Source organism: Perca fluviatilis, chromosome 17 (assembly GCF_010015445.1).
Source record: "Perca fluviatilis chromosome 17, GENO_Pfluv_1.0, whole genome shotgun sequence".
NCBI lineage: Eukaryota > Metazoa > Chordata > Actinopteri > Perciformes > Percidae > Perca > Perca fluviatilis.
Genome location: NC_053128.1, coordinates 16,816,787 through 16,888,875, shown reverse-complemented (window position 1 = coordinate 16,888,875; position 72,089 = coordinate 16,816,787). Strand labels below are relative to the sequence as shown.

General features: G+C 40.2%; 1 protein-coding gene across 3 annotated transcripts; it reads left to right on the top strand.

The window, feature by feature from the left end:
• Window positions 1-20,285: 20,285 nt before the first annotated feature.
• Window positions 20,286-70,934, top strand: sh2d3ca (SH2 domain containing 3Ca). Of its 3 annotated transcripts, XM_039780479.1 has the most exons (16): window positions 20,474-20,492; window positions 20,844-21,110; window positions 21,202-21,700; window positions 25,528-25,567; window positions 59,354-59,482; window positions 62,031-62,180; window positions 63,206-63,483; window positions 63,624-63,701; window positions 64,537-64,664; window positions 64,778-65,150; window positions 66,327-66,456; window positions 66,641-66,756; window positions 67,026-67,197; window positions 67,524-67,635; window positions 67,727-67,933; window positions 70,040-70,934. In XM_039780479.1, exons 1-16 carry the CDS (start codon window positions 20,474-20,476, stop codon window positions 70,213-70,215), a joined length of 2,874 nt encoding a protein of 957 aa, XP_039636413.1. In that variant the 3' UTR covers window positions 70,216-70,934. The 3 variants fall into 3 exon arrangements, with proteins under 3 accessions (XP_039636414.1, XP_039636413.1, XP_039636415.1); XM_039780480.1 differs by lacking the exon at window positions 63,624-63,701 and having other exon boundaries at window positions 20,286-20,492; window positions 70,040-70,215; XM_039780481.1 differs by lacking the exons at window positions 20,474-20,492; window positions 20,844-21,110; window positions 21,202-21,700 and adding an exon at window positions 22,579-22,647 and having other exon boundaries at window positions 70,040-70,215.
• The last annotated feature ends 1,155 nt before the right edge of the window (window positions 70,935-72,089 follow it).

Below are 72,089 nucleotides of genomic sequence, written 5' to 3'. Positions count from 1 at the left end.
GAAGTGTAACTGAATTTGAAGAGAAAAATTACAGCTATAGGAAAAAAAAACACAGGTGGAGGGAAGGGAGACCGGGAGGGGAATATAAGAAAAAATAGCATGCATGTGTAAATAAGATTGTGTGTTGTGGGAGCATCATGGCCTCAGGAAAGGAAAGCGAGCAGTGGAGAGAAAAGAGGATGGTGGTTAAGGGAGATGAATGTGGAAGGAGAAACAAGGAAAAGTGAAGGATCAACGTGCGCTTCTACTGTATATGAAACCAAACACCTGAGGGCCTCGCTGCCTCCTTGTATCCTGTGAGCTGGTAGCAGAGGAGGATGGCAGGATTCATCTTATTGGAGTCCAGATGTATCAGTTATAAAGCTGTTTGTTTGTGTGTGTGTGTCAGATAATGAAACATACAGGGAGCATTTTGCCACATATGAAAATGATGGAATAAAAATACTTAGAAAAGTAAAAGATTACAAAGCAGTTGATGTGTTTAAAAATCCATATAAATAGAAGTTGCTAATGTTAGGGTTTCTTCATTCAGTATAGCTAGCCATATGTTGGCTGCTTGCTAACACATAGCAATAATGTGTTGATTATTCCATTGCCAGACCGTCCTCACCCGGAAAACGTCTGTATGGGTTGCTCAAGCGTGCAGCTTATATCGACACATATTTACATTTGTTGTTAAGCGGCAACCTCAAGTTGCCATAGTAATTATCGCGGGAGCAAAACGAAGAAGTAGGGTGATGAAATATAAGAGCTCCAAACTCCACATGAGGAGAAAAGAAGGTTGGGGTGGTGGATGGGTAAAACAAGCACAGGACTTTCACCCAGGAGACCGACGATCTTGTCCTATAGTCAACGGTCACGTTTTAAAATTAACCAACTTTGTCAAGGACCTAAGTCTGTCCCCTAGTTACGAAACTGACGTAGTTACATCCGTGACTCATGTTAAGCCAATCTCTGATCTTTTCCTAACCCTAACTAATCATTTTTGTTGCCTAAACTTAACTAGGGCCGTTTCACAACGTTAACTAACTGTTTAAAAATGCCATCATGCGGGTGACTTGTAGCTCACCCAGTAAGAGCGTGCACCCCATGTAGGCTGAGTCCTTTGCAGCGGCCCAGGTTTGAGTCTGACCTGCAACCCTTTTCTGCGTGTCATCCCCGATCTCTCTCCCACCTTTCCTGTCTATAGAGGTCACTATCAAAAGAAGGGAAAAGCCCTAAAAATAAAAGAAATCTTTAAAAATGCAATCACAGTCACGTGTTTAAAACGGCCATTGTGCGGCCTTTTCACAACGTTAAATAGGTGGTCTGGTCATATATGCTGTTTTAGGACTCATTGGCAATTGACCTAGTGTGTCGTTTGGTTATGAGGATGTGTTGTCAATTGTACGTCATTGTGATTGATTTAATGTGTGCAAATTGGTCGAAATTCAGGGTGCAGTGAGTTTGCAAACAAATACAGATTTCAGACAGATATCATATGAACATCGAGATCAAGTAATGCATCACGTCACTTGTCAGGAGTGCACACGCAGTCTAGCAGGCAGGCAGCTGGGGCATCATTAGAGCAAACAGTCACGCAACCAGTGTTGCAGATGCTCTCTGTTCTTGTCAGGGTGGATCTGACATGAGAGCTGAAGTGGGAAAATAGGCTACCTTTTTCTAGCAAATTATAAAAAAATGGCAGCACCAAGGTTAGAGGTTATGGATTTATAAATCTCACTGTCTCTCTTTTTCTGTTTCTGTTCATCAATGTCTGCTTTTTTTTCCAAGCTTTGTTTCACCAGGATATGTCTGTGTCCTAATAGGACACTTCCACGCTTCATGTTTGCCCTAAAGTCACACCAAAGAGGCCCAGGTGTGGCTCTGTTCAGCCAGAGTTCCCTTCTGTTATCTCTGTTGTGACCAAAAGAACCCTAAAGCTAAATGTAATCCTAACCCTGTGGCCGGGTTGGCTCAGTGGTAGAGCAGGGGCACATGTACTGAGAGGTTTGTGACGACCTGTGACGGTTTCCTGCGTGTCTTCCCCCTCTCTCTCCCCTTTCTCACCTAGCTGTTCTGTCAAAGATTGAAAGCGGAAAAGCCCCCAAAAAATTATCTTTTAATGTAACCCTAACCCTTATGCCACTTAGGGAGTCTTTGCACTACACTGCTGGTGCTGGACACATCATCAAACTAGCATTCATTATGGAACATTATATTAATGATTTGTTGGCTTTTCATGTAAGTTTTTAAACAGAATTCAATACATTTAAACGTAATTAAATTAAAATACGGGTACATTTTTCCATATTTATTTGAGAAGGTGTTAGCTCAAAAATACTGAGCACTAAACATGCAATACACATCTGTGGTCCATGGTGTGTGTGATAGGGTGAGTGTGTTAGAGTGTGACTTTGCATGATCGAACGTGTCATGTATGCATTTTGCTGATCCTCCATATTACAGGGGGATCAAACACTGTCACGTATAGCCACCATCAGCAAATCCTGTTCACACACACACACACACACACACACACACACACACACACACACACACACACACACACACACACACACACACACACACACACACACACACACATGGTCATGGGATAATCCCCCGGTTTTTTTTTCTGCCACTCACAAATCAGGTTCAATGTCAACAGTTTTACTGCAGCTAGAGCCTGGTTAGTTGGTGATACATCTGATGATTACAGTCATATTTAAATATCATTCATGGAATAACATAAAAAGTCATATTATTTATCTATAAGTTCTTAAGTTCTAGTTCTAAAGTATCTAAGTATCTAAATATACAGTCCATATGAACACACACACACACACACACACACACACACACACACACACACACACACACACACACACATCTTTGATCTTGCGCCTTATTTTACCACATCTTTCTGTATTTTCATCCCGTACACTTACAGAGACCACCTTTCAAAAGAACTGTTTCTGATTTGTGCCAGCTTCATAGACAGCTTTATTCATAGCATTCACCCCCCTGACAGTATAGTTCTTTTAAACATTTGTTGGAGCATTACATTGTGAAGAGATAAAAAGAAAGGGCATGCCACTGAGGAAAGGCTGTTGTTGTTGCTGGCTGTGTTTTCACAGCGGGGATGAGCTTCTATGGAAAGATTCATCAGCTCAAGGACTTAAACCTAAATATATATATATATATAATATATATGTAAGTAGTAAAATTGCCATTTACTGTAAGTGGAGGGCTTTTGTAAGGACCTATTGATGTGAGTACATTCATGTACACTAAAAGAGCCTGAAATTCCCAAACTATTTCAGTTGAGATTGTCTGACTCAGACACTGTCCAGGCCCTGTGCCTCTGAGCCTCAGTGAGGAACAGAGCAGCCAAACAGCCCTGTCAGCTTCTTTCTCTCCCATGTCCTGCTGCCATTTCTATAACTCTAAAGGTCATTGAAGATTTCATAACAACTGCAATACTTCTGTCCTTTCAAAGTGCTTTAGAGTGGACTCATAATCCACCAAAATGCCAAGTATAGTAAAAAGATTAAATGATTCTCATTACTGGAGCCTCTGCACCTTGCATTGGCGAAAGACTCTGAATCTGGCTGATAAACCAGAATCTGAGTGGTGGAACCAGAGCCTAAGAAAGAAAATTCACTTGGACACTGTGGGGACATGAAGTGTATGTATGTACTTCTTTCAAGAGGTAGTTAGTACTTGTCTTTACTGTAAATAATGAATAAGATGGATACAGAGGAAAAATATACCTGGATAAACCTGTCTTGCTGGTAACTTTTCCTGAGATCTGTAGTTTATTGTATGCTCACAAATTGATCGTGGTTTGAACAAAAATCTCCATCTCTATTTATTGGTGCTTCAGAGAAAAAGGATTAATTTAGTTGGCTTTGTATGAACGCCACTTGAGCTGCCAGCACATTCACTTGCAATAGCTATAAATGCTGTGATGCTGTGCATTGGAGATTTGTTGAGCAAATATCTATGTCTAAGCATCTGTCCCTGTTCAAATAAACTAGAAGGCTGCTCTATTCAACCCACATATCAAATACATATGCAAATATGGACAGTAGAATACTTAGAAAGTATCTGTGTGTGTTTGTTTCCCTGTGTTGTGGGATTCAGTGCTGTGTGTGTGTTGTGTGTGCGTGTGTGTGTTTGTGAATGTGTGTGTACACATTATACACAAAATATACCACAGAACACAACATCATCAAGCTGTACTTTTCTATAGCAGGACAATACACAAGCTTCAACTGGAGTAAATCCCATTTCACTCCAAATCAGTAGATTTTGGAATTGCAAATGTGACAGTACATACAGGCATAAGGAGGGAGAATGATTGATAGATCAGTGCTTTTTAAACACTAGTTCACCGTTCAATGCAAATGCTTCTTCAAATGCAAAAAAACCCACACACACATACATACATGTACAAACAGAGTAATGCATTATGTAATGTTATTACAGCAATTCAGCTGATCCAATGGATTTAGATTCCAAAGAACACAAACACAGGAAATTGTATTCAGATTTTCATATTTCAGCTTTGTTTTGAATGATTTAGTAACGTTGCAACAAATAGGGACTCTGTCTATCTGTCAATATGCTCACTGCCCATCTAAACTCCTGCCTCTTATTAGATTTTGGCCATAAATAATTGATGACCTTTGCACCTCCCCCAACTCCCTCAATCTCTCTCTTTTTGTCTCACAATCTCAGTCAGCTGTGGAGAAGGACACCCAAGGTTAAACAATGTGATTTTGAATGTGCAGTTGAGTGTGTGTGTGTGTGTGTGTGTGTGTGTGTGCGTGTGCATGTGTGTGTGTGTGTCTGTGTGTGTGTGTGTGTGTATGTGTAACAGAGAGCAGAGATCAAAGGACAAGGAGCATCCTGATTTGATTCCAGGAGGCAGGGACTGATGGCTATACGAAGAGAAAAGCAGAATTCAAAGTATAAATGCAATAAAGTGAAGCGCATCAACAACATAACAATACAATGGAGTAGCTCTAGATTAGAGTAGATAAAACATTTATGATATGCTCGCAGAAACTGGGTCACAGTGCAGGATATAAGATAGACATTATTACCTAAATAGAATATGTTAGAGACAAAAAAATTGATTTTTTAAAAAGCTTTAAACAGGTGGGAAAGGATTGGTTGGCTCAAATGCATTTGCTTTATGTTAGCTTGCAGGTTTGCAGGTTAGTAGATGTTCAAGGATTTAATTTCTTCATAGTTAGTGAGAGTCTTCACTCGTTTGATAATTATCTGCTCACATCATCCAATATGCAGATAGGAGAACAGTAATACAGATTTATGCAAAATCATTGTGAGCTATTGACATAGTTCATTCATTTAAAAACAGAGTGAACACTTAAAGTGCTCATATTATGCTCATTTTCAGAGAGGCTATATCAGAATAGGTTTACACAGCTTAATTTTCAAAAAACACCATGTTTTTGTTAGATAGAGCTGTTTGGAGCAGTTTGTGAACAGAGTTTTCTGTAGGAGATGATAAGTCCCTTTGGAGTGGACTTTTGGCTTTTTCACTTTGTAAACCTATAACATGCACACAAAAGATATATAACACAATAAAGGAAAGGGAAAAAGCATAATATGAGTGATCAGCTGCTGACAAGTTGAACTGTTGGCGGGATTACAGTGTATGCTATGTGACATAACAGTTGTTAGTTAGTTAATTAATAGATATACAGGTTGACATTCTGATAGGTTAAGTAAGCTGACTGATTACAGTAAGAGCTGCTTATTACTGTAATCTATTGCAATAACTGATTTTAGAAGGAGCAGCAGTGGACTCAGGCTGTCTGAGGGGCAATGGCAAAATGAATAGGCACCAGCTGCATACGGTGGGGAACCAGAGAGCAGCAGATAGATAGATAGATAGATAGATAGATAGATAGATAGATAGATAGATAGATAGATAGATAGATAGATAGATAGATAGATAAATAGATAGATAGATAGATATATGCCATTCTCTGTAAAGTGATGTATGTAGACACTAACCCAGTGGAGTGAGATAAATTGAGGAATATCATCAAGCTGTGTTTTAATTTGGCAGGCATTACACTCACAGTGATCCCTGACACCATCTGCTGTCTTCCTCTCCTTGTATTTCTATTTCCCTCTCTAGTCCTTTCTCTCTTTGTGTTCTTCAGTCTCTATTTCACACACACAGACACTCGTCTTATCTGTGTCACCCTTACCACACCTCTTTTTATTTCCTCACAGTAATTCCTTCATTCAGTTCAGTCTGACAGTCACATGTTGACTGGGTCAAATTACGTGCCTGCTGAGTGGATGCTGAGAGAATAAGAAAAGATTATGATTAAGCTGACACCAGAGACAAATAACTGCTCATCCTCTGTGTGTGTGTGTGTGTGTGTGTGTGTGTGTGTGTGTGTGTGTGTGTGTGTGTGTGTGTGTGTGTGTGTGTGTGTGTGTGTGTGTGTGTGAAAGATAGAGAGAGTGGAAGAAAAGAAAGTTTTAATTGTATACCCACAATGAGCTTTTTCATGTATATTGCTAAAAATGTAGTATCCAAAGTTATTTGATTTGTAATGCCCATCCGGGATCTGTGGAGTTCCTTTGAGTGCAATAGTTGTAAATATTTCCTTTCCTTTCCATTCAATGTCACATGGCGGTAAGTGAACAATCAGAAGCAGTGGATGAGGAGTAATGAAATATTTAAAAAGGGATTACTTCCTTGGAATGTTATGAAATATGTATCTATCAGCTTCTTTTAGCCTTGCCAAGTGCTCTTCGTGAGCTTAAATAGCAAAGAGTGGCTTGCACACTGCTGGGGTGAAAGCATCAAGTCTTTGTAGTCAGGTCTAGTTACAATTCGATTGTGCATAGTGTTTCTAATTTCAGTCCCTAAAAATGTAAATTCATTAAATCAGAAATAAAGTATTAATACTAGAGGTGATTTTTTTTCTGTGCTTAAACCATCTGTGATGTGATTTCAAACATGACAACAAAGAATGTTCTGACTTAGAAGTGGCACTGCACTCGGTCATACTGTATCTGTAGATTATCCCTGCCCCTATGAATAAGTTTTACTGAAACTATAGTTATGGTTTAATGATGATAAGTGTAGAGACCCACCACAAAACACAAATTATCATCAAGTCTATACTGTCTGACAAACACGCCAGACAACATTTAAAAAGGTATAGTAAGTGTTGTTAATCCAACAAACTTTTCGTTAAATTCAGTGAATTCACCTAGCTCTCTATTTTCCGAGTGCACTGAAAAACCAGTGTTAATACACAGCCCTGGCTCTGTAAATGGAAAACAAACAGAAAGGAGTGCACGAGCCACAAAACACTATTCCAGCCAATCAGCAACAGGCGGCGACAGTTGACGGTAGGAGCGGGAGCAGGGCAGGCAGCATTTGAATGTGCTGGCCAGTAGTTATCTGTGTGTAAATTTGGGGGTGGAGTTTCTGAAGGGGTTGTATTTGATTGGCAGTTGAGTTCAAATATCAACAATCTTTGTGCAGAATCACTTACTGCACCTTTAATGCTTTCAAATGACATTAATGTTTTGTTTACATCAGTAATGTCAGGAGTAAACATTTTCAGTTATGATCCAATGAAAACACAACATTTTTAGTGTGGGCTATATTCACACTGCAGTTTAGTGTCAAAGATCCCATGATTTGATGGGTACTTGAACTTCCTGGAAAGCAGTACATCTTCAGTGGTGATGTCATCCTGCACTTGTGTGTTTAACTAATGAATTAATCTCATATTTTTGTCCTTTTTTTCCCATACTAATAGCTCACTCATTGGCTTGACTCGCCACTCCTCTTTCAACAGGAAATGCCTCACATTCTAGAAGTAATAATACCATTTAATGTAATAATAGACCTGTAATTTTAGCTTTTTTATTTCACTCAATTTTTAGTGTTTCCTGCATACTTTTCTGGACTGCTGTCCATGGTGCTGATTGCCCCTGTCCTTAGACTCTATGCTGAGTAAGAATACAGCACATATACGTTTGTGTCCTTTGCCTCAGCTGATGAAGTGGGGAATTTAAGCTACACTGAAGCACAGAACATGTCAGTATGACTTGATGCCCAGAATTTGATCCAGATTATTCTTTTGTCCTTGAATGTTTTTGTACTGATTCGATAATCTTTTCTCACTCAGTATGTTAGAGCGTCATCGGACAAGGGCAAGGACAGGACCTGCCTCTGGTTCTGCTCAGCCAGGGAACCATATGTTTCTAAAACATTTCCTCTGGGAGACCAATCTCAGTAATCGCTAAGATCCCTTTGAAGCTCAATAGTGTCTGAGAATTATCATCTTACTCATCCAGCCCTCCTGAGGTTTACTCCTCACAGAACACCAATCTGCACTTATAAACTATCCAATTGCTAAAACCTAAGACTCTTACCACTCTTGTTGTTTGTTATATGCAATGATTTACAATAATCCAATTTATTTGCAAAATGTTCAAGTAGTGACAACTTACGGTACTACTATGGCGTGAACAACATTGCTATTTTGAATGCTCTGCAGTGCTATTAATTTATCTCATGAATCTCATTCCAGTCGGTATAACTTCATTATCTTCATTTCATACCAACACACTACTGCACAATTCAATGCAGTTCCTTCTTCGCCTGCAGTCATACATGCATACTGCTGCAAATGCATAGAATTACAATATGATTTACTGCAAGTGGCTTACATTCAAATCAAGCACACCAATTTGCATCATATTGCAATCTCAGTTATTTGCAGTCCTCTAGTGGTTGAAAACTGACAGTACATGCGTAGAATACACAGTAGACTGTACCAAAGCAATTGTTTAAGTCGTGGAGAAGAAAGCAGTGACGTTGCCATTGTGTAAACCTCACAGAAAATAGTTTTATAATTATGAGCTTGTGTTAAATAAGTTTGATAACCACTTGGCCTCTCATGACACCCCAAATTTCAAAGCAGAGTATTGGCAGTAGCCTAAACATTTGCAAAATGCAAGTGGACTTAATCCTTGCAATGCCAAGAACCTCAGACAGGGAAGTTAAAATAAGAACTCATTCCATCCTTCAACAACTCCCACTGAAGTGCCATTAAGTATTTAATCCCCAACTGCTCCGGTGATCTTCCTCAGGGGACAAAAGTAGAAGCAAAATGACCTCGGGCAGGGTTAGTGCATGTATGTAACCCTGTTTGGCCTGCAGCTACGCCCACTGTTGTTGCAGTAGATACAGCAAAAACAATTTGATTGAGTTTGCCTTTTCCAAGATAATATGAGAATTGAGTGTTTAATATTAAAATGAGTCAACCATGACAACCAGGCAGATAGGTTATGAATACAATTCCATTCAAACCATTCAGATTAAAAAATGTTGATTGCTTTGTTAACATTAAGAGATTGACCTATGCTTTAATTAAGCATTTCTTCATCACTGGTTATCGAATTAACTTGTGATAATGTTACTGTGTGGACTGTAATGCTTTAGTAGACTATACATTTCGATAGGACATGTAGACGCATTCTATATATAACAGAGTAAACAAATCCATAGGATTCATGATATGCTGTTATCCAAACCAATACCAATACACCTTTATCACTGACAATGCACCAGTATACAGGCAAAAATAGTAATAGAAAAAAGTAATGTTTATGGAGTTATATGCTTAGAGCTATCAGAGTTGGAAAGTGCTATGGTCTCGGCCAAATCTCCTAAGGGGCTGATATCAAAGATTCATTCTTCTTTCTCTGCTGTACTCTGACTCTTCAGCCTATGACTCACTGAAGCCGCTGTGGGAACATGATCTGGAGGTCACATTTAGCTCTGCAGATTGGACCAAGATTTGTAATGGAATCTTCCAAAAATGTACTTCGATTTCTATACATGAACAGAATTTTAAGTTTTTCCATATAACTTATTTTACACCTGTTCGCCTCCAGAAAATGTTTCCCCACAGTTCAAATCTTTGTTATGAATGTAAAACACACAAGGGTACATTTATTCACCTGTTCTGGGCGTGTGATCGCATTCGTACATTTTGGGGATCTCCATCATTTTATCTGTTAAACCAAATTTTGGAAAGTCTTTTTGACACGGACACCAAATATCTGTTGATAATTCTTTTATTTCTAGCTAAAAAAATTATTTTACTGAGGTGGTCTGCCCCGCAAGTCCCAACGGTCAGTATGTTGCTGTCACAGATATCATCTCTTCTCCCGTTAGAGAAACTGACAATCATAATTCCGACAGATTCTGGAGACTTTGGAAACCACTGCATTCCTTCCTGCAGAGACTCTGACTTTACTGTGTTTGGTCTAATCTGTATGTACTTAGTTATTTATTTCTTGCACAGTACTAGTTAGTTTGTTATTTTATATATATATATACCTGTATATATGTACATATATATATATATATATATATATATATATATATATATATATATATATTTGTTTGTTTTTAAATATTTTGTTTCTCTTTCCATACTTCTTTGAACTTAGTTTGAAGACAATGCAGCATCTGTTGTTCGTTTTGGGTGGGATCTTTCCGTTGTATGTTTTTGTATCCGGTATATATATATATATATATATATATATATATATATATATGTGTGTGTGTGTGTTTTTGTTTGTGTACAGTATATATACTTTTTTCTGTTGTCTGTTAAACTCAAAAATCAAAAAATGTTTATGGAGTTATTGACATATAATAAAGGATCAGAGCCAAACCGCCTTAAAAACAATTGCAGATTTAATTGATTCACCAACAGAGAAGAGAGTTATCATGAGAGGTGCAGATGAGTCACCTTCAGCTGGCTGGACTGCTAGACTTAATAAACACACACACACACACACACACACACACACACACACACACACACACACACACACACACACACACACACACACACACACACACACACACACACACACACACACACACACACACACCGTATTCCTTATTAGTAAGCTGCCCTCTTGTTCCCTCCCAAACCACAAAGGGGATGACACAGAAATGAATAGCAGCGGACCAGCAGCAGATTGCTGGGTAATTGAGTGTTTTCGTGTGTATCGGTGCAGTTGTGCTCTTTACTGACTTGTCATTTACTGATAACAAAGATTCTCTATAACGGTTCTAACCCGTCTCTGCTGATAATGTACATTACAGTAAATGACACTGGTTATATTTTCCATTAAACAATTTCACTTACTTTCAGTGAATCTTATTTTGCGGCCAGACTGATAATGCAATGTACAATGCATATTTACATGTAATCAGCTATGAGTTGTTAACATTACATTGGCAGGAACACAGAAGACTGATACAGCACCTCAGACTCACTGATAGTGTTCACGGCCTTTTCTTATTGAAATTAATACAATATAGAACATAGTGGCCATCCACAACCTTGAGAGTGTAGAGGTACACTAGATGCAGAGACTGGAAGGTTCATGCCAAAACAAATAAGAGTCCAACAGAGTTGGCCATTCAGCAGCATAGTGATCTACAGCAGGGAATTATGAGTAAAAAGATGGATATGTTTTCAGAATAATTCTCACACCCATAGGAAATTCAAAATAAATGTGTATATATCATTTTTGGTTTGACACATACAAAACAGAAATAGACAGTGTGTCTGCAAATGGTTTATTATCTTATCGTAAAAGCCAGTCTGTTTTTAATTTCTTACATTCTTCATCAAGTAATTTTAAATCTCTCAGATTCAATGTCACATGGCTCAACAAATGCCAATTAAATAACTTGTGTCTTTATCAAGTGCCTCCCAAAATTGTCTTTATTGATGGCTGTGAAGTAAAAACTTCCAGCGCCCATGATATAAGGAATACTAATTCAGAGTCCTGGCTGTCCTTTTCTTGCTCTTCAAGGAGACACAAGCTGCCAGAAATCAAAGCTGGCACAGCTCCTGTTAACTGGAGTCTCTTCAGGTCTTCTTGTATTTTTCCAAATTCAGCGAACATCTGAGCATGACAGAGAGAGCTCCATTACCCCTGTCTCTAAAGAAGCATGCCAATCACTTGATGATCCTCACCCACTATCTGTTAAGCTAACTCTGAATGATGCCCAAACCACAAACCCACAGCCACACATTCATTTTACCCCATGTACACTTCACAGCTGATTACTACTAGTACATCCGATCTACAGCATTTCTTATAAATTGACTTATGTAATATGTAGTCATTACAACCATTGACATAATTTCTCATGAACAGTCCTAAATAATGGCTTAATGACACGTTTAATCCCATAATTCATACAGTACATTTGATTTGTATTAGGTTTATAAGTTGTGGTCTTTCTTCTGAGGATTGGAATAAAAGATGATGTTATTTATAGTTATAAATAATTTTAAATGTTTGGCTGTGTGTTATGCATTACAATTCTTTGCTGTGATTGGTCTGTTGGTCCGATGGAGGCAGGTTATTTCTCTGTAATGTCTTTGGCGCCCCCCACAGTCTAAGACAGATGATGACACATTTTAAATGGTTTACTGTATTTACTGTGAATCCACTGTCCAATTACAAGTATACTAGATTCTTATATTTACAGAGCTTATATAGATTCTTTGACACTTGTTAGTTATAACAAGTTTTGTACCTGCCAACCGTAACCCGCTAACAGTCAGTTTTGTGATAGCAAATTATATCAAACAATAAGATCATTTCATGCTGCTTAGAGCTCTTATTTTACAGCCATTCACAATAAGTGCAAATGATTTCAAATGTTGATCAAAGTCAGAGTGCATCACATCATAAATGCTAACACACTTATGTTGTAAGACTTCACTGGTGATGTATTTGTGATACTAGCTGATGCAGTAGCTCTGTTGAAGAGAATCTGAGGGGGTCTTCAAGCTCCGAAATAAAGCATTTGATGTTTTTCTGATGCAAATCTGTAAAGACAGTTCCCTCTACTCTAAAGAACCTGGAAGCAGAACAATTTCTGAGTGGATACTAAAATACAGGTCAAACGTTTATACAGTAGGAATCTTTCTCACTCTTCCAGCAGCAGATGGTGTCTGGAGATGTGCAATGTACTTGTAATATATCTCTAAGAAGACAACAGCTAACTAGTGATGAAATTAGCCTCAATTTGGAGAAGTTGGAAAGTTTGGAAAGTCAATAATATCTTAAATCCGAGTGGTACTCACAAATTACATCACATTAGACCTTTGTGCATCCAAATAAAATGTGATACAACTGTTCTGCCATAAAGTCTACTTTTGGGATACCTCTAAAGTTCTGTTTTTGTTGATGCGGTCATTGAGGTCTTAATTTAATGATAATATTCGGAGATGTTTCTAATATTCTGCCCCCCCACCCCATATATGTAAATAGAGAGGACAACAAATATGAATAGAAACAATAGAATAGAAACATCTTTCAATATAATGTTGTCCATTACAACAGCACCTTTAACTATGACCTCAGTAATAAACATATAATTGAATTTATACATTTCCAACAATCACCACAAACACGTAAAGATGGATGTTATGGCAGAGCTGTTGTAGTGAATTGCAACAGATGGGACAGATGTACCAAATAAAGTGTTTGTGTTTGTAATAATGATTAAAAAAAAACATTGTCACTTCTTTATTTGTACCAATTTAAATATATTTCACAAGAGAAATGGTGAAAACAAACATCAACAAAGCACGGGAGCCAAGTAGGCTATACATTTCTTTGTCTACTGTCTTTACATTCATCTAGATCCAGGTAAAATGGCCCAAGCATTTTATACCAAATGACATGTAATGTTTTTTCATGGAACAGCAGAAAGACGTATACTGAGAGTGTAACAACAAGTCAAGGTCCTCACAAGTACAGCAAAGGCTGTATCCGTGTGTGCCGGGTTGAATGTGTGCTGCTTTAATTTCACCTTGATGACAAACAAGGCTTCAATAATTCAGCCTCCCTTGTATATGACAAATATAGGCCACATCAATACAAAGTGCTAAAACCTGATGACAACACAATCTGAAACACTGTCGTCTTGACCTTTTACTCTCACATGGTCATTTCATTTTTACGATTATCATTTTTTTCTGCAGCATTTCTCTTTTGTTGGACAGTACACAGTATAACAAGTGACAGGTAGACTGCTTGAAAAGGACAGTAGAGCTGAGGTTGCACAAGATATAAACAAAGAGCGTAAAATAAACTAAGATAAAATGTTGTGGAGATTTGACCTGAGCAGGAGGGGAAAAAACATGAACGTTACCTCTTTCTGCATCCTATCCGTGGCCCATCAGTCTCTGGGGACAACACAAGGAGATGAAAAATATGTTCCGTTAGATAGCAGCTGTGACTTTGCATTCTTTGACTTCTTCTTCTGTTGTGTTTTTGTTTCAGTTCTTCATTCATCAGCTACAAATCATATGATTACTGTAGTTTATTAGACATAATCCATTTTTATTTTTATTGATTAGACAACCCAAGAGTTTTTAACGTTAAAGCTCAGTTAATTTACAATAAAGTGCTTCTTACACATTTATGCATCAGTAACAATTTTACTTGTAACGTTCTGCACTTTTAAGTAAGATTTTGACTGCAGGACTTTTGCAGTAGTGAAGTATTTTTTTCACATTCTTGTATTCCACCACTGCAACTAACCACATCTTTCAGTGTCCTCAGCAAATCAAAAAGAAAGCAGTTGTCATTGATCATCCATACGGAAGCTGACAACAGGACTAAAGTTCACAATCACATTCCAATAAAGACTCTAGATATTAATTCTGTTGTTCTTGTAGCAACAGAGAGATGATTTCGTCAGTGTATTGCAGCTTGACACAAGTCCTGAATTGCACAGTAAGGTACAGCAGATACAGAATATATTTTAGATGTCATCCAGAAATAACTTTATAATTTACATTCAAAGATAACAGCTCAGAGTAATTCATTCAAGTGCTGTTTAAGTGCTACACTTGAGTGGGGTTTTGCAAATGTATTTTGAATTGCAGCACATTTGATTTGAGAAAAGCAATAAAAAAGAAAATCTCCAGTGTGAAGTGCATTATCCCGGTGAATACAACATTAGCACCGCTTCACCAAAAGTTAATGCTGACATTATTAGAAAAGAAGTTGAAACAAGAAGGAAAAATCATAAAGCCACATGTTTTTATGTTTCTAGGCTACACTGTACGGATTTTAAAATGTCTTTTATAATAATACAAAAGCATTGATTTATTAAGTATTTCTGACAATGTTATCATAAAAGAACCATAAATGGGGGATAATAGTTACCTTTCATCCATCAGATATGTATCACCTATCAGTTCCTTTGTGTTATTACAAAAATATTATGTTTCTGAAGACAAGTGTACATACACTTCCTTAATAGGAGAAACAATTACGTAATATGTGATGCTATAATTACTGTTGTTAATATGTGTGATTAAATGATGAAGGATCAGAATTGTCTTGATATTTTTACTTGTGGTATATCATTTTGGAAATGAAATAAAATAAAGTGAAACTAGGTTGACAGCATTTCTATTTTTGTGTAAATAAGGTTTCAGTTTTGTGCGTGTGTGTCTCAGTGTGGCCTCGGGTCAAAGTGACTGATGTTTGTCATCGTATGAGGAGGCAGAGAGCTGAATTATTGAAGGCTTGTTTTTCATCAAGGTGAAATTAAAGCAGCACACACACACACACACACACACACACACACACACACACACACACACACACACACACACACACACACACACACACACACACACACACACACACACACACAGTCATTCACTCCAGCAAATTACTTCTGTGGAAAACCTGGTTGGGACACAAAGTCCTAAATGAAAGTCCAATATATTACCTCAGGGTGTGCGTGTGCTCACATGTGTGTGTTTGTGTTAACCACACTATATTATATTTCTCCCTTTATTCCATCTACCTCCATGCTGGTGGATTACAGAGCGGTGACCAGCAGTTGCTCAGTTGCGTTTATAGGCTGCATCAAAAGGACAAGGCGTTATCATGGATCTTATTTCCTAATGAGCATGTGGCATTTCTCTGAGGGTCAGAAAAATATGGCATCATAAAAATACGCTTTTTAAACACAAAAGTGATTACATGAGATATGTATGCATTATGCAATTTATCAGCAATTATCTGGATCAAACATGCTTGTATTTACAGTAATCTACAGTATGAAGTACATATGGGGTAGAGGGAAGGAAGTGTGGCTGTATAGTTCTGTTTTTTCAGTGACCTTTGGTGCCACTCACAGCATAATTAGTAAGAAAAGATTTCTGTATAAACTAACCAGTGACTCTTTCATGGTATGTTCACTGAGCCAATTCACATTAAGGGAAGCCTATGAAGGGAACAACTTGTGTGACCACAAGCTTTTTGGTTGAGGATGCATGTGTGCATTGGAGGAGCCTTCTGTCCCTGGGTTAATCAGTTAAAAGTGAGTTTTGTTGACACAATAAAAAATGTGATGATGAAACAACTGAGCAGTAAAGTCTGAAATATTGTCTTCTGGGCGCCTTAAGATAGAAAATGTAAGAAAATGAACAACAAACCCTGGTTGCTCTTTGAGGTTGCAGAAAAATAAACATGTTATAATCACAATATTACCTCCAGTTTTGGCAGCTGATATTGCCTTTACAGTAATAAAGGGGCAGTTTGCATGTTTCAGACGTTTTGGAGTGTCATTTTGCTTTATAATGTGTTTTACTCTGTTATATGGCTTCACACTTCACACTTTCATACCTGCATATACACTGGTGTGTTACAGTGTTGACAGGAAGAAGCAAGGCGTCTTTGCAGAACTCTCACACCAGAAAGTGAACAGGAAGTGAAAGCCCATGAAGGCATACGGCTCATACTAAACACTATATAGACTAGTATACACTATTCTACAGTGACTGTTACTTAGCATCTTAATTGATCTCCTTGATCTGACATTTGAACAACAAATTACATTATAGTTTACTGTATCATGCTTTTTTTTTTTAAAGAGATACATGTGCACATATATAAAATGTCAAACTAAAATGTTTTAAAATAAATGATATACTGTCTTTTGCATTTGTGAAGTTTGTTCCTTCATTATGCTTAAAGTAAATAAATAGGAGAAACACACAAACAACAGAAGATTCCAACATAATGATGAGTTACTTTCCTTTTAGAAGGCATTGTTTTTTTTAAATAAATGATTTCTTTGAACAAAGGGGAAGAAAGATAAACAAATATTTATCAATATATAAATAAACCAAAAAACTAACCTGACTTTAGAGGATTTATCTATGCAAAGTGATATTTTTGTGCAAGATTCATGCAAAGTAAGAGAAGTGTGAAAATAACATCAAGTTATGGACAGATTGTGGTCACGGTTAAAGGAAACCAACAGTGACTGCTGGTAAGAGACAGGATGCTAACCCTGGTTTTCCGTTTAAAAAACATTATGCTTTTACTTGTGAACCAGATATTTATTCAAACAACAAGGTTACTTATCACTGAAACATAAACAAACTGTACATGTTGTTATTTTACTGGTGAGGACCCTAGACTGTATATGCTGTAAATAGGTTATCTTTCTCGTCAAATGTTACACTCCTTAAGGTGCCGTTTTTTTTCTTTTTGCGTCCCCTTAAGTAGCACTAAGAAATCAACTTATTCCACACAGTATTACATATATTCTGTATCCTTTTTTTTCTCCAACTCCTTAAATATAGTGTTTACCCAAGACTCACATTTTTTTATAACTGCACTTTTCGAATCAAATTGGATTTTTCTAGATGTACTTTGCACAGTCATATACACTTAGACCCAAAATTTAGCCTGACCTATTTGGTATCTTTGTAACCTTTGGCATCGCGGCTAAATTCAAAACAAAGTTCTGTGGGATTTTAGCAATGTTTGGCTGCACAGCATTGGCTTGTAATCACTTATCCATCAGTGGGTTTTTTTTGCGGGATTTTAAAAGATGGATCCTTCTTAGGCAAGGCAAGGCAAGGTAGCTTTATTTGTATAGCACATTTCGGCAACAAGGCAATTCAAAGTGCTTTACATGAAACATGAAACATTAAAAACAGTTATAAAACAATTAAAAACAATTTCAAAGCATTAAAACAATTAACAACAATTTAAGATCATTAAAAGACAAGAATAAAATGTACAGTGCAGTATAAGAATTTTAAAGAAAGAGCAGTTAAAAATAGGTTATTTAAAGAAAGGCAACATTAAAAAGATATGTCTTCAGCCTGGATTTAAAAGAACTGAGAGTTGCAGCGGACCTGCAGTTTTCTGGGAGTTTGTTCCAGATATGTGGAGCATAAAAACTGAACGCTGCTTCCCCCTGTTTAGTTCTGACTCTGGGAACAACAAGTAGACCTGTCCCAGACGACCTGAGAGGTCTGGGTGGGTCATAGTGCAGTAGCAGATCAGAAATGTATTTTGGCCCTAAACCATTTAGTGATTTGTAAACCAGCAAAAGTATTTTGAAATCAATTCTTTGAGGCACAGGAAGCCAGTGTAGAGACTTCAGTACTGGAGTGATGTGATCCACTTTCTTGGTTTTAGTGAGGACTCGAGCAGCAGCGTTCTGAATCAGCTGCAGTTGTCTGATTGATTTTTTAGGGAGATTTGTAAAGACACCGTTACAGTAGTCAAGTCTACTGAAGATAAAAGCATGGACAAGTTTTTCCAAATCCTGCTGAGACATAAGTCCTTTAACCCTTGATATATTTTTAAGGTGATAATAGGCTGATTTTGTAATTGTCTTAATGTGACTTTTAAAATTCAGGTCTGAGTCCATGACTACACCAAGATTTCTGGCTTTGTCTGTTGTTTTTAACATTGTCGTTTGAAGCTGAGTGCTGACCTTTAATCGTTCTTCTTTTGCTCCAAAAACAACCACCTCAGTTTTTTCTTCATTTAATTTAAGAAAGTTATGGCACATCCAGTCGTTAATTTGTTCAATTCACATATTCAGTTGTTGTATTGGGCTATAATTCCCTGGCGATAAGGTTATGTAAATTTGTGTGTCATCCGCATAACTATGGTAACTTATTTTGTTGTTTTCCATAATCTGAGCCAGTGGAAGCATGTAGATGTTGAACAGAAGAGGCCCCAGAACTGAGCCTTGGGGAACTCCGCATGTCATATTTGTATGCTCAGATGTATAATTACCTATAGACACAAAGTAGTCCCTATTCTTTAAATAGGATTCAAACCACTTTAGTACTGAGCCAGAAAGACCAACCCAGTTTTCCAATCGGTCAAGTAATATGTTGTGGTCGACTGTATCAAATGCAGCACTGAGATTAAGTAATACTAAGACTGAAATTTTGTGAAAAAAGTGGATGTCATTAAAGACTTTGACAAGAGCCGTCTCAGTGCTGTGGTGTGGTCGAAAACCTGACTGGAAGGCATCAAAACTATTGTTGAGTGATAAGAAAAGGTTGAGTTGTTGAAAAAACGCTTTTTCTATGATTTACTACTTAGATGCCACAGGTTTATGTTGAGCTTTCTGGAGGCATTTTGAGTCTAATTTAATCAAACATAATTGAAGTTTAGACTTAGACACCAGCTCTTATAATACACCCTGACATTAGGAATCCAAGATGATCCACCAAACAGCTGCAATTGCAATACCTACATCCTGTGGAAAAAGCAAGTGACATGCACACGTCAGTTCTGCCTGAAGGTGTGTCTTTCACCTACACTCACAGAATTCAAATTGAAACTCTGGGTGCACAGAAGAATGTCCTGCATTGATCTGAGATGTGCTGACAAACAACAACATGTCCTTATTACTACATAAATACTCTTCACATTTGATTGAATCATTAATTTCTTGTTAAAGGTAAGGTGTCTTGATAATGCATAAGTGTGAAGCAGCATTATGAGCGATTGAGAATCTTTACCCTAATCAAACATTAACTATGTAAATAAACTGTGTCGGGAAGATGAAATGACTCGTAGCTTGAAGTAGATAATCAGTGATATCAAAGGTGATAGTTATTAAACTCTGGATGAGGCCAGCTTTTTATTTTCAATGGGACAAAAGTCAGCACTTCAGTTTGAAACACTTTACACCCCTCTATCTATCAACACTTTTTCATTCTGGCCAGAGGACACCCTCACATTTATATTCTTATCTTATTCTTTCAAGCCTTGTCATCTCATCTTTTCATTTCCTCTTACCATTGGTCCTCTCAGCTTTACACAGGAAGTGTCACGCTCTGCCCTGCCCTAGTCGTTGCCGCACATCTCTCAGTTTTGTCTCTGTCACACATACAAACTGTGTGCAGTATCTCACCCACAGAGAGGAACTGTGGTTCATACCGAGGTTTGCTCACCTCAACAAGTTATCCTCCCCTATCTATTTCTCCTTTTTCTATCGTAGACTACTGCATCTCCTTTCAGATGATTGATCTGTCACCTACCTGCAGCTGATCTCCCACACTGCAGCCACAACATGAGCATAAGGAAACTGAGTGAGTATTATGTGTGTGTGTGTGACAGAATTTGTGAGTCAGAAAACCAAAACAATAAGCTAAAAGACACAAAAAAGCTCCATGAGGGAAACTGCAGAGATGATAATTCCCTGTTGGTTCAACATCTTTCACATTGTCATTTGATCCATTATCAATTAAAAAAAAACATAGTGTGTAGCTTAAATTAACACAGCTTCTTTAGCTTCTCTTTCCTTCCTGACTGAAAACAAAATCTAATTGAGAGGTTGCATGGGAATGAATTGGGTTGGCTAGTGGGTAAACACATTGACCAACATCATATACTTGTTACCACATAATGAGCATTTCTTTTCTAACTGTTGCTCTGTCAAGGTTTCAAGTGGTTTGGTAGCCTCACCAACCTCTCCTTTCGCCGCTCCACTGAAAAATCTGACTCCAAGACCTCTCCGTCCAAGTCTGGAGCAGGATGTGTACCTGGAGATGGCAGGGCGATCCTGGCTCCAGTTGTTGAGACAACGATGGACGACATGGATGCCATGCGTCCTCGCACTGCCAGCTACATTCGCTCCAGTGAGAGCTACACACACATGGGTACGCTGCCACGGCTACTGATGAAGAGGAGAGACAAGAGCAATAAAGGTAAAGCAGCAGAACTTATGATAATAAAAAGGGACAACAGTTTTCACCATGACAAACGTTATGTTTATTTCTGATCTCCCTTCTTCTCTAGGAGGCCCCAGCTGCAATAAGAAGAGTAAAGACAAGAGCAGCATCAGCAGAAGTCAAAGCCAGAGACCTTTACGGGACCGAGACTGTAGCCCCTCGAGGCTCACAGCCGCCAGATCTAAAGCGGCTGGGGATGAAGCTGGAGCTAAAGCTGACACTGGGCTAGGCAAAGACTCTCTCACTGATCCCAAGACCCAGCCTGAACCTATAGTTGAAACTAATGTCACAAACTCCCAAAACATCATCTCTGCAATGTCGCCATCTGATGGCTCAAGTGCTGCACTCCAACCAGAGACTTGTGACAAGCAGAGCATCACCCAGGCAGGTTCAGATTTGAACCCTGAGGAGACTTCATCACCTCCACCCAGCCGGGGGAATGATCAGATTAATGAGGATGAATGGTTGGAGTCCAGGCCTGTATCTGAACCTAAGGAGGAGGCAGAGAGCAGACAGCTGACAGGAGGAGCGGCCAAAGGAAACCAGAACTCTGACAGCATTTACTGGTGATTGGTTTCATTCCTTTTTATCTTAGATGTGAACCGTTTTCTTGCTTTTTGTTTCTTTTCTGACAGTAAAGTTATTGAAGGAGGAAAGGTTACTGATTGGTCAACTGGTTTGTGGTGGTTCATTGAAAAATGAGAGAGTATGCACCACTAAAGCACAGTATTAACTGGCATGATAAAGGCCTTAGGGTGGCTCCTGCTTGATCTTGGGGCCCTGTCTTGAACAGGGGGTTCCTTGTGTCAAAATCAGTGCTGGAAAGTAACTAACTACATTTACTTAAGTTCTTTACTTAAATATAGTTTTATTGTACTTTTATTTTACTTGAATATTTCATTTTATCTGACTTGTGTCCAGTTTATTACATACAACACATTGTTAAAATTAAACTGGTGGTTCTAAGCCATTTGGTTTGTGACTACTTACAAAAAAGTTGTGTATAGTCAGGGCCCGTTGCCATGTTTCTGTAAATTGTCAGCAGTTCCACCAAAGAATGATTTCCTCTCTTTATTCTTTACATGGTTTCATAACTGTAATTTTATTTAATCAATATTTAATTAACAATCATATATGATTATTCATTTTACAGAGGTATTTTTGTTCAGCTTTTTCTGATAATAATGTACTTTTAGAATTATGAATGAAGGTCTTTTACTAATGGGGTATTTGTACATTGTTATTTTGGCACCTTTACTTAAGTGAATTCCAGCACTGAAAAACTGCTCAGGTTGCTGAGAGATTGAAGGAACTGTGGGGTCAATAGGGAAACAGCAGCACATTTATTTTAATTTTAATCCAGGAGCCTTAAAAATGGCGTGTGTTCTGTGCATACGCCAGGGGGCGCAAACTGGTTTAAACTGCGCGTGGACCCACGGGGGAAGTTGGGCAGTTCACACACTTTGTGCTGACTTTGCTGTGGACAGGACTTACCTCAGGCGATGGGTGTGAGGTGAGATAACAGGAATTATGACTTCACTTTTTAAAAGGCAACGGGTTATATCGACTCCTTTTATTGATCAGATGCTGCTGGAAAGCTGCAGGTCTGATGTTTTCTTATTTTGCATTGATTAGTTCTGACACACTGGAGACGACATGGATACGCTTTTGTGCGCTCATTGTGTGCGTTTCATAATGTTGTAGTGGATTTATCAACAAAGTCAGAACTTTATTGAACAGTTTGAGGGAAAATGTCCTGTAACTCCTCCTCTCAGCAGGGCAGATTGCGTCTCCTCGCTGCTTTCCCATGACATGCCAAGGTCTCCCTGCTCTGCTGCTGCCTCCAATATCCCGTGCATGATAGTGCGTGTATCATGTTACAGTGGGATTTTGCACTGCGTGTGTGTCTGTGACTGTGAGTGTGCGTGTGCGTGCATGCGTGGCTGCAGTTGTGCTGGCATGCATGTGCGAGCGTGCAGCATCAGCCCATTAGTTCAGCCCAGAGACCGTGGGAAATATGGCTGTATGGTGGTGTAGTGCAAGTTCAGTGTGGGCACATCAAAGAGCTGTCCGTCTGTTCATCCCTAAATCACAAGTCTCTCAGCTTGGCTGTCAATTTCCCTCTATATTCGTATTCTGTCCAAAGTGCAGCTCTTTATTTTGCCTGACTTTGGCTGCTTTTCTGGAAAACCACTTTTACTGTCATAGTGTCTCTGCTCAGCTGGCAAAATTATGAATTTTGTTCTTCTGCCTTGCCTGTGCATGATAACTCCTTTGTTTGCCACTAATTTGAAAAGGGGATGAACAGGGGCAGCCTAACCCCAATGCAAACTTATGTTTAACTAAAGTTGAATTAATTAGTCGTTTAATGAATTTATTGATCAACATAAAATTAATCAGCAGCAGATTAATTGTTCAGTCAGTTTTCAAGCAAAAAATGGCAAATAATATGCTGGTTTCTGCATCTCGAGGATTTGACGCTTTCCGCTGTCATATGTGACATTACTTAACTATATAGTATGGTCAAAATACTCTATAGCAGCCCTAGTTGAAATCAATTTGAATTAAATAGCCCAAAATCAAAAGTTTCTCTCAGACGGCTTTACAATCTGTACAACATATCACCACTTCTGTTCTTACATCCTTGAGTCAGATGTTGTTGCTGCTTATAAAGACAAGAGTAGACAGAAGTGTTAGTAGTAAATACAAGTCAAGAATGATATCATGGGAGTAGGAGTATAATATTAGGACATATTATGTGTAATACGTTTTTAGTAAGTCAAAGTATGAAAGTGTTTCATGCAGCCCCTTTACTTTACTGTGCTGTTTATAGTCAGTTGCAACAAATTGACTCATGCGTCCAGCCACTTGCTTGCAAAGCTTTTTTTGTTTGTTGGAAACATGATTTCGAAATAAAATGAAGATCGCCTTACTGCAGTAATCAAACAACTAAAACGGGCTTTGCACAAGATTATTTGGAGGAATAGTTTTTGCATCTGAAATGTTTATAATTAATTCAAATTTGACTTGCTAGAATAGTTTATCCCATAATGAATGTCAGTAAGTGTTGCGTGATATTAGTCTATATCAACGACATTTCATTTCCGGGATTGTTCAGGTGCCACCGGAAATTCCGCCAGATGTCCCTTGTTTTCAGCCGGATGTCCGTCACCTTCTGGCTTTTTTTGTGATGCCATTTTAAACTCCGGTCAATTTATGAGGACTATGGTTAACTGCTCCTCAGATCTCTGCAGGGTAAAAACAGACAGCTAGCTAGACTATCTGTCCAATCTGAGTTTTCTGTTGCACAACTAAAACAACCTTTGAACGGACACATTCCACCAAAACAAGTTCCTTCCTGAGGTGCTTTTGCAGAGGCACTAGCCCCGCCCAAGACGATTATGATTAGTTTAAAGAAATGGCAATAAGCCAGAGCACGTTTTTTTGCTGCTGTGTGGACTAGCCAGACCCTCCTCCGCAGCACTGTGGAGGTAGGTCTGGCAATGCAAGACTAGTTGACATTGACTTCAGTTCTAGCCTACTGTAGTGCTCGATGATATTCTCTCTATACTGTAGGTATGATGTGCTGTTTTTTTTCGAAGCCTTATGTATGAATGGTATGTTTTAATATTTATAGCTCAGTCACATTTGTCTCTGGATAAATGTGGATGTGTTCAATGCAAATGATGGGGGCAAATATTTTACATTTGTACAACCATTTTTATTTCGTCTAAGCACAGGAGCAGCCTAGGAAGGGAATTTAGAGCTCCTCTGCCGTGGGACCTATTAACATTCCCCAGCCCGCTGCCACGACGGGACCCTTTGATCTGGCCTCTCTGTGGTCATGTGTAACACGGCTTTGCTCTGGGCCCTAGGAGACCCATCGTGCAACTGTGCTGATTGATCTAAAAACTTACCCGGGAGTGTAATTGCCCCTTTAGCTCGCACTCACTCCGAATCACAAAGTACCCACAGTATGGCTCCCAAGACTGCAGCTCAGCGGGGGGTTTCGACACATGATCCGGATGCATCGTGAGTGTAAAAGTGAGAGTTATGGCGCCCTAAGGATTTGAGAGGCCAGCTCCATATTCAGCAACCTTAGAAGCTCAGTGGGGTTTGTTATCTATCCATTTTCTATGAAGCTGGCCTGCAACAACATTTTACTCACTGGAGAGGCCGCTGCGGAAGTGGGCCATGGGAATACAGGCATGTTTTTTGTCTGTGGTAACATGCACTGCACCTGTTACAAGACCAGATCAAACACGGAGGCGTGTGTACATTTGTGTTGATACACACATGTGCACAATTCCACAGAAGTTTACAGACATTTTCTGTTATAACATTCCTGAATTTTCTCTCTTTCATCTCTTTTTTCCTCCTTCTGTTTCTTCAGCTACATGGAGCCATCAGAGAGCCAGGCGGAATATGTGCAGGTAAGTCTGCTCTGTCAAGCTGTGTGTGCTTGTGTGTGTGTGCATGTAGTTGAATATTATCCCACAGAAATATTTTAAGGTTTCTGTCAGTTACACCCATGCACACACACGTAATGCCTGAGATACCAGTAGATATGAGTTGTAGGTTTAGCCTGAACATGCAGTGCAGTTTGAGTTTTCTCTTCTCTCCCATTACATTAAATTAGATTTTTTAATGTGAGCTCTCAGATGTAATTGTGGCTGATTATTATCCCTTAGTCTTCAACAGTTTTGCTCATTTCAGCAGGCTCACTCTGCATTTAGCCTAATTCAGTCTGCCATTTAGCTAATTGAATTTGGAGGGAAGCTGTGCTAATGTCAGCACTGTGCTAATGTCAGCACTGTGCAGCCAGCGAACAGTCTGTGCTGCAGCCAGTAGGTGGGGCCATACGCTGGAGTTGTGATCTCCTTATAGATCAGAGAGCATGTGAAGCTGGATGTTAGGAATTCATGCATCCTGTATAACACAAACACACATTAATACAGATATTTATATTTAAACTGAGAGTGACAAGTGGCAAGTTATAGTTAAGGAAGTGAAGCTTAAGAAAAGAAGGAAGGAAGGAAGGAAGAAAAAGAGAGAAGAGACGGATAGTAAACTGTTGAGCTATTGAGATCAGATTTCCTATTGATTATCCATCCCAGACGGCTGTTAAAAGCCTTCTCCTATGACCCTGACCTGTATTCCTTTTGTAAAACAAATATATCCAACTTCCTCTGACCACAACACATTGACTATGTTTAAATCCCAACACACTGCCAGCCTTGTTAAGAGTTTAATGTTGGAGGTAGAACAGCATGTAAACAGTACACTTCTGTAACATCACTCAGTTTGACTCAAACATACATTCAGGGCCCAATCGGTTATTTCTTTACCTTAAAGAGTTTGGATTAGAGATGGAAAATCTGCTTTTTTTTCAAAATTAAGAAAAAGAAGGTTTGCTTTGTCGCTGTGTTTATGAACATAACTGATGTAAACAAAAATTTAATAGAAAAAGAAAACATTTATAAAATACATTGAGGTGTTTAGTATTAGCGTAGCCAAAGAAGTAAGCCACGCAGAGCTGACAAATCTCGTTTCATCATCAGTTTATTTAGAAGGCCTAAACATCTCTGTCCAAAATAGTGCCTCTGTTTTTTTCTGCTGGAGGTTAATGTTTTATTTTATAAAAGTGTATACATTTTTTATGATGTTAGCGACTTGGTCTTTATTTCAGGCAAGGTGACCCAGCTTGACAATGTAGGCCCCTGTACTTAATACCATTAGCACTACTCTTACGCTGACAAAAAAAAAATGATGCCTTCTTTTGGTTCTCAAGTTTTTCAATTTTAATAAGCTTGACATGTGACTGCTTTGATCATGAATTTTCATGTTTCATGCATGCAGTATCGGATGAACACGCAAGAAGTGAAGTAGAATAATTGTTTTCTGCTTTAAACCCCAATTTTTCATCTTTTGTCACCCAAATTGGTTTCATTGTCTCGCTCTCAAACACCACAACGGCCCATCCCGCCACCCCCCGCCGCCCCACCCACTCTCTGAAAGCTGCCAGCAAACATCTTCTATTTCCCTGAAACATTTATGACAGCTGATGTTTAAATCAGGAGTTGGCCTCAGTGTTCCCTGTTATAATGGGTAAGACCAGGCAAGAGTCCTCTCCTGTTTGTCACATGTGCACACTCACACATGTGTACACTTATTTACTCATACGCACACACAGTAATCACACATACATAAAACAAAAAACAGACAAAGTGAGAAAGACAGACAAACCAATCTCATCTGAGGATGCTCAAAGAAAATAAGCAATCAGTAAGAAAAGCCCCAAATAATTCAGGATAAGTTATTCATCTTTTAGGCTTTATCATAAAATATCCATCATCATTCATTTTTCATGTGGACTCACAGCTGGTCAAGCAATATCTGCGGGGTGACTTTCAGTGAAAGACGTAAAAAGCAGTTTTAAAATGGCTGAGGTTGGTAATAAAACAGGCCTGATGATACTGTGTTATTAAGGAACAAATCACAATGTTCAGTCTCTGTCTAAATTTGAGCTTGTTTTTTGAGCTCTATCACTGTGTGCGTTTGTTTTTGCCTGCAGCCCAGCCCTGCTTTGTCTTACGATTTAGTGGTTTGGTGCTACATTGACGGGAGGGGCAGGAGGTGGAACGTGTCGGATCATTTGAGGTTTATTAACATACGTCTGGCACTAGAGTCATGCTGCTGCTCTAAAAACATTTCAGTGTGTGTGTCGTTTGAATTTTTTAAATCTGTATGTGTCTGTGTGCCATCTGATTAAATTAAGGGAGTGCCTTGTGTGTGTGTGTGTGTGTGTGTGTGTGTGTGTGTGTGTGTGTGTGTGTGTGCGTGCGTCAGTATTACAGTAGATGAATTAATATGGCGCCTCTGTAAATGAGAGGGGGTGTAAACTGTCAGGGCTGGCCCCCGGTAACACACCCCTAAAAGATGTCTTTAGTTACTGTTCCTTCACCGTGCAGACAGACTGACTCAGAGTACAGCCATGTCTGCACACACTTACAGTCCATGCACTGTGTTTACATCTTGGATTGTTTGCATAAATCAGTTTATTTAGGTCACCAAAGAGAAAAGGGCCCAGATATGCACTATATCTTTTTATGGCACATACATTTGACTTGGACTAAATAACAAATACCTTAAAATGCAATACAGTACAATACCCTGCAGTAAATACTAGTTTGGTGAAACCCACAATGTTTTCCACTGATTTACATATTTTACAGTGTTTGCAGCTGACCAGCAATTCAAGCCAATAATGACAATTCTAGCAGGTGATGTTTATCATGTTTATCATCTGATCCGATCGTGTTAGCATGCTAACATTTGCTAAATAGCACGTCAACCTCATGGCGGCCTTGAGGAAAAGTCGGGGATCATCAAGGTCGGTATTGGCAATCGATCTACTGTAGTAAATGTTGAGATATTTCACTGGATAAGTGAACAATTACACATTTACTACATATGTCCAATAGTTGTTGAGATATTTAAATCAGGACCAAAGTGACCGACAGATGGACATCGCCATTCCTCAAGCCATGCCACTAGTGTGGCTAAAAATGCTGACTATCTGCAAGCACACTTTGCTAATTGGTTTTCAACTTTAAATGGCTCCTTGACTAACTGCCTTTGTAATTATGATTTACTGTACAGGTACTGGTACTTCAGTCATAAAACACTGAAAGAATATGTGACGTGGTAAAGAGAAAAGTCTCAAAAATCCTATGACCACATGCAAAATATATGAAAACTGCATTAGTAAAGTAATGACCCGGAGGTCACAAGCACACCTTATTGGATAGGATATTTACTTCACAAACTGCAGCCTCAAAAATAGCCATTGAGTTGAAACACCTCTGAGAGTTCTCAGAACAAAAGCTCTGATATTTGCTACAGGCTTGTGTTACTCTCAAGTATTTCTGTTATTTTGTCCATCCCCTTCAAGGTCAGCATGCCAATGCCACTAAGCAGTACACGAGGCAGAGAATAATGGCACATCGATCTCTCTAAAACAGTATTACACACTGCTTTATTCACTCTAAAGATGTGTCTAGTTGCTACAGCAACACATTTGTGTAAGTCATTTTAATGTGATTACAGCAGGGCAGAGGATTTTTAATTGCGCTATTTCACACCTAAATTCATATTTTTCTAGACGTCTGTGAGAACACAGCGTTTTCCAGCAGGCCTCTTTCTCTTGCTGCATCATTATCGCAGACTGATGTTTCAAACGGCCTTTGAAACACACATCTGGTGGTTCGATACGGATTAACCAGTTGGTGAATGGGGGTCCGCCCTGTGAAAACACACTGATGACAATCAGACACACACAGATCATTAGCTGAACCCCACTAACTCCCAACAGAGCCCGGCCTTTGTTTTAAGAAACGCACGTGTGCACACATAAAGATATGTGTGCACGTATAATCTTGATCTGCCCTCGGTGTGTCTCTTTTCATCTCTCACACACCTGCACATACACACATTTTACTCTCACAAACACACACTCTCTCACTGTCTATGTTCTCTCTCTTTCTATCTCTGTGTGTCACACACACACACACACACACACACACACACACACACACACACACACACACACACACACACACACACACACACACACACACACACACACACACACACACACTCCTTTCATTAGTGGGATGCTTGCAGGCACAGGCAGGGATTCTCCATTGTGCTCCCTATCAGCCTGCGGGATGGAGCTTACTAATTAATATTTAACTGAAGACCGCCTCCAAGCAGGGGAGGAGATATAGAGAGATAGAGGTGTGGAAGGACGGGATAGCCATGGAGGAGAAGGGAAGGACAGAGGAGAGAAGGGAGGGGAAAGACGGGAGTGGAGAAGGCTGAAAGGAGGAGGTTAGGCTAGTGATGAGAGGTCGGGATAAGGAGGAGGGAGAGATGAGGGGAGGAGCACGATGATAAAAAAGGTTGGATTCGGTAGAGCCTAGAGAGAGGGAGTTGAGGGAATGCTGAAAAAAGAAAGCAAAGGTTCAATGAATGGATAACAGTAAAAGAGAAAAAGAAAATGAAGGAGATGGTGGAACCACAGGAGTACCTGTGCAGACGTTGTCTGACAAACGCACTTGCATACAGAGACTGAAAGGAAGATAGATAAAAGGATTTAAAGGGAAGCTATACTGGTGAGAATGAAGCAAGGAAAGAAAAAGAACAAGGCAGACGAGTCAGGGTAATGAAGTGTACAAGACACTAAAGTAAGAATGAGACTCTCTTTAGTCTTCCCAAAGGCACAAAACAGGGCAAAGTTATCATAATTTTTCTTTCAACCTGTGTCTGTTGAGCATTCAGTCTATTACATTTAAAACATCTAAAATGATATGGAGCAGTGAAGGCTGCAGATTGATGATATGTTGATTAAATTGTCTCATTTATCTTCAAAATGAAATATGTAACAACAACAGACTTTAACACATTAGGGGTCTTTACTTTCTTATGTTAACTATATGTTTGTCTTGATGATGTAGTATGGTACACAGTATAGACTGTGGACTGATTGGTCTCACCACTGTATGTCATTGTATCGTATTCTCAGTAAAATGATGTGGGATTCAGACAATTGAATCATTGTGAATCGACCATATTTAGGTCTATAAGAGATTCATAGTATTGATTTTTGTCACATTTGTCAGCTTCTTTCACAACATAGTTCTTCTTAGTTGCTGGAGAAAAGTAAGTAAGAAGAACAAGTTACTGATGCACCAGAACATCTACCCTTGAGTGTAATATATTTTTCTCTATCAAATATTTCCAGAGAACACGATATGACTCAGTTCTGGTGAATCCGTTGCTTTGCGTTAATGTCTCAGCTTCCCACAGCAGCCATTTGATATCGGTTTGACTTAACTTAATTCATCTGAGGATGCAGACTGACATGTGGAAACACAAGCTAGAGCATTTAGAATGTATTTTGCCTCAAACCTATGACAGGAGGTGCTCATTTTTAGCAGGATTCTTTTCACTTGTGCCAATCAAAATACTCATTTAAAAGTATTAGGAGGTGTGATATAAAAAGCGCATGTTTTATAAAAGTGTAATTTCGTGCAGTGGCTTTTAGCTAATGGAGCGTATGGCACAATACATTTTCATTATGACCTGTATGAGTGGGAATAACACCCCTAACATTGCCACTCCATCATGTTTTTCCCCCAGCGTGCATTTTTGGTATGCGTGTGTGTGTGGCGCAGCAGCCAGATGTAACATGCTGTATGTTGTGATTGTTTTGGCGTGGTATTACATTGGATTGAGGGAAGGAAAGCACAGGGCCCCTTTTATGAGATTATTTGTGTCCCTGCTGTGTAATCTGTCTAATCCAGCGCTGGATGGTTTGAGATTACATTAAGAGGAGTCACTGCAGTTAATGAATCCTTCCTGTGTCTTGTAGCTCTTTATCTATCAGCCCTTTCTCTCTGCCTGTGACCCACTAGCATGCATTCAAGAGGCAGATTAGCGGAGTGATTGCTGGCATCATCTGATGTAGTGTATGTGTGGTGCAGACATGATGGTGCATACAGTATTTTTGTCACCTGGTATGTTGCATATTTCTCTCCTTCTCTGGCTATATCCCTCGCTTGCATTATGCTTCCCTGCAGTGGTGCAGACCCAACTAAATGCAGTGTCAGAATTTTGGATGCTGTCAGGTGCTCTCGCAGTGTTGCCATGGTGAGGCGTCCTCAACTCAATGATGTCACTCACTCAGGCCTCTGGAGACAGAGCCCCACCCCTCCTGACATCTCCGTGTGTGTGTGTGTGTGTGTGTGTGTGTGTGTGTGTGTGTGTGTGTGTGTGTGTGTGTGTGTGTGTGTGTGTGTGTGTGTGTGTGTGTGTGTGTGTGTGTGTGTGTGTGTGTGTGTGTGTGTGTGTGTGTGTGTGTGTGTGTGTGTGTGTGTGTGTGTGTGAAATGGACCAGTGAAAATCACACTGTGTTATCCTTGAAACACCTGCCTGTGTGTTTCAGCCTATAATAAGCTGTCTAGCTGCAGTCTGCATGGCTTTTTAGAGACACATCATTATATTATGCTGCGCACGCGCATGTGTACACACACACATATATACACACACACACACACTACTACATACACACACACACACACACAGATAAGGAACCAAAAGCTCTGTAGCTCCTGCCATCTCTAGTAATATATAGTGTGTGTGTGTGTGTGTGTGTGTGTGTGTGTGTGTGTGTGTGTGTGTGTGTGTGTGTGTGTGTGTGTGTGTGTGTGTGTGTGTGTGTGTGTGTGTGTGTGTGTGTGTGTGTGTGTGTGTGTGTGTGTGTGTGTGTGTGTGTGGTGGGATGGGGGCACCCCTGCTGGGTTTTTCATGGCAGAAGAAAGGTTAGATTCCTTTGGGAGGCTGCACTCCTCCTCCTTTCTCTCCTTCCACTCGCAAGTTCTTCTTCATCTATTCTTTCCTTCCTCCCATCTTCTCTCACTTTCTCCTTGTTTTACTCAGTCCAACCCCCCCACACCACCCATGTCAGCATTGTCTCAGCACTAATGCGGGGGTCGTTGGTTGGGTGGGTGGGGTTCTTTCTGCCTGCAATTCGACAGCTTTCCTTTCTGCTTGTGCCTGCTAGCATTCACCCCCCCGGCCTCCCTCATTCCCTCCATCCATCTATCCATCCCTCCCACCCTCTCTCTCTGGTCCGCCCTCCCCCCACCCACTCTCCTTTCATCAGCAAGCAATGAGGTAATCCCTAGCAGCCGCGTGAAGTGCAGCAAGTGCAGTGAGAGGGAGAGAAGCGAGAGCAGGAGCGACAGAAGCCGGCGCAGGGCAGAAGCAGTGGAGATGTCAGGAGCTCTAATATCTCTTGCTGTTATCAGTTCCAGCTGTTAGCGGCTTGCTCGTAGCTTATGGCTGATGTGGTTACCAGCAGCTGCTTACAAGCTGTAGCTGTGTGGTGTTAGCTGTTTAGCTTGTAGCCTGGTTTTGTAGTGGTGGCACTATGTTAAGGGGCTGTTAGCCAGGCAGAGAGGCAGGCGAGGAGGCTGGCAGGGGTGGGACAGGCTTAGCCCTGGGGCTGGGGTTTAGATCAGACACCCTGGGTGGGGTAGAGATAAAGAAGAGGATAGGAGACAGGGAACAGAAGAAGAGGGAGAGGTGTAGTAGAGAAAAAAGGAGAAAGGTTTGAGGAAAGGTAGCAGAGGAAGGTGTGCACCCACCATGACGGAGAGGTGTAGTCTGTGGAGTGCCCTGTCGGCTGCAGCATGCTGCTTCTACCGGGGATCTTTCATGCAAGTGCAGGTGAGTGAGCATCTACAGTGTGTGTGTGTGTGTGTGTGTTTGCAACAGAGAGCCTGTGCTTCCTGGTTTGTAACAAAATGCTCGCAGTACATCATATGTCATTGCCAGTCATGTGTTCTGATTTCATATGCCATCCAAGTTTCCTTACATTTGGCACATTTGGCAATGCACGTGTGTGTGTCTGTCTGTGTGTGTGTGTTTGTGTGTATTCGCAGGAGGTGTGCTCACTGTTGGCTTCTCTCCTGTCCCGGCAGCCGGTAATGTCAGCCTGCCTGCTAGCTGGCAGACTGATGATATCATAGATGCTGTACAGTACTTTGGTGTCAGATGCACTGTGTGAAATCACGACTTAGAGAGAGATAGAGGGGAATGGTGAGGGAAGAGAGGGGTTTGGGACTGAAGGGATAAAAGAGAGAGAAAGGGAGTTGTTATGTTATGTGTTTGTGATTTGTGTGTTTGTGTGAGAGGAAGAGAAATGTGTGAAGGGTACAGTAGAGTGAAGCGTATCGTTTTTACTTGGGTCTAATTCTGGCTTCATGCCTGAAACCAAATATCTGACCTTATTCCCGAGACAAAACGACACCTACAGAATATTTTATATGTGTGTACAGTATGTCCCTGTGTCTGTTTTGCTTGGTATTTGATGCTCTCTGGCAAAAAAAAAATCTTTTTTTTTCAAAATATCAACTTTTCAGGGACCAGCAAAATCAACCTTTGTGTTTATTTTCTGGCAGGGTTTGGTTTGTAATGCTCATAGGTAGCAGAATATTACCAAACGTGAGACTCCTCAGAGTGAGAGTTGCGAGGATTTCACATGAAAATAGTGACAAAAGAAGAGACTACTTAAAGAGAATTGGCTAATAGATGAGTTAATAGGAAATAGTAGACCAAACGCTGTTGTTGCCTGGGGATATAATACTTTACTGAAGTGCTTGTTGTAGAACATGTAGAATTTTCTCTTCTCTTCTCCCTGCCACGTTGTTTGTAGCCGACTGTGTTGTAATTATGGCTTTACTTTAAACAGGAAAGCAGCAGAGTTGTGTTTGTGTGTGTGGTTTAACTGCGTTTCAGGACAGTAATCCTCAAGTTGGGTGTCGGCGTGTCCTACCTTGTCCCTGGCAGCAGGACATTTTGTCAGTGTGACACAGTCAGCATCCTTATGATGGAATACTTGGTTTGTTTTGTTGTTCTAAAAACAAATGTCTGTCCTAGAGATAGACATAGCTGTCTCAGACATAGAGAAAGAGAGAGGGGGATTCTTGGCTCTCTTTCTAGGGTTTTTAAACATCTGCTTTTGTTTAGAGTGAAGTGTTTCAAAGCTCAGTGTAATGAAGTCATTTTAATTGAATCTGTCATTAGGGTTCCTGCGAAGCGGTGGTTGTGGTAGAGTGTGTGTGTGTGTGTGTGTGTGTGTGTGTGTGTGTGTGTGTGTATGTGAGCGGGGGGTAAATTAATTAGCAGTCCCTGAATGGTTAGAGTTAAGTGGGAGCCTTTCTATTGTAAAAAAAAAAATAATTACTTAATTCCCTGAAATTTGGGTTTGTTTACGAACTGTGTTTTTGTCAGACCAATATTGATTCCTCAATCCATTCTAATTAAACATAGCCTGTCAAGCACAATACTGTGTGTCATGTAACCCAAACACTGTCTGCTACCCAGAGAAGTGATGCTTTAATCATTACTTGTTCTGCGCATTCAATGTCATGTTGATGCTTTTTCTTTGCCTCCAGGGGGTAACCATTAGTAATCATATTAACACTCAGTACTTTTCTCTTAGACACATGCAACTTGTGATTGAGTTTTCTTTTATCTGAAAACATAAAGATTACTCATATTATATTTTCTCTTTTAAACTCAGAATAAACACATTTGTAATTTTGATACTTCCCAGTAAAGTTTCAAAAGCATAATTGCAGCCAAAAAGGGTCAAATACCATAAAACAAGTTGACACAAGTGACATGCAGAGATGATGTTGACACAGCGACAGTGGACTCATCAGCTGTATCAGTGGAGAGAGATTACACTTGATCCCTAAGTCTAGACTGCAGTATGCCAACTATATACACACACACACACACACACACACACACACACACACACACACACACACACACACACACACACACACACACACACACACACACACACACAGCTTAACCATTGTGTCTGCATTATACCCAGTGCTTCCAGCGCATCGATGTAACTGGGACAATGTAACTGTCTGCTGGACTCCTGCAGCGTTAAAACCACCAATAAGCCTCGAGAACACACACACACACACACACACACACACACACACACACACACACACACACACACACACACACACACACACACACACACACACACACACACACACACACAAATACATTAACAGATGCATGGACACAGAAAAACACAGAACTGCCCCCTCTACTTAAATTGTTTTTGAAGTTAATTCTTTTCTGCAAGCCACTCCCCCCTCTCTCTCTCTCTCTCTCTCTCTCTCTCTCTCTCTCTCTCTCTCTCTCTCTCTCTCTCTCTCTCTCTCTCTCTCTCCCCCTCTCTCTCTCTGTGCCACTCGACTCTGTAGCCTCGCTCCCTGCTGACCTGAGCAGCATGTGGCAGCCGTCATGCCAGCCAGCAGCCGGTCCCTCTGTCCTTTAGCGTTCCTGCTGCCCGACTGTATCTGGAACGCTGCTGTCAACCTCCAACCTGGCAACATGGCACCTCTTTGCCTTTTGTCCCATACACTGTTAACCAAGTTTCTGTTAGTGCAAACTGATTCTCAGCAATTTAGCACCTCATTATTTTTATTTCACATACTGTGGAATACTATAAGTAAGTATACAGTAAGTAGAATATAAGGGTAATTGTTTACACAGATTTTTACAAAAAAATACCAAGATTTTTTAAAGAGTAGATCTGTTGTGTTTTCTGCTGCAAGAACATCCTGAACACCTTAGTTTACAGTAAATGACGAGCAAAGCTCAGAGGATCTTCTGGTTATAGAACGTGAAGAGACAAATGGGAAGTGAATGCAAATGAGCTGCTGATTATGCGCCAGAGTCCGTCTAAGTAAGTAAAAGCACAGGGTGTTGCTAAATTCACACATTTTTGGAAAATAATAACTGCCTTAGTGATATAAACAAGTTAGATCATAACAGAGTTCAGTTATTACATGCAGCAGGAGGATTTTCTTAAGAAATCCTGCAACAAATAGATCATACATATTAAAGTGGCCAGCTTTATTGCATTGATGTCCCTTCTCTATGTCTCATCTATGTTTTATTCCCAAGAGAAGGTCACAGTTTAATAAAAGACATTGAACCAGTGGCTCCTCCACATAATATATCTCAACACGGTTCTGTATGTTTTTAGTTTTACAGTAACAAAAACAAAAACAGTTTCATACATCCTGCAAGTTAGTTAGATCTACTTTCAGTGATGTCTGATGCTTTTTTAGACTTTCTTTCAAAGGGTAGTCCTGATTTGAATGGGGGAGCTTGGTTGGTTTTGGTCCACTCACTCAGTCCCAGCAAGTTAACCAGCAATCAGCTTGTCGGTCAGATCCCCGGGGGCCCCAGTGGTTTTGTATTAGCTTTACCCATCACCCCATTCTCTGTCTAGTCACCGCTAAGCTAGTGCTCGTGCCCTGCTCGTGCGTGCGTGCGTGCATGCATGCGTGTGTGTGTGTGTCCAAGCCAATTGGTATGTTTTAGTATTGAAATATTCACCATGTAATCCCCTCTTCTCTACTCCTCCTATCTCTCTCTCCCTCTCGCCCTCCTCCCCAAAGCTTTTCACCACAAATCCTCTTTTGGCGTGCCTGCCTGTCACACCCTCGGCTCATAGTGTGAAGGGCAGGTGTGTGTGTGTGTGTGTGTGTGTGTGTGTGTGTGTGTGTGTGTGTGTGTGTGTGTGTGTGTGTGTGTGTGTGTGTGTGTGTGTGTGTGTGTGTGTGTGTGTGTGTGTGTGTGTGTGTTTTAAATTGTCTTGTTCCAGAGTCCTCATTAGAGCACTGTGATGTTTTTGGCAGTAATGAGGAACAAGCCTCTGTGTGTGTGTGTGTGTGTGTGTGTGTGTGTGTGTGTGTGTGTGTGTGTGTGTGGTGCTCCAGACCATTCTGTGAATTACTTCTTCATTCACATTTCTCGGTTCTCAGCTCTTCTTTGGTTTGTTTGTTGCGTTAGACACTTGGAACCTCTCTTTGATTTGGTGAGAGTTTCTTGGAGTGAGATTTAAGTTACTCTAAAACAAGTCCTTATACCTAAACAACAAACTACGTTGTGACCCATTTGGGCATTTCCTGATCTTATGCCCATGTCAGCAAGAAAACATCATTTGTGCCCTCGGAAACTCCCAAAAACAATTCATATGAGTGTTTTGTAATCTGCCACCTCTGTGATTAACATTGGTTACTTGTGAGTGAAAGATTTGGGTCATGGTTTAAAGAAACCAGCATTTCTGCAACTGTGTGTAGGAGACAGGATGCAAACCACAGTCACCAATGTGAAAATCAGATCCTCTTTATGCCTAACTATCCACCTCGATCTCCTCCCTTACAGCACTATAATAACATCCTGCCACTCCTGCCTTTGCTTCTGAGAGAAAACATCATTATTGGCATGATCACAAGATGTTTCTTGTCAAGAAAACATGAAGGTTCAGTCAAAGACACTTCAGGGATTGACCATTTACAGTTAAACTTGGTGGAAAAGGCTCTGCTCTTTGAGGGTGATGTGACATCTAACATAAATTAAAACCTGCGGAAACCAACATTATGCGATTATGCTGTGACTCAAAACTTTCAGCGGCTGCTGTACAATGAAAGCCAAATAGAAGGCTTATATTGAATTCGCTTGACGGCTCTTATTGTGAAGCACCTCCAGGAAGTGTTAGGTTAGCCTTAACAGCTATTAAAGAGTCCACTTCTGTCTCATTCAGTCCAGCAGTGCTTTGTCTTTTCTGATACATTGTGCTCAGGCTCTCTTTTAATCTTCATCTTGGCCTGGGAGGTCGGAGAAAACACTGAGAGTTAAGCGGTCACTGCAGGTCACTATAAGGAAGCTTACTCTAAAAGGTAGAAATAGTACATTAATTGCTAAAAAGATGGTTTTATTTATTGAGCCTCTTATCAAATAATGTTAACTTGTTTGCAAGGTTGATGGTACACATTAAAAGCTCAGCACTATATGATCAGTCGTCAGACCTCAGAGCAATCAGGTGATGGCATTAGTGTAAGAGTTATAAATACAGTATTTAAATAATTTAAATAATTGTGGCCAGGCTGTCTAGTAGAAATGTGTCTTCAGGTACTGTTTGGTTCAGCAAACTCAAGCGCATAATGTGTTCACCGTTTAAACAAGTGAAAATGCAAAACTGGTCTCTTCATATCATGACGTTTAGCTGCAGGCCAGGATCACCGAGTTTTTCCAGCTCAGTGCTTCATGTAATCATCTGCTCTCTCTCTTGACATGATAGAAGAAAGCTTTAAAATAGAATAGTATAAGAACAGAAACGTATGGCGCATAAATGCACAGCCTAGACTATAGAATATTTAAAACAGAGGCTGTTGGAGGAGAGAGATTATTCTAAAGAATACCGGCCTGCAGGTTAGAGATGAAAATGTGCCCCTCAGCATATAATTATCTCTCAACATTTGAGGTGTAGGGCTGAAAGTAATTACTTTGGTGAATGCTTACATTTTGTTTTATCTTTTAGTGCCTTTGCCTCTATATAAACAAAAAAAATATTCAACACTGTTCTGCGATCCTGCTATTCATTTAATCATTATTTAACTCTGCAGATTTGTTTGCATCTGTGGATTATGAGAGTAAGACGTGCTAAATAATAGCAACCACCACCTCACACAATGAAAGGATGATTGTTCCTGGACCTGAATGGAGGTACGCATGCTGCAAAGTGTAGACGCTTCTTTAGATGAAGAGAAATGATCTATAGATGATCACAAATTGTAAAAGAGCTCTTGGTAACTGCGAACATAGACGTGTAATTTCACATTTGCCGTTGGTTAATAGCACCGGCCATTAGCACAGTTTATGTATTGCATCCACTTTGCTCACCATTGATTGGGACTAGGAATAATATTCTCCTCTCCTCTTTTTTCTTATCAGGCTCTCTCACTTCTCACTCTATCTTTTACTGCTACATTCATTCACAATCCCTAATGTGGAGTTTTAAGATGAATGAAGTCAAGTGTCTGTTAGTTTTATAAGCAAACCTTCAGAAGTGTGTGTGTGTGTGTGTGTGTGTGTGTGTGTGTGTGTGTGTGTGTGTGTGTGTGTGTGTGTGTGTGTGTGTGTGTGTGTGTGTGTGTGTGTGTGTGTGTGTGTGTGTGTGTGTGTGTGTGTGTGTGTGTGTGTGTGTGTGTGTGATCCTCTGAAGTCTCTCGCTGAAGAAATCACACATGCCTGTGGATCCACACACAGACACACCACGCTCACATATGCTGGGAACGTCACAGCTGAGGGGGAGTGTGGCATAGTGAAGGGATTTGGAGCAGGAGTTTGGCAATTGTTTGCTCTCCTCATCTTTGACCTAACCTGACCTCGGAGAAAGCGGAGGCTATTGGATCAAAGGCGGCCACAGCTTTAAAGGCTCAGTTCTCCCAAATGAAATAAATAGCCATTCCAGCACGGGGAGTTGTGCTCTCATGCTTTTAATGCCCATTGTTTGATACAAAAAGTAAGGCTTTCTGGTGTGAAACGATACATAATGGATGCAATCTGGAAGTATAACACCTGCTGAATTGTTTAATCTCTAAGCCTATACTATGAACTTTTAATGCCTTTTTTCAGCATACAATACAATGACTGTTTTCGACATACTTTATTTAGTGGCACAGTGGCTCAGTGGTTTGCAACCCTCCAAATAGCACCAGCAAGTAGGCACTGAAGATCCTCACCCAGGTTCAGTCCCCAGTCCCCACTTTTTTTGTGGAGTTGTGAAATTGTTGGAAATTTGCAAGTTTAAATCGTAAATTTGCAAGTTGAAATTGTTGTTGGAAATTTGTAAGTTGAAATTGCAAATTCGCAAGTTGAAATCATTGTTGGAAATTCGCAAGTTGTCACAAATGAAACCAGATCCATTCTTCACAAACACTCGTGTGTTGCATACCTGAGGCGGGGTTCTCCTGGCTGTTGGTCGGTGTCGTTCCCCACCGGACCATCTCCGGGGGTAATAAACACGTGATCCAAAGAGAAAGAAGAAACTTTACCTCCATCAACCTTGTCTTTTCCTTTTGTTGCCCCTTACAAACTCTTAAACATGCAGATAATCCATTAAAACATCTTAAATGTTGACTTTTTTATCACGTTTTTCAACATACTATGCTATGACTGTTTTCAACATGAGTTATTTGATGGGATGATGGCTAGCACTAGAAAGTAAGCACTGCAAACTCTCACCCAAGTTCGATCCCCAGTCCAGGCTTGGCCTTTTTTTTGTGGAGTTTGCATTTTCTTCCATACTTTCTCTGGCATACTAGCCTACACTTGGACTGTTTTATGCCTTTTTCGACATACTATACTATGACTTTTTTATGACTTTTTTCAACATACTATATATACTATGACTGTTTTCGACATACTTTATTTGTGGCATAGTGACTCAGTGGTTTGCACCCCTCCAAATAGTACCAGCAAGTAGACTTGACTTTTTTTGAGATACTAAGGTGTCAAACAATTGCATTTCATTTGCATTTGTCCTTAATAAACAGCTTTGAAAAATGTCAAATAATAAGAAAAAGAAAATTGTCGAATTGTTTCAGCCTTACTCTAGAGGCACAGGTTAAACACAAGTGCTCATTCATAGAGATTTGTCAGAGAGTAATTTTGCTGAAGATACTGATAACATATTAGTTATTAATGAAGCACATCAGGGTGTTAATGTGAACCAGATACAGATACTGATTAGAGATTAAACAAATTTAATTGACTGAAATTTGATAGCTTTGTTGGATCTAATTCGATTCAAATTAGATTACACTTCTGCCAATAAAATAGAATTCATTCAGTGTGGACACACAGATTGTGTGCTGGAACACATATAGCTCATGCATACACATAATCACGGTTTCAGTAAAATGATTAGTTTAAGCAGATCAGAAGATTGTGTCGATAGAACAGTGGATTATGTTTCCTGTATGTAACAAGTGAGCAATAGAAGTGTTGACATACTGTATAAGAGAGTAAAGGACAAGGTACAGGCAAAGATAATCCTCCAGTAAGGCAATTCTTTTTTGTAATCGGGACATCTCAAATTGTATTATCATGATTGGTGGAATGGCTTTCAGTATGTGGTATCTGGACTTGTATCTTTTTGTAGTGTGCATGTTGAATTGTTCATATAAATGCGCAACTACAGCATATTCAAATGAAATTCAGGGCTGGTTTGAATTTTGTGTTCACATGTGAAGTCTTGGAAGAAACAGCCATGCTGGCAAATACAAGCCCATGAGTGACATCATACTCTAAAAAAGGGTGTTTGGGTGAGGAGTGGGATGTTAGGGTGGCAAGAGGGGGAGGGGAGTGTAAAAGAGGAGGAAAGAGCGAAAGAGAAGGAGAGTGAACGCACAGCACTTTGTAACAGGCTATGACAGGCTAATTTCCCTTGAGCTTCTCTTAGAGGAACGACTCTAGTGTCTCCCATGGGTGTGTTTACACTCACACATTCACACACACACACACTTCCACATACTGAAAGCATTTTCTGTTATTTTTCTTCTGCTGCTTGAAAGCAGTTGTAGTATGGTGGGGAAATGCTGCTCTTAAAAGGTGTGCATGTGCATCAATGAAAATAGGTGTGTGTGTTGTGTTGTGTTGTATTGAAAAGTCTGAGATAGCAGTAAAGCTTCATCGTCATCACCATGACAACAGCCCAATAACATCAGGGAGACAATACCCATCTCAACCATCCCAACCCCCATCACTTGTGTGCAAGAGTGTGTGTGTGCATGCTTGATTACTTGCATATTTGATAGTGTGCATTTAAGCGAAGTGTGTGTATGTGTGTGTGTGTGTGTGTGTGTGCTTGACACACACAGAGAGAGCGTCCATTATGAAGCATCCCACCAGGTACTGTCCGTGTCTCTGAATGATGGACACAGCCCTCTGCCTGTATGCTTCTGTGGGGAGGGGTCACACACACACACACACACACACACACACACACACACACACACACACACACACACACACACACACACACACACACACACACACACACACTTTGCTTGTGTGTGTGTGTGTGTGTGACACACACTGAGAGAGCGTCCATTATGGAGCATCCCAGCAGGTATTGTCCGTGTCTCTGAATGATGGACACGGCCCTCTGCCTGTATGTTTCGGTGGGGAGTGGTCACACGCATGCACGCGCACACACACACACACACACACACACACACACACACACACACACACACACACACACACACACACACACACACACACACACACACACACACACACACACACACACACACACACACACACACACACACACAACATTTCTGCCTCTATATGAATGGAATTGATACATCAGCTGCGCTCTAACACTGTCTGCCTCAGCCAGCCAATTGTTCAGCTCGCTGCCCAACCTCTAGAAAGAGATGACATCATTGCTGGCCAATGGCATCACAGCTCTGGGGCGTGCTTCTTTCTAACAGTCTGCATGATCAGGGGTGACGAGGAAGGTTGTGTGTGTGCGTATGTGTGCTGGTAATAGGGAGATAAAACTGATTGATATACAGCCGTGGTCTACCTATGGGATCAAAGCGTTCCTCATTTCTATCTCATTTCCTCATTTCTCATCATATAACCATAATCCTTCCTCCTCTCATTTTTTCTCCCATCTTTCTTCCTCTATAACTTTTTTTGCCTCTTTTCCTCTTAAACCCTTCTTTCTTACTTCCTATTTTAGTGTCTGTTTACTTTCTGTGACTCTTTATTTCTGCCCTCTGCAGTCGCATCTTCAACTGCATCATCATCATCATCATCTCTTCCTGTGCATGTGTTGTGTTTGTGTGTCAAGTTCCAAGGCCAGTCGATAGGTCATTGTTTGTACTGTGACTAGGCAAAATGTATGTGCCTGTGTGTACTGACACAGCAGGGGAGTAGGATGACACTGTGACCGAACTACAGACAAACTTGTTCATGATACACTTCCCTCCTGTGACCTTGCGTCTAAAGTGAGTGTTGGTCTCACTTACAATAGATGCAAACAGTCCTTAAAAATTATCCCGTTTTTAAGGCAGTGAATCCAAGTTGAGCCTAATCCCTTAAAACATACAATTAAATCAAATTTGTGTATAATAATAAAAGAAAAAACGTCAAATGATGTGGCTGCGTTTTCCTGAGAGTCACCATGTTATTATTTTATTATAAAAAAAAATTATTTATTACTTCAGGACAATGCACATTTGATGAACATGTACAGCAGTACACGTAAAAGTGCCAGATTGTAGCCCAAAGGCTAATTTCCATCTGTAGTCCATTTGGCAGGTAGAAATTACAATAAAAAGGACAAAAGATATACACTAGTAACATTTGCTTTATAAAACAGAGTAAAAGAGGACGAAAGAATAGAAAAACAGGACAATTTATTACAATCTATTTCTTGGCTGCGTTTCAGCCACCAAAGCTGATTAATCCTCTGCTGTCAGTCATTGATTAATTAATAAGATGCTGTGTCACCATATGTGTGTGTATCTATGGTAACGAGGCTGCAGCTTAGGCCACAGCCTTTATTGAAGTTAAATAGTTATGGAAGCAGTAAAAAAGTATATTATGTATAATATAATGACCCTCTTCACTGTCCTCACTTGAAGACATACAAGAAGAGGTCCTATTAATTGCTTATTGTTGTAGCATTTCATTCAAAATCCGATTTCTGTTTTTTTTTAACCAACCAACGCCCTCTTCTCGCTCTTCACCAACCCCCACCTTTCATTTAATGTCTCTGCTATCTGTACTTAACCGCTGCTTCATTCATTTTTGTCCCTTTCCTGTTTAACTGTGTTGGTGAAATGCATTGTGGGTTTGTGGTTTTTCCCTTCACACCTGTCACTGTCAAGATAGATGGCCCTAGTATGGATGGTAATGGTACTGGCTTGCGGTTAGGATAGTAAGGAATAAATGTGTGTGTGTGTGTGTGTGTGTGTGTGTGTGTGTGTGTGTGTGTGTGTGTGTGTGTGTGTGTGTGTGTGTGTGTGTGTGTGTGTGTGTGTGTGTGTGTGTGTGTGTGTGTGTGTGTGTGTGTGTGTGTGTGTGTGTGTGTGTGCACACTATGTGTTACATCTGATTGGTTGCAATATATATTTAAATTCATCCATGTTTGTCTGCACCTATACGTGTGTGTGTGTGTGTGTGTGTGTGTGTGTTTGTTAGTATTGATAAGTCCTTAGACCTTCCATCTATCAGTGTGCTGACCTTTTACCCCCAAAAGCCTGCAAATTAGCCATTAATGGTTCAACCCAGAGAAAAGAAGATGACAGCGAGTGGCACAGCCCTTAGGGGTAATTGTGTGTGTGTGTGTGTGTGTGTGTGTGTGTGTGTGTGTGTGTGTGTGTGATTGTGTGTGTGTGTGTGTGATTGTATGTGTGTGTGTGTGTGTGTGTGTGTGTGTGTGTGTGTGTGTTGCAACCAAACTGCAACTTTGCCCCCACCAATCACAAGCTCTCTTTTTGAGCTGCCAAAATGAATGGTTAGATTTGTATTTCCAGCCAAGTGAATAAACTGCCCAGAGCATCTTTCAGCTGTCCCAGCTGGTCCTGGTTGTCATAGACACTGTCAGCTCCTGTTTCAATTAAAGACCAAAAGAGGATGTTCTTTACTCTGAGTGAAATCAGTCGGAAAGCATGTGCTCTCATCAAAGGCAAATATAAGTTCCTCAAAATTACTGATCAAATTATACAAGTGAGAGCCAAAGTAACACATTCTACATTTTGCCTGAGACAAGCGAACAGTATATAGTATAGTAGCTTTCCTTCTATTTAACTCTTCTGAGTTGAATGTGCCCATGTAATGTATACATATGCCTTTTAGTAGATTGGGTTGTCAAAGTAAAAAAATGAGGAATTCAAATGAAACTGGTGTAGAAGTGCGTATAACAGTAGAACGGTTGATTAAATGCCTTAATTTCCTCCATTTTTCATACATTTCCTTCTTTCCTCTGCATCCTAATGCATTGCTTCTCTCTCTGTCTCTGTTTCGCTGATGGAGCAAGGTGATGCTCCTGCTGTTGTTTTACATCAACACATTCACACACACAAACAACTACACACCCACGCCGACAGACAGGCTGAGTGGATCGGTGAGGGAAAGTGCACAGAGGGGGGAACGATATGATGTGTGGTTGAGAAATGGCAGGTTAGTGCAGTAGGGAGGGAGGGAGAGATGAACTGACAGTGGACTTCGATGATTAATTTAGAATAGAAGACGGAATAAAGGAGAATTTTGAGTTGAGAAATAAAGGACTAGAGGAGGAGAGGGACAACAAGTAATGGATTGAGTTGACAGGATAATAAATATTAAGAAAGAAAGAGTAAGAGATGAGACGGACAGATCAGCCATGATGCTGGAAAGTAAGAAGAAGAAAATGGGAATTGAGACAACTGACCTCCACTCCATTTATATCTAGAACAACACAAGTTCGGAAGAAGATAAAAAATTGTAGAAATATTCAAATAAAGAACATGAGAAGCTAAGAAGTGCAAACAAAAGTCTGCAGTGTTTGCCTAAAGCATGGTAGGTGGAGAAATCGGATGAAAAGTGGTGGAAAATAAAGCAACGATGTAAAGGGAAACCATGTGATGAATCACACGTGTGTACATTCGAGCCTTCTATAAATTGCAGCGCAGTGATGGAGAAGTGAAGTATGAGAGCCAAAAGGAAGCAAACTGAAATGCAGTGATTGAACAGCAAAGCCTCAATTCTCTTTGATTACTCTGAGCTTTAGTCCGCCAGGAAGGATGGACAGGGTCGATTGCTGAGGTGCCTGGCAGGGTTAATAAACATCTTGAAAGAGAACTGTTTTGAAATAGTTTCTCCGTGAGCTGGATTATAAAATCATGGATTTATTCAATCATGCATTTGTTCTATGTCATTGCTAAATGTGCACTATAAGATGCACACAGAATATCCTGACAACAAAAAAATGGCAAATAAATTATTCTAAAGGTAACATGGGGAGTTTTGACCAGTAGTAGTGCTACTGTACACAGCAATGTTTTTGTTTTGTGAACTGGCACAAGGAAGGACATGTGCGATGTAATACACGGTCATGCCAAAGTTAAGCTACTGTTTGCTCAGTCAGGTATATTATTTTTATGTATGTTTTGTAATTGTGTAAAGGTCTGGTTACATGTAATGTTGTTGATCAGATCATGACATTTTCATTGTAAGTTCCTCATGTCAGTCATCAACACAGATAGCAAAGTACACAGCACAACATAATTGTGCAATGGTGAATTAGCCATTAGCTATTTATGTCATACATTACACATGTATTGATTGATTAATCCTTTATTATTCTTTGTGTATGTTTCTGTGGTGAGTGATGCTACCTACAGTGAACAGAAAGGAGAGCTGGAAACATGACTACTAAATGTGGTACTTGTCTCAAATCCTCTCAGCCGTGTTGGCAGAGACCCAGGTCACCACACACTGTAATGTGTGTAAAATGTAAAGCATGACTCATTGTAAGAAAATAGCAAAAAGCTGTGTGATTGAGTGGGCTTACTGAGGTATTTGTTTACTCTGGTGTGGCTCCATGACTTTGATTTCAGCTATTGTTGTGCTTGTACTATCGGATTCTAATTCATTTGGATTGAGATCAAATTTTGGCAGTATATACTTGGTAGTAAAGTTGATCTAAAGGGTTTAGTGGCATTTTATCTTCATTCACTGTTTTGTCTAATGTAAGCTGCTTCCTGATTCGTCAGGTCCCATGGTCTTGACCAATCAATAGCAAAACTGATGACTGAAATATAGAACACCATAGAAAAAGATCACACACACACACACACACACACACACAAACACATGGTCATATACACAATGGGGTACCATGATAAGTGCTCCCAACCAGCCATGTTTTCCTCTTCAGTACACACCGCTGCACATGACAGAGCAAAGCACACATGGGACACATTAACCTCACACACACACTCACACCCATACATTTTTCCTCAGGGAAACACCAGCTGGGGCATGCAGAGTATGGAGTTACCATGGCAACAGCATCTATAGGCGTGGCATTGCTGAGTCGACACTAAGGGAGTGTGTGTGGGTGTGATTATGTGAGCTTGTGTGTGTGTGTGTCTTATGTGTGGTACTGTTATGCGTGGCATCTGGTGTTTATTCTGGATAATGATTTTTTTAATGGACCTCTATCCATCCCCTCATTACTGCAACAGTCTTTCCATATTACAAATAGATGGGTAACAGACATCTGCAGTCAAGCATTATGTATTATATTACCATACTTTTCTTGTCTCTCTCTCTGACGCATGCGCATTTCTATGCTGTTGTTCAAAGTGTAAGCAAATAAAAAATGTTTTTCCAGTGTTTCTTCACATCAACACTTCTGTAAACCTAGCATCGTGGCATTGCATTGCTGCTTCATCCTACCTTCATCCTATCTGTGTCCATGTTCAGTGAAAACCAGTTTATGTCCACATTTGTTGATTTTTACATTTTGAGATAAACTAAGCGAGTATGCGTTCTTTTCCTGGTCTTAATGCTGACATCTGTTTTCCTCAGATTATGAAAAGTGGACTTTTTTGGAGATGCATGTTTTTCACAAGATAGTGACACAATGCTGTATCCACACTCCTGAAAATTAAAAAAGAAAATGAAGCAGAAACATGTTTTTGAAAATGCGTGTCTGTCACCAGATTCATATTAATTGTTGATGAATCCTGATTGGTGCTCAGAAGTACGTGACATCACTTTTTTACAACTGGATCCCATTCCAAACCAGTGAGAAGAGAAATCTCTGTGAAATAACCAAAGCTGTTCTCATGATAATCCTGATAATCCTATCACTCAGTGTCAGAAGCTAATTGAGAAAATGTGTTTTTAAGGCCAGCTCAGTTATGACCCCTGACTCATCTACACTTGATGTCGTTGAGTCATTGGGTGAGCCTGTGCAATAGAACTGTGTATGTGTTTAATTGTGTATCCAATTACACCAACCCAATGTGTGTGGCTACATAGCTGTGTCATTAGCAGAAGTATTAAACTAATTTGAATTGAATTAGGTTCAAGCAAGCTATCTAATCCATCCAGAGAAACATCTAATTGAATCTGTGTAATCTGTGTAATCAGTATCTGTATGGCACTCTGGGTGACATCAATGCTCCAATCTGTTTCTTTAATAACTAAAGTATCAGTACCATCTCTATTTTTACCTGTGTGTGAACTTAAAGTGTGTGTGTGTGTGTGTGTGTGTGTGTGTGTGTGTGTGTGTGTGTGTGTGTGTGTGTGTTGTGTGTGTGTGTGCGCGAGCGCACATTTGTGGGGAAAGGGAGTTTGTGTGAATGCTTTGGGGAAATGTTTAGATGTTTACTCCCCTCACTCTTCTGATGTGAGAGAGAGAGAGAGAGAGAGAGAGAGAGAGAGAGAGAGTCATGTGTATATATATCTGAGTGTGTATGTGTTAGTGTTTCTCCGTCTGTTCACGTTTGTGGGGATTAAAAAAGGTTGTTTTTTTCTCTTTTGCGTTTCTGTGATATGTATGTAACTTTTTTTCTGTCTTCTCTCTCATTGTCGCCAACATCGCTGTCATGTGCAAACAGTCTGTATACAACAGTTTTTTTGATAAATGAGCCAGAAAAGACAGTTAAATTAGCAGGAGTGACAGTATTGTGGATAATAATACACAAAACCACACACATACAGTACAGACACATCCAGAGAGGACATTCAGCCCATTCAGGCAGCTGATTGTCGGCATATATCTGTTGGCACGATGACATGCACATTGATACACTCTCAGTAATGATCCTGTCATCAAAGTGCTGATAGATGTTGTTCACCAGGTTGATTAGAGAGAGGGAGAGAGAAATAGAGAGAGGAAATGCTTCAGTAGGTCTTTGAGCCAGAAACAAAAAGATGGAAAAGAAATGAATCACAGAGGAAGAGAAATTAAAATATGAATGGCAGAGTCAGAGGGGGACACAGAGAGAAAGATGGTCCATAGAGAGGAAGGCAGATACTTGCATTAATGTATTAAAATAATCTTTTTTACAACTTATGTTTTATCTTCATAGTTGTGGCCTTGATGATGTCTTGGGACAAAGTGGGAGGTTGTAGCTTCATAACTGTGTTTAATAGATGAAGATCACAAATGGTCAGACATGTTTTATGTAGGTTTTAGTCCAAAGTTCAACTATATAACTTTAATAAGGGAGCTTGAAGGGTTGCTACCCATACTGACCTAATATGTAGAGATGTACCAGAAGCTGTGGCTCACACAGTGCTGGGGTGCAAAGGATGATTCTAACAGACATTTTGAGTGCATCCACTTTTGTTTTTACTTCCACGCAAGGACGTTATTTCAGACTGAGGGTGGCAGGGTCATGTCGCCCTTCTCCCCATATAGTGTTCATACTGTCCAGCCACCATGATTAACATGAGAGGAGTTGATGAAAATGTTGATATGCTCATCAAGGTCACTTTAATTTGTCAAAGCAATTAAGCTTTATGAGCAGAAGAGAGTGAATGGAGGACTTAGTTTTCCCCGGGGTTGTCTGTATCAGGCTACATAGCTGCAAATGCCCTATCCTCTGATTAGTGGAGGTTGTTCCTGCAGGGGACTATTCAGGTTTGGAAAAACACCCCAAACTCTTCTGTGCATTTTTTGAGTAAAAAAAAAAAATGCAATCTGAATTTTTAATTGCAGTCAATATTTTCCTAAAAGAGATGCTATATTTGAACATCTGTCAAATATAGGGCAGTATCATAAGGTACAGGGTCTCTGTGACGTGGGAGCAGGGAATGTGGACCCAAATGCAGAGAGAGTCAGGCAGGAGATGGTTGGACTCGGGGATTTAATATAACAAAAAACAGCAATACAAAGACTGGAAAACTCACAAAATAACAAACTGACGGGCAAAACACAGGCAGGAGCAAACTGACACACGCAGGAACAGGCACAAAGAAGCAACACAAGACGATCTAACAAGAGAAAAAAAAGGGAACACAGGGGCTAAATACATGAGGTGATGAGTAAATCAAGAACAGGTGAGACAACAGGTGAAACACATCTGGGCGAGGCAGGACAATCAAAGGAGGGAAAACACAGGAAGTAAACTGGACAAGACAAGACAGAAAACAGACTATCAAAATAAAACTGGAAGCAGAACATAGACAGGGAAATGCACAACAGAAAAAGACACCACTAAATACACACAGACCACAATACACAAAACAGGATACATCAACACAACAGGGAACAGAAATATACAGAATGAATATACAAACACAGGAAACATACAGAACTCAATAATACAGACAACAGAAATGAACAAACAGGTAACAGAAATGTCCGTAGCCATCACAGTCTCAACAATAATATAGGAACAAAATGAAGGGAAAAGCGTTCTCATGTTTTCGTATTTTTTTAAATGTTGCCTTTGTCACTGTCTCTTCATGTCTATAAAGACTCTTGAAATTGAGTTAATAGAGAAAACAGGGTTGAGAGAAGGGAGGCGGTAACCTGGGAAAATTGAGAAAAGAGAGAAAGACTGAGCTGATGGAGAAAGCCAAAATGTATAGCAGAAGGAGAGTAGTTTTGACCAAGAGAGAGGAGCCACGCAGTGCAGAGCTGCACTGTGCTCTGCAGTCTCAGTGGGAGTGTAGCTGTATGTCATATCCTGTCCACCAGCTGTCACTCAATCCAGGGGGTCTCTTCTCTGACACCATACTGGCTGACAGCTCACACCAGTCCTCTATATACGTGTGTGTGTGTGTGTGTGTGTGTATTTTGTGTGTGTATTTTGTGTGTATTTCTGTAGGATATATATCGGGATGAATGTCCAGTGTGTCTGTTTGTGTGTGCACATGCGTATGTGTTTTTCGGAGACACTCATTCCTTACGACAGTAGAAGGTCACTGTTATCAGTCTCATATTCTGTCTCTCTCTCTCTCTCTCTCTCTCTCTCTCTCTCTCTCTCTCTCCACCAGTCGTTACTTTCTCTCTGTCTGAAGCTGGTTCTCTGATACTGTCTGATCATGTGAGACATCAGCACTGTTCAGTTTGATCTGTTTTTTCTCTCTGTTTTAGAATGCCTGCTATAGCCTGTTTTATGAAGTGTCTGTGCATAGTGCCACATGATACAGAGTGAAAACTGGATCTCATTTCTCTATTTCCTTACATAAGAACAACATTAATGAAATGAAACCTTACTGGTTTATGAGTTTCTTTCATCTGACATAATGTGAAACATTGTGTTGTGCAGACAGTCCTAATCAATGAAAGAAGCCAATTACTACCAACATTTTTCACCTTTATAAGAGAAGGGTTATTCCAGAAAGTGTTTGAAGCTTTCAGTTTTACTTTAAACCAATCCGGAGTACTGTACAGGTTTCAGGAAACAACATCCGATAAATACCATTTCAGTCAGACAACTCACATTTGAAATGTTTATTATAACAGCAGAACATTGTGCTTCACCTGCAGGCGTCGCCCCATGTGTGTCAGCTGATTACTCTGCTGCAGCAATTAGGCTGATATGAGGGAGTATCTCTGTGGACGAGCTGTTATTAAACCTGTTATCTCATATACCACACTGGCTGAGCGTTTGGTGTTTTTGTTTTATGTGTTGTTTTTTTTAAATGCTGCAATGGACACATTTTAATAGGAATTATTATTAAAATTGATTGTTGTCTCATTTAATATTTGTCCAGCTAGACTGAACAGAGTTGGTGCAAGTCTTATTCAGGGCAACTCGCACATTGAAGAATCTGAGGGACAATTCTGTGAAATGTGGAACTTGAATACAGACATTATTTTCAGAATCTGGTTAAATAGAAGTTACATTTTTGTATGAATATTCATGAAGGATATAATCATCCACTGTCCTCAATATCATGTAAATAACATCAGGTCTTATACATTTTAGGCCACTGTTCAAGAAAGGTTATCGTCTTTAAGAAGTAGGATATATTATAAAATTCTTTGTTTGTGTATAGTGTGCATAGATGTCTTTTCCAGCAAGTAAAACCAATAGTTTGTAAACCTTTTGTAAAGACTTTTTCCACAAGAGTAGAAAAGTGCTATAAGTGCAATCCATTTACTATAGGAGTGGCTGTTACTTAAACAAAAATCCCAGGGTATTAAGTCCAGAACCCTGATTCAGGCTTGTTAAACTGCAGTGGCTCAGGCTTAGGTTGAGTTCAAACTCAACCCACCATTGAGCTTTCTTTATTGCATCATTGCAAAAGCAGTTCCATTAGCTTTGATTCAATGCAACCTTGCTTAGAAAAAACACAGGATAAATATAAAAAGTGTAATATTATAGCACTCCCTCTAATGCTCATATCACTTTACATGTGTGTTAAAGACCATAATACCCGTGTGAACCAGTGTGAATATAGCAGTGGAAATCAGGCTGGAGGGCACAGAGGGATTATAGCAGTCTGGAGAGGTGATACTGGCCACGTATGTACACATAAACTCCTATAATGTGCCTGTATGTGTGTGTGCGGTGGTGTGTAATAGGAGATAGGAGGATTCAATGGTCTTTATGCAATAATCCTGGTCTCTATCGCCCCAAAAGAGGGGATACATAGAGTTGAAGGGAGTGAGTGGAGGAGGAAGAGAAAGCAGATCAAGGGATAGAAAGGTCCTTTAAGAACTGGACCCCTGAACCTTGTGTGTGTGTGTGTGTGTGTGTGTGTGTGTGTGTGTGTGTGTGTGTGTGTGTGTGTGTGTGTGTGTGTGTGTGTGTGTGTGTGTGTGTTCTTGTTTAACTATATTCGTGGGGTCCAAAAACCAGGAGTCCAGTATACTTGTGGGGTCCCGACAGCTTTGTGGGGCCAAAATGCTGGACCCCACAACTTTAAAGGGCAGTTTGAGGGTTAAGACTTGGTTTTAGGATTAGGGTTAGAATTAGCTTAGGGTAAGGGTTAAGGTTAGGCATTTAGTTGTGATGGTTAAAGTTAGGGTAAGGGGCTAGGGAATGCATTATGTCAATGACGGGTCCCCACAAAGATAGTGCCACAAACCTGTGTGTGTGTGTTTTGTGTGTGTGTGTGTGTGTCCACCCAAACCCAGCCCCCTTCCTTCCCCCACTGTCACCACCACCACTCGGGGCGTTACCATGACAACGGGGTTAGAGGCTAGCCCATGAGCTGAAAAAGAAAGAAGATGCATTCTGACATGAGCTGAGATCTAAGTGCTGCAGTCTGGTTAGAATGCATTCCTCTCTTTTGTTGGTGCTTTTTTTTGGGGTTGGAATGTGTTCCTATCTTTCTTCACTTTGCATCCATGCTGGTAGATGCCAGAGACTCTGTTTTTCCCCCTGCAGGTTTTTATACTTGTAAGCAATTATCTTGCATTTCATTTCTCATTCATGCCTTCGCTCTAGGAGTTGTTTGATTTTAGTCAAATCCATTTTAAATTGCTCAAGGTACTTGGCTTTGTGCTCCTATAGCAAAAATTAGCAAACAAACTAGTTCAACCACAAACATCAAAATGCTGATTTGTGCCAAAGTTAACACTCTACCCCACTGCATGGTGCATTTGTAAATACCTGTGACTGTATAGTTTTTGACTTAGCATCGAACATCAGTGGTGTTATTTGAATCTTGCAGTAATGACTAGTCAGATTGTTTGTTGAATCAAATATTGTTAATTAACTGCATTTAGAACTGCAAACTTGCACAGAAAAGAAAGAATACACCAAGCATGCAAACTCAACAGAGTAATAAACATAAAATAATCAATTCATCGTGGAACAGACAACATAACAAAATCAAAAACCGCAGTAAGACACACACACACACACATACACACACACACACACACACACACACACAACACACACACACACACACACACAACACACACACACAGCTATAAAGGCGTGTGTGTGCATAATATATGTATAAATATGTGCATAAATTTAGAATTTCTCCCCATTATCATTCCTTTCATTTATTTTCCTTTTAGGTTGTCCATTTTTTTCTCTTACTGATTTTGAGCGATAGCAGTGTCAATTTTCACTCGGGGAGGGTGTGGTGATGTCATCAGACGAAACGTCTAATTGGTCCGCTGTGAGGAAAAGAGGTTCTCAAGTGCATGTGGGTGTAAATTAGGTGATGGATCATACTGTGTCATATTCACACATGCACACACGCCCCTAACCCCTATCGCCTATTCCCTGACTCACCCCCATCTATTCCAGCTATACAGTAAACCCACCACTCTAATACATGTATCTCTGTCTTTATATTAGCAGCACTCTTATCTCTGGTAACCTGGTGTTACTTTCTCTCCAGCCAGCTCAGACCAAAAATAGAGCCCCATCCATTAATAGTGCCACCCATGTAGGACACACACACACACACACACACACACACACACACACACACACACACAAAAAAAAAAAAAAACACACACAAAAACACATACCCCCCCTGGGGAAGCAAAGTCCTGCATCAGCTACTAAATTGCCTAAACTCTCTCATCTGCTAATGGGCTACCTGTGTATCTGCCTCTCTGTCTACATTAGTGAGTTTCTCTTGTCTGTCTGTCTGTCTTCCTCTGCGCCTTCCTGAATGTCTGATGTCTTGTCTTTTATGTATGCTGCTTGTTTACTCTGTCTGCCTTTGTGCCTCTCTGTCTGTCTGTCCGCCTCTTGGTTCATAAATGTGTCTCCGTTTTGATCTGATGTTCTCCACTCTCATGCTTATACTCTCGATATGCACACCTTTAAGATGAAATATAATCATGTGCTTGTGTGCTGCTGCTACTAAACCCACATAAAATACTCAGCAGAGTAAATAAGAGTGCCTGCTTTGTATTATGTATATTTGTATCTGATGTATGGAAAATGAATAATGAATAATAAGTATTAGTAGAAATCAATCTATTGTATCAGAATAACCATTAATATTAGTAGCAGTAGTAGTACTGTAGTACACCGTAAGTAGTTACTGCTACTGTATGATGAAAGATGGAAGACTCTTCTTTGCACGCCGACAGGCAAACAAACACAATTATATATCGCTATGTCAACCAAGGACGAAGCGTAGTGGTGGTATAAGAGTTGCATACGCCTACTCATTGTAATTATAATAGTAATGTCATACCTGTCTTTGCAGTTGTCTCCTCTTCTATGTGTGTATTTCCTTTGTGTCTTCCCCGACCAGTCAACACATTTCTCGTGAACTTTATTCTTTATTCTTTATATTCTCACCTTTCCTGTGCTTCACATATCAACTTCATCTTTGATGTTCCCCGTCTCTTTATTTACAAGGGGAGTGCGTCTGCTATTTCAATCAGGAGAGACTTCCTTGCGAATATGAAAAGATTTATTGTAAATTACATAACCCAAATATGACATGTACAAAGTCTTTGGAGATTAGACTCCATTGTGACAATATGTTTTAAAGGGGTAGCGAAACCCAGACATATCCCCTGATGGAGTCTAGACACTGGTGGTGGTGATGAAGGAGCACAGGAGACCAAATTTAAAGTGCCAAAGGGGCGGTCAGCTGACGAAGACCCAGGGTACCATGGGGAGGTGGCGGGTCGCACTCTAGTCCTGAAATGACAACTGACAACTGGCTGAATCTGATTGGTTTAACTGAAAAGTGAATGCCTAGCTGAATCTGATTGGTTACTGAAAGTGAATGCCTAGAAAAAGCTGACAACTAAGTATGATGTGAAAACGTTATTATAGTCTTCCTGAAAGAATTTACGCTGAGCTCAATTAGAGGGGAAGGCATACAAGGAAAGCAGGAATTTCTCTGAAATATTAACATGGGACAGATTTAGATGATGTGTTGTTGTTTCATTTATAAACTTTCATAAGTGACAATCCGTATAATCCTTATTTCACTTTAATGTAACATCAACCATTGTCTCAATTTGTCAAACAAATTAAAAAATATTTTAGTAGTTTACAGTATACTGTAAGACCTAACCCTTGTGTTGTCCTTCCGTCAACCTTGAAAAACACTTCTTTTTTTTTTTTTTTTTTTATGGCTTTTTTTCACGTTTTTTTTTTTTTTTTTTTTTGCTTTTTCCAACATTTTGTCCTGTTAAATTTTTCTCCTACACATTTTCAGCGCTTATTTCTATGTCCCATATTTTCTGATATAAAACAAAAATTGAAAACGGGTCAATTTGACCCGAAGACAACACAACAAGGGGCCTAAAAACCAATCCAAGTGAATCCATAAGTGCCATGCTCCAAATGTTATATATGTTAACATATATATTATATGTTACAGTAACTGTATACTGTGACTTTATTACTACTCAATCCGTGGATATAAAATATTGAAATAGCAGGTTTGTCTGCTGTTAGCATTACCAAGGTGTAACAAGTCAAACCAAATCTTGTGTATCTACAGCATATGCACACCACGGCTATCTGCACAGGCTTGCTTTTTGCATAAGCATAGCACACACACTTGCACATGTACGCACATATAAAGGTGTGTGTGTGTGTGTGTGTGTACAATAAAGTTGTTGTTTTCTGTGTCCTTGTCAAATCACTTTTTCTTTCCTGCTCCTTTATTGTCAATCCATTTTTCCTCCCTCTTTCAATGTGTCCCCCTTGATGTCAGCCTATTCCATGAACCGTATCATAAATAGAGCCCCACTGACATTTCAATTTGCCCCATAACCCTTCATATATATATATATATATATATATATATATATATACACACACACACACACACACACACACACACACACACACACACACACACACACACACACACACACACATATATACACACCAAGTTCATTGTTGAGCATCGGTTCAGTGGCAGGCCTCTTCTGGGTTTCCAGGGAGACAAGGAAAAGCAATAACCGCACACTTGACCCCTCTGCTCTATTATTGGCCTCTTCACACATACACACACACAGACGCACACACCTCAAATCTAATCTGGGAGAGTAAGCCTCCATGGCGATATGCCTCCATGTTCCCCTGAGGATTGGAGAAAAGGGAGAAGAGAGGAGCTGGGAGAGGAGGAAGTTAATAATTTCATCTTGCAGTGACCTGGAGACGATACGATCGATTGTTTGGCCCTTGTAGTCTCCTCACATCACACACACTAATGCAGGAAGGCAGAAACACACTGTACACACACACACACACACACACACACACACACACACACACACACACACACACACACACACACACACACACACACACACACACACACACACAGATCATCTGAGTTTCCCATCCTCGTTCCCACTGTCTCTCACAATGTCTTGTCAATGTCTCTGTCTGTCTGTCTGTCTGTCTGTCTGTCTGTGTCGCACAGGTTCAGCAAAAGTCTAACAACTAACAAACTTTTATTGTGAGGGATGGTGAACAGAGAGAGGAAGATGAACGGTGGGCAAGAGGGAAAAGAGTGTGACTGAGAGAAAGTAGGAGAAAAATATTGAGCCTGAGAGGAAGGGAGAGAGAGATTGAAGGAAGATATTAGGAGGAACGACAGGCCAGCCTTAGCGACCAGGCTGTTTACTGTTTATTTTGGTCTCCGGTCTTATTTCTCCTCATATTGGCAGAGTCTAGATGATTTCCTTTCGCTGTTTATTCCTGTGTGGATTTCTTGTGTTTTGAGGTTATTTGTGTAAGAGTTTGTGTTTGTGTCCCCTGTTTGCCTCGTCTAAGATCATCTATCTGAACTCAATCTTTCCACAATCATCGGTTGTTATGGTGCCGTCACGTAACATCAAGGTCCCAGTGTGGGATTTCCTTTTCTTTCCTACTCAAACAGTTCCTGAGTTGATCAGATATCTGGGCACATACTTTCTTCAAACATTTAGAATTATTGTGCCGAGTTTCCTCTCAGAGTTTTGATTGTGGATTCAACCAATCACCATATCAACTAAGAAGCTTGTATGCTCGTTATCATGATCTCAGACGCACGCAGCTTGAAAATATTCAGTGGAATTTATTTCCATGTTTTACAACCCAGAAGTGCCGTTCTTTGTGCAAACAGAAATATGAAGCTAGAGAAATCTGAAATCTGATCTTGTTTGTTGTGCGTATGCATGTGTGTCTGTGCGAGTGTGTATTTGGCATTATTATAAGCTATCCTGAGTGACCACACTCAACAGCTGAAGCTAGGTCTCCTCTGTACATGAGAACAATAAGAGGGTGCTCTTGATGATTTCTGCCTCTTTGTAATCAGGTCAAGGTCGATTGGATTGTTGTGTGTGTGTGTGTGTGTGTGTGTGTGTGTGTGTGTGTGTGTGTGTGTGTGTGTGTGTGTGTGTGTGTGTGTGTGCATGCGCCTGAATCAGTGTGTGCATGCTTGTGTGGAAGGCAGCACACAGTGTTGCTTCCCTGCAGTGTTGCCTTCTGTAACATAGGTGTGTGTGTTAGTCTAAATGACGCTCTGCTGTAGCTAGAAACCATACACATTTGTTACAGTATTATACTATTCATTGTTTTCATGCTCTAAACTGAAGTATTAATTCAGCATCTTTTTGTATTGTAAATTCTAAATTATGTAGGTCTATATAAATAGATGTATGCACTCAAGTCCCTCTTGAAAATTGGATCCAAATCAGAAGATAAGAATGTACCTGAATAAATAAATGTTATATATAAAGACTGATCTATGGTTTATTTACATGTGAATACACTGTGAGCAGTCCCTTGTGTAAACTCACTCCCACTCATGTCTTGTTGTGTTCTTGTGTTCGTTCCACACAGTTCTCCAAGGAGAAGTACCTGCTGGAGTCTCCTCCTGAGAAACTTCGGAAGGAGCTGGAGGAGGAGCTGAAACTGAGCGCTGCTGACATCAGGAGCCATGGCTGGTACCATGGACACATACCCAGAGAGGTAAACACACACATTATGAAGTACACTGTGGAATCTGTACAGCAGAGAACATTGAGTTAGTCATGACACTGGGAGTCCTGAATTGATGTTTGAGGACAGATAGGTACACAGATACTAAATCCATGGTAATAAACCCTGTGTGTATGTGAGGATTTGCTGTTTTTCTTTGTTTTGTATCATTGTAAACTGATTTCTTTGGGTTTTGGTCAGCCAAAACAAGACATTTGAAGACTTCACCATAGATTGAGAAATAATATTGGGCATTTTTCTCTCTTTTTCTCTCTTTTTCTGACATTTTATAGACTATACAATCAATTAATAGAGAAAATAATTGGCAGATTGTTTGATTGATACATTGATAATGATGCACTAAAAAAAACTGCACTGTCCTCTGTTTAATGTCATTGTAAATTGAATATCATTGGGGGTATAGACAGAACAAGCTATTTCAATTTGTCGTTCTGGGCAGTCTCATAGGCATTTTTCACAATTTTCTGAAATTTTTTTTAAGACAAATTATTTATTGATTAATTGAAAAAAAGCATCAACAGATCAGTAAAACATTTAAATAATCATTAGTTTCAGCATTGCAGCCCTAGTTTTAAAATTTGTTTTGATTAAATCAAATGTGTGGTGTAATGTTTCCAGAACACACTAAACTTTCATACTTAAAAATAACCAAAACTTAATTTATTACTAGTCTTGACTTCATGTCACAGTCCAACCTCTCTAAGTCCCAGTGCCAGTTCATAAATTATGATTAAATAAGTAAACTCTGAAAAAGAGGTTTTGCTGCTGTGGTTGTTATTTTCCCACATTTAATTATTTCTTTCAAAAAGCCACAATAAAATTAGATAAAAGTACTAACAATAGTATTTTTTGTGTGGGTTGATGTGGTTGTCAACCAATAGTATTAGTTGAGCGATTACATGGCCAAATTCTCTGGCTTTGAAAGCACAGTTTAAATGCTTTACACACAGAATGACACTGGTTTCTGAATCCCATCATCTGTCACAGCTCAGTAGAAATTGCTTTAGCATTCAGAAGGAGGAGAAACTCTGCCAAACAGACAGCTGTGTGTGTTGCTTATGTACGCAATTGAGTTTCCCAGCTGGTGACTGAGACACACATACACAGAGACACACACCGGACCTGCACCCACCCACACACTGCATGCACATGTGGAAGGTACTCGTTCAAAGACGCAGCCTCTCGATCAACCTCTGGTCTCTGTCTCTCCCCCACACACACACAAAAACACAAAAAAACACACACACACACACACAAACACACACACACACACACACACACACACACACACACACACACACACACACACACACACACACACACACACACACACACACACACAAAAAAAACACCACACAGATTCAAATCAGCCATCTGTGAGTCTTTCCTCTTTAAATTTACATAAAATATTCATGTATTCATGGTTTGTCCCAGTGGAAACTTGGGGAAACCCTGAGCCCCCTGGTTACCTTCACAATACTTAGTGACTACACTTCGCACACTGTACATACTATCCTTTCTTCCTGCTCATTTTGTCCTTCCGTTCTTCCCTTTAAAGTGAAGACTTCCAGTATGTGCACACGTCATGAGTGTATGGACCAATGTGGCTTTCCTTTTAGTCATATTATTTTATATGTTTTGTTCCAAAGTGTTGGTGTAAAAAATGATATATTCTTAAATGCGGTGAGTTGTCAGTTTAAAAAAAGCTAAATAAAAGACAACAGATGTATTTTTAGTAATTGGAGAGATACGAGGAACGTGCACTTGGTTTAAGCTTTTGATCTGTGTATATACTGCCTCCTGCTGGTCTCTTAAGCACTGTTTACCCTGTGCTGTGCTGTGCTGTGCTGTGCTGTGCTGTGCTGTGCTGCATTGCATATTTCATGCATTGTTTCCTGTGTTGAGTGAATTTGAAGCATCACTCCTTCAGCCTTCATCAGCAGTCTCTTTGCCGGTACCTTTGAAGGGAATTACTGCTCAGTTTGAAATATGTTTCTCTTTCCCTACATGACTACTAGATCAATATTTGCGATCTCTTCTCATAGACACCAGAGATACTTCTGTTGTGTTTGGTATCAGCAATATGTACAGCCTGAGGCTGAGCCTAAGCCATTGACCATAAATGGGAGAATGGGGAAAATGGCTTTTTCTGGGTTGTTTGTTTTGTTAATAAATTCAAAATAACTCATTTTTACAATAGAGCTGAACTCGATAAAATGCATTCCGACCACTGTCGCTGGCATTTTATCCATCATTGCCAATTCAAACTGTGCATAGCAGCAGGGAGAGAGATAGTTGTGTTTGTTTAGAGAAACACACTGTCCTAAGGCATTGTTATAAATAATCATGATTCTCTAAATTCAATTATTTAATTATTCAACAGTCAACGTGTCAGACACAAAATATTCACACACATGCTGTAGCTTGGTAAGCCAAGTTTGCTTCCAGCTCTTTAAGATTAAAGCCTTTTGTCTTGTTTTTACAAACAAAAAAACCCATATACATATTTTCTGTCTAGGTGTCAGAGACTCTGGTTGTACGTAATGGGGATTTCCTTGTGCGTGACTCTCTGACCAGTGTGGGTGACTACGTACTGACCTGTCGATGGGATAATGAGGTGCTGCACTTCAAAATCAGCAAAGTCCTGGTCAAATCCAATGAGACCAAGGTACGTATTAAAGCTCTTACTGGTTGGTTCAAACCTTCATCACTCAGAAAGTTACTCCTCGTCTGGGTGGGAGCAGGGAGAGCACAGGTGTAACTAATAACATTAGCGGCAGCTCTGTTCCATTTAGGTGTCTCAGCCAGTGCTGAGTCCAGGCATTAGAAAAGCCAATTGATAATGTTATTAGTCACACCTGTGTTTGACCTGTAATATTGACTGTGTGAAATGTGTATTGAGTCTTAACTACAGTCTTTACTGGCCTTTATAGACAGTAGTGTTGCCCATAGCCTCCTCCTCTCGCCTCACTTCCATCATACTTGAGTAGAGTGCTTGTTTTTTCTTTTTTTTTCAAAGACCACTTTTTGGGCTTTTCCGCCTATACTTGATATGACAGCTATGTGAGAAAGGGGAGAGAGAGGGGGAAGACATGCAGGAAACTGTCACAGGTTGGACCCGAACCCCAGACCTCTGCATCGAGGCACAAACCCCTCAGCACATGTGTGCCTGTTCCACCCACTGAGCCAACCCGGCCACGAGTAGAGTGCATTTTTAGCGTTATTATTTATTCCTGGGTTTGGCAAGTCAAGATCCATCCTCCATTTGAAGAGGCCTATTTTCTCTTGTTGCTCCTAATGATGGAAATAGTTACATTGGGCAGACTATTTTGGCGCAGGTGTGCCTCGTTGACCAGCTGTGCCTCCTCCAAATTTCAAATCCCACCCTGCTTGCTGATTTTTCTTTCAATTTATCATGCACAAAGCAGTTATTAAATGATTCCGCACTGAGTAAATGGGTTTTAAGCACTGTAGAAATAATACAATTTAAAAGGAACAGCAGCATTTTGTGCTCCCCACTAAAATAATTCTGTGGTTACAAAACATGGAGGGTGGGCTTCCTTTTCTGAGTGATATTTGAGTGAAGAGAGAACACAGATGCTCTGGTTTTCTTCCCTTCAACATGTTCATGGTGCAACTAATTACAGCAGGTATACCAAAAAACACAAAACTGTTATATGAAATGATCCTCAGGTGCAGTATATGTTGGAGTCCGACAGCTTTGACTCGGTCCAGGAGCTTGTGAGGTTTTACGTGGGCCAGCGCAAACTGGTCTCCCAGTCCAGCGGAGTCCACATCTACTGTCCAGTCAGCAGGACACTCCCCCTGCGCTACCTGGAGGCCACCTTTGCTCTGGCTTGTAGCAAGCAAGGCTCTGCCTACTCACCGTCCAGTCAGAGGGGAGCGTACATCAAGAGACGGAGTGTCACCATGACCGATGGGCTGACGACTGAGAAGATGATACCTCACAGGTGAGCCGGAGAACGAGGAGTGTTTGTGTTTTTTAAGCGGCAGAGATGCAACAGCTGAGCAGCCAATAATAAAACCCTGAAAGTTTTTTTTCTTCATATTTCATTCTTTCATTCTTGCTTTATGTTATATACATGATCAGTGACTCAGACAGTCCCAGTCCAGTTAAGACACCAGTGGCACCACCAGAACCAGAGCCGGAACCTGGGCCCAACTGCAGGTTGTGTGTGTGTGTGTGTGTGTGTGTGTGTGTGTGTGTGTGTGTGTGTGTGTGTGTGTGTGTGTGTGTGTGTGTGTGTGTGTGTGTGTGTGTGTGTGTGTAAGTAACTAGTGTTGTGTTTGAGCACTAAATTAGAGCACCTTTCCTCCCACAGTCCTGCAATTCCCTCACTTCACAAACACCATTAGCACCTCCTCTAGTAATGAGCATCAAGTCCTGTTAGTTTCCTCAGAGTGAAGTTGCAGAATGAATTGTTCACTTGGCCACTTCTGCACTGGATCTGTCAAGTTTCAAACAGACCTAGACTGTTTAAAACTTGAACCTACAAAGAAGGAGCAGACAAATATGTTGTGTACAGTGGAAATACATTTTAGCCTATGGAAGGGAGTTGAGAAAGCCTTTAAAGAATGGGGCCAATACCAATTACACACTGGGCTTTAGAAGGCAAAGATGATACACATTGATAAACGAAATGATTATGCACCTTTTAAACATTAGTTTTAAAGTGCAGTTAATATTTTCCTAAGAAGCCACACTGCTACCTTCTCTGCTCCTGCTTTAAAGTCCTAAACATGGTTTTATTGCCTAAATAACACATGAGTGTGTCATGAAGTAGAAGAATTGTCTTCAAGGTTGCACCAACTAAAATATTTCCCTCTTCTCTCATCTTAAAATAATTAGCATTTGCATCTGTAAGGACACCATTCCTGTCATCTAAAACTGATAAATGTGACACCCTGAACTGCACTGCTTTGTGAGGTTCCCTTCAGTTTCTTGACGGCTTTTAAATCCGTACCCAAAGATTGTTAACATCGTAAAAATCCTGTGTTTCCAGCCCGTCGACAATCCACCACCATAAGGACGCAATGCGGAACTGTGCGATGAGCATGGACCAGATTCAGGAGTATCGCTGCCCCTTGTCACCTGTTGGGGAAACCCCACTGAGTCCTGCATATAGTGCTAGTAAGTGCCAGAGACACACACCCTCAGACACATCAATAAAAAGTAAAAGCTCAGCGCCTCACATTTACAATGACAGTCTCCATAAGTGATAAGAATCTTCACTCTTTCTACAGTAACCAGGCAGAGAGCCCACTCAGGAGGGCGGGTCCTGGCTGTCGTCCCACCCTCCCCTGTGATGCGTCGTTCCAGCGACCCTCAGCTCAGCCCCTCAGCCAGTAACAACCCGCCAGAGCATCCCGCGCATACCTCTCACTCGGCACACTCCACGCCCGCCCATCATCCCAGCTACCAATCACATTCCTCAGATACAGCAGGGAGCTACTGTGACCTCAGACCTTGCCCTGCTGGGCCCCCTAAACCTCCAACTAAGAGCTACGTGGAGCGATTGCGAGTGGAAGAAGGGAGGGAGGACGTAGCAAGGGAGGAAGGAGAGGGGATGTTCAGCGCCCCACAGGTGGAGACAGCGTCCTCGTTTAGGCCATCCAGGTATGAGATGCGCGCACACACACACACACACACACACACACACACACACACACACACACACACACACACACACACACACACACAGGATTATGCTTCCAAACTTGCACTTCACGGTGTTTCCAAAGGATACCCAACCTCTCTTTAAACTTGAAGTTAGGAAGCGCAGCAAAGACTTATTGTGCAAAACCATGCTGTTAGAAAGTTGCTAAAAACAGTACACAACAGCTTGCTATTTCCATCAACTGTGGAAGTCACTTCTGCGTGAATCTCTTTGAGTTAAACATGACATTACATGGAGAAAATCTGAAAAACAGTGAATTAAATTTGCTAAGACTTAATGTGCATTTAATAAATAGTTGTCATCCCCATGGGAAGAAGAGTAGCTACAGAAATATGTCCAAAAATTTGGCCTTCCTTTATATTAAGTTACTGTATTATGTCAAGTTACTTTATGGCTGGCCTTTTGGCTGAGTCAGTTTGGCGGGCTCAGTAAAAAGAGAAAATTCCACTGAACTGATGATCAAGACGACTGCTGAAGGGAGCTAAAAAGAAAGAGACACAGTTAGAGCTCATCACTACAGCAGGATTAATTTAAGTTGGTGTGTTCAAAGGTCAATACACCTGCTGACATTTTGCCATACAGGGCAAAACTATGGGAGTGAGGAATTTTCGACCAGGCACTGCAGTACAGCTGTGAGTGAGCAGAGACTGGAAAATGGTAAACAGCTGATAATCCTGTGGGAAATAGCCTGAGGGCAGAATTTGTGCTGTGGTCAGAGACACAGCAGATGAGGCTTGTCACAAGAAAATGGTCAGGTACACTGACTCGGCAGCAGCTTTGGACATCTGAAGCGTCCCGTGTGAAATTTTGGTGCCGGGGGATTATTGTTGGTGTTAACAGTACTGGGAAAATTGGAAGTTAAGGCAGTACAATTTATGTTTGAGGCACCAGTGTGAGCAAGTGACTGACTGGCTGGCATGACTAAGACACAATGTCACTAATGTTAGCTATTGTTGAGTGACACATAGTGTAGAAAATACTGTATACTGTGTATTTGGTTTGGTTTGCATATGTCAGTTTATGTCCAGAGGCCTCTTCTCCTGCGCTCCTTGCCATTGCTCATGTCTCTGTCCTTGTTCAGTATTTTCTAATATGGTGTAATCGCTCCTGTGCAGGTACGAGTCTTGCCTTATGCCAGCTGAGAATAAGCCTCTAGAGATGTCTGTGCTGAAGAGAGTCAAAGAGCTGCTGGCTGAGGTGGATGCAAGGACTGCAGCTAAACACATCACCATGGTGGACTGCACGGTATGCACAAATGCATGCAGGTGACATGCAAGCACAGATGCATACAAAAGCACACATGCTGACTTGCATATTCACATACAGTAAATGCATAAAGACACCCAATGTGAACAACAATATGTATGCATGTATGCACACAAACATCACACCACACATACAACTGATCTATTTTTTAACTATTGTACAGGTGGCTAGAATATTAGGTGTGACGTCAGACATGCAAAGGATGATGGGAGTGTCCTCAGGGTTGGAGTTACTGACACTACCACATGGACACCAGCTACGACTTGACCTACTGGAGAGGTACAACCGCACTGTCTTCCGTCATACATCACTCACTAACTCCTACATTAATTCAGCTATTGATTATCTGAACACTTCTGTTCTTCTCTGCCATATTTTCTCTTCTTTTCCCTCTGTTCTTATCTTGTAACACACTACAGCCTGCCACAATGTTAAATTCCGGAGTTGCTTTTAAAATAGGCTTTGACTCAACAACCTCCGTTTCCCTATCAGCAGCGGTAATTCACTTTTATTGATGCATCTTATTGAATAGCGCCTTCTTTTTTCAGGTTTTATACCATGTCTATCATGATGGCGGTGGACCTGCTGGGCTGTACAGGAAGCACAGAGGAGAGGGCGGCCCTGCTCCACAAGACCATCCAATTGGCAGCAGAGTTGAAAAGCAACCTGGGCAACATGTTTGGCTTTGCTGCTGTGATGAGAGCGCTGGAGCTGCCCCAAGTAAGATATATACATAAATATATAAATATATATATATATATATATATACATAAATAAATAAATATATATATATATAGATAAATAAATATATATATATATATATATATATATATATATATATATATATATATATATATATATATGTATTATGTATATATATATATATATATATATATATGTATGTATGTATATATATATATATATATATATATATATATATATATATAAAAAGAGAAAAAAGTCCCCATCATAAGCACAAAAACTCCAAGGGTTTCCGAAAAAATAATGCATTCTTAAAAATGTTGTTGCATCACTCATTGTTACAGATTTCCCGCCTGGAGCAGACGTGGATAACGTTACGCCAGAGACACACAGAGGGCGCTATTCTTTATGAGAAGAAGCTCAAACCTTTTATGAAGAATATGAACGATGGCAAAGGTGAGATCATAAATTACATAGTTGCTATGTGTTTCATACATGCACGTATTTATTTACAACTCTGAACTGAAAACTCTCCTCCTCCGTACAGAGTCGAATGCCCTGTCCAACACCTCCCTCCCCCACATCATTCCCGTCCTTTCCTTATTGGAGCGGGGTATGGCTGTAGGGGAGGCGCTGGAGCCCTGGGAGAGTGCAGAGGTTGGAGTAGACGTGGTCATGTACCACCTAGAGGCAGCTCGTACCATTGCACATCACGGGGGGATCTATAGAACCAACACTGAGACCAAACTGCAGGGTAAGGCACAGCGTGACCTGAGACAGCATGTGTTTGTTTTTAGCCATGCTAGCGGCGTGGCTCTATGTACTGCAATGGTTTGTCTGTTGGTCGGCCGTGCATTTGGGCCATCCACCACTTTTGTACAGACTGAAAAATGTCAACAACTATTGGATGGATTGCCATTTTGTACAGACATTCATGGTTCTCAGATGATGAATCCTAATGATTATAGTGATCCCCTGACTTTTCCTCTAGAGTAAGATTTCTCAACAACTATTGGATGGATTGCCTTGATATTTGGTACACACATTCATGTTCCCCTCAGGATGAATTGTATTAACTTTGGTAATTAAAATGTTATATGCCCAATAATTGAGTTTATGACCAAATACATCCAAAACTAATGACATTCCCATGAGCCTCAGCTGTACTTTGGGTTTAAAGGTTCAGTGGGTAACTTAAAAAAAAACTATATTTTGTCATATTTGCTGAAACTGTCACTAAATCCTGACAGTAGGACATGGTTAGCAAATCATGTTCCTCTGCCTCCCCCTAGTGCTCCTAATGGCATTTGCAAGTTTCCACCGACAACAATCAGAGCCAAGGAGTCTCTAACAGTTCTGCTCATGAACTCCAGACACAACTGTAAAACTAGGCTGCACTGATCAAAATGAATCACTCATTCTGTTACTGCATTGCCTATTTCTCACCTCAAATGTTTTCAGAACCGTATTTCACTGTTTAGCTGTAAAAAAAAAAAAATCAAGCTGTGTGACCACTTTTGGGCAGAAATGTCTCAAGAGGTAGAGCGTCAAGGTTGATGGTCCTGTTTGCATGTCAAAAGTGTCCTTAAGCAAGACACTGAACCCCAGATTGCTCCTGATGGGCAGGCCAGCTCCGCCACGTTCTGTGTATGAATGTGTGTGTGTGTGTGTGTGAATAGGTGAATGAGAGGCAAATTGCAAAGCGCTTTGTCTGGTAAGGTAGAAAGGCGCTATATAAATGCAGTCCATTTACCAAGTCGAGCCAAAATTAAGAACCGCTCACCGACCGGACAAAAAAAGTAAATTGTCTCACCACCCCTTTTTCCCTAATACTGTTTGCTTTAAGTTCAATAATATAGTCAACAGTGTTAAATATTTCATCTACACCAAACCTAAGACATTATGAACAGATGTTCTCAGCACAGCGTCTTGTGTTCTTGTGGGACAGCTAGTATTGTGTTACATCTCATGCTTTTAATAATGCAAGTGTGTGTGTGGTTACTGTGTTAACTGTATTGATCCCTAATGCATCCCCAATGGTTTTCAGTTTGAGGCCATTACTGCTTTATTGAACTGTGTGTCAATAGCTTTCAGCTCACATCTCTGTTTCCTGTTATATCTCGCTATCTATCAGCCTCAGTCTGCTCCCCTCATCAACATTTCTATGAGCCAAAGTTGAGATGCTTACTTCATACAGTTGTAGAAATTGGTTCTTCAGCTCAAGATGTTTGCTATCTTTAGTTCATCTTAAGGGTAAGGTTAGGGAGTTTGAATTATTTAATTGAGCATTCAATCATGAAAGTTCATTCTTTACCTTGGTAGCAGTAAGTGAGGTCCAAAAGTCGTTCACATGATAAGTGGTCATACACAAGGGAGAAGAGCGTTGATGAAGGTCATGAGATATGGTTGAAGGGATAGTAAGTGGACCTTTTGAGTTAAGATAATTTTGCTAGACAAAATTATGATAGATTTGGGTTTTAGTACTTTTGTTAATTATTCAAATTTACTTTTTAATATAATTTTCTTTCAATTGTGACTTAGTTTCCTCCTTTTTTTTCCTTTAGCAGTAGTTTTCTTTTAATTATTTAGTTCCTTATTTGTTACAGTATTATTTATATTGTAATATTTCAAGTGCTTTTGATTAAAATATGTTTTTAATTCTAAATAGAACAGAGACTTTAAGTTAGTAACTTTCATTTTATTAGTTGACAAAATCAGTTCAGTTTGTTTTTCCACAGCCTTGTTTTTAATTTTATCATGCAATTATGGGATTTATATAAACTTATTTTTTTTGTTTTCCATGGTTATCATGCATACAATGTTGTCTACCAAGAGTAACCCCTACTCCTCTCCTCTGCAGGATTCCAGGAGCGAGCAGAAATACACGAGATCTTCCAGACAGAGTTTCAGATGCGTCTCCTGTGGGGCAGCCGCGGCTCTGAGGGCGGCCAATCGGAGCGTTACGAGAAGTTCGACAAGGTCCTCACCGCTCTGTCACACAAGCTTGAGCCTCCTGTGCGCCATAGCGAGCTATAGCACCTGCCCTAACACCCAACATCGCCAAACCCCCCCATCTGCACTCACCACTCATTGTGGTATGGTCTTGTTTTGCATCGCAAAGGATGACGTGGAAGAGTCCAGCGCAAACACTGGGAGGGGGGAGAGTGAATGAAGAGGCAGCTAACAGAGCATGTGCAGTGAGCAATATTGAAAAGAGGGTCTCACTTATAACGTGTGTTGCACTCACTGTGGACTTCTCCTTCTGGTCCTCCCTGTGGACTTCCTCACTTATCGTAAAATATTTAAATGGCGTCTGAGAAGAGACAAGCTAAGTGGAAAAGAAGATGGGGGAGATGGGTGACCAGCTCCTCTGCCTGGTACAAACCGTAACAAGTACGGTGTGTCCTGAGGGCCAAACAGAGCTGCAGAGTTTTGCTTTGCTCCAATAAAACACAGACTCTCTCTTGTTTCCAACTGCTGTCACACAATGTAGCAGAAATGCTAACAATAACTTGCATAGCTCATAATAGATGTTTTGTCTGTGTGTGTGAGTGTGGGTCTGTACGCGTGCGTATGTATGTATGTTTACATTCCTTGAGTCCTTTTTTATTTTTTTTTTGCTTATTTATTTTGCTATGATCAACGGATATCAAAACATCATGGACGTTGCTTCACCGAACTCATGAGAAACTGCCAGTGCTCGTTCTGAGGGAACCATGTTCATAAAACCTCATTAAATATGTATCAAGCAGTCCCATTGACTCCCTTAAAAAAATTTATCAGGCATGCATTAATAAATGTATCCGAAATAATACATTTGCAGACATCATGCAGCAATGTGAGGGTTTTGCGAATTGTTAAAAATGTTAAGAGGACAAATCAACGTCCCTCTGTTGTAGCTGTTTGACTAATACATTTGATATTGCGTGTCTTGTACACATAATTTAGTTTAAAATGGCACTAACAGACAGAGGACAAATGGGATCTTTAAATTTAGTTTAAGCAATGTTCACTTAGTATATAAACATTTATGAGCATACATTGGTATGACTGAAGCTTTAGTTTAAAAAGTTGCTGAAATAATTACGATTGATGCATGCAGCTATAAATGTTATACCAAGTAAAATCTTGCTTTTAACTGCCAATTAAAATACAACGTGTCAAACTTGACAATATACAGATGATACAGTGAACATCTTTCAGGTCTGTGGATAATCTTGAATGATACCAAACAGACAGAGAAATCTGTTATCTTTCATCTTTTTCCAGTTTTAAAACCAATGAATTATAAAGTAAGTTCCCAAACTAAGTCCAATAATAACATGTTGACAGCAGCCCTGCTACAGAGAATGTCATTTGGTTGTATGTTTTGAGTTTGTGTTTCAGCAATAGAGCTAATCATTTTATTGCTATGGGTTTACATTTTGGTTGACGGTTCGGTGTTAAATCTTTGCTGTATTTACAGCATGTGGGCTTGAGAGGGCTGGAGCTGACTCTCAGAGCTATGCAATCATTTCAACCAAGGGCTGAGGCCCCTGAGGAACAGACACCCAATCACAATATTCACTTTTTGCCCCCGACATCACCTTCTCTTCAGATGTATATTCTTTGTTCTCTCAAACCCTATCCAAATTGATAATCTATATATGAACTAAAGTCATATCAGATATCAATCAAACTGAAATAATTCAACAACAAAAAAATCCTTCTGCCCAAGAGTTGCATATCAGAGATTCTTAAATGGAGGATGTTTGATTATCTGGACCTGTATAGATCAGTTCATGAGGTGAGGAGCCATGTGCCAGCTCCCACTGTGCTCCAACAGGGGGCGATCTTTAGTCAGAAAAAAACACTGAATCATTAATTGTAATACAATATAACAGGACGACATATACGCAAAATAACACATT

Coding starts and splice junctions, on each gene's coding strand:
- sh2d3ca (XM_039780479.1), top strand. Junction 59,483..62,030: donor ATGGACACATACCCAGAGAG/GTAAACACACAC, acceptor TTTTCTGTCTAG/GTGTCAGAGACTCTGGTTGT. Junction 67,636..67,726: donor GAATATGAACGATGGCAAAG/GTGAGATCATAA, acceptor TCCTCCGTACAG/AGTCGAATGCCCTGTCCAAC.